A 63,412-nucleotide genomic window follows, 5' to 3' on the forward strand; every position below is an offset into this window, starting at 1 on the left:
CTGCTCCAAAATTGGAAAAAAATAAAGCAATTTTACTAATTTATAAACAATTCTATAGCTACAATTAAATGTTATGATGTAAAATTATACCGAGTGGCCCCAATCTCACGTGTCTCGAAGGTCTTAATACGTCGATGATACTAGGCATGTTTTTAAAGAAATGAAATTATGCGAATGGGGTGAAGAACGAGAATATAGCAAGGTTTTTTTTTTTTAATTAAAGACGGNAGAATGTTTCCTTCACAAAATTGCATTGTTAATTGTTCACACGCAGCAATTCGATGAAATAACTCGAACAAAAGGACAAGACCATTCCCCAGTGGATGCCATTAAAGCCTCTTTTAATGGAATCGTAGGAACAACGGCCTCCGGTGTCACCACTTTTGTTTCGGTTCTTAAAAAAAAAAAATTTCCGAGACTCAAACATTTTTGTTTTTATGAATATATTTCATAAAAATACTATAAACAGGTAAATTACGTCGGAAAAGTTTTACAGAAATTTAAAATTCGAATAATAATAATAATAATAATAATAATATAAAAATGGTTAAATGAAATAGAGAAAGAATTATTTCACGATTTTCTAACATTGCTTGAGTTAAAGATATATATATATATTTTTTTCCATCTTTAAACAATCCCATAAATCAGATGTCTACAGCTGTAGAAGACTGTGCAAATCAATGAATAAAGAAATACTGCTGCAAACCGCATCTGTAAATGATTTACCGCAGTAAAGAACCACAGAATAAACTTAACGGTGTATAATTGGTGGAGAGTGAATTGTACGAGACTTTACTCTTACTAATTGAAGCATTTACCTTCTTTTATAGTCTACGTTCTTAAGATTTTTTTTCTTTTTTTTTTTTTGGAATGTTTGTTTTTGTTATTAAATTCTTATTTTATAGCACTTTATTTATCTTATCTTATTTTATTTTATTTTTTCTTTTATTCTTCAAAATTTTAAACAAATTCCTTACCGTTCTTTCCAAATTTCCTAAAATTATTTGATAAGTTTGATGCATTTCTTTTTCTATTATCTAGGGGAAAAAAAGACAAAAATTTATCCTTATTTTTTAGGCACGTTTATAACATTTTTCCACTCCAAAATCTTTAGAAAACATTAAGGAAATTTAATTAAAATGAAGATTTTTCTAAACCATTCTTAGGTTTAAAAGTACATCTTTTTTATACTCTAAATTCTAAATAAATCGAGCATTTATATAACTTAAAGTATATATATATATTTTTTTATATTTATATAAATCAATTTTTCTTTCTATATTTAATATTTTTATAAAAACAAAAGTAAATCATTGTGGAAATTGTACAGAAATATTTTATACAACTTTCCAAACCATCATAACTCTATTATCAAATACTAAAATATAGACTATAATTTACTATATTTAAAAATAATAATAATATTCTACCTTGGTTAATAATAGTATAATAAAAATATAAGGAAAAAGAGAAGAAATAATAATAATAATATAAAAATGGTTAAATGAAATAGAGAAAGAATTATTTCACGATTTTCTAACATTGCTTGAGTTAAAGATATATATATATATTTTTTTCCATCTTTAAACAATCCCATAAATCAGATGTCTACAGCTGTAGAAGACTGTGCAAATCAATGAATAAAGAAATACTGCTGCAAACCGCATCTGTAAATGATTTACCGCAGTAAAGAACCACAGAATAAACTTAACGGTGTATAATTGGTGGAGAGTGAATTGTACGAGACTTTACTCTTACTAATTGAAGCATTTACCTTCTTTTATAGTCTACGTTCTTAAGATTTTTTTTCTTTTTCTTTCTTTTACTTTATAAAATATTATATACAAAATTTAAAAAAAAGATAATATATAGAAGAAAGTAAACAGACAGATTCGACTTTGATTCGAGTCATTAATAGGAAAAAAAAAATAGTAAAGATTCTTTAAAATATTTTAAAGTCGTAAAAATAAATTGATTTTAAAATATTATCGTAATGTATTTTTTATATTTAAACAACAAAATTGTTTCTATCCCTTCTTTTTTTTCTTTCCTTTAAATCATTTATCGTTAACTATTAACATTTTTTTTTTTTTTTGATAAGTGGAGAAGGGTTTCGCTGTGAATTTTAAACTTTTTCCACTGTTTATTCCTTTTTAAATGGTATAAAAATATAAGAATCTTTAACTTATAAATTACTAACTTTATATAATATAAGATAACAATTATTTTTACTTTTTAAAGTGCTTAAATTAATACTTACAAGTTTTATATCATGTACCCGCTTATCACAATAATGCTTAATATAGAAGGATTAAATGAATTATAAATTAATATTCACAATTATTTAGTGTATTATTTTGGAGTTTTAACAACCTCTACAAGGCCTTATATTCGATATAAACTTATATACAATGTAAATAAAATGATAACAGTCGGCTTTTTCTTATATATTCAGAGTATATATCATATCAAATATATATATATATATACATGTTATATAATATATTATCGTACATATACTTGTATAATATAGAAAATTTCAATATTATATAAATGTCAAAATATTCTTAACATTCAGAATAGAAATAAATTATTCAGAATTGAAAATTCTATAAGGAATAAATGTATAAATATAACATAAAAGTCTCTATTGATTAATTATATATAATTGGCTTAAAATTAAAGTATAATTTATATTTATATTAATAAATATATATATATTTGTATACGAGAATCTTTATAAATTTTATTGGAATTTCTGTTGCGTTCAAAAATTCGAGATAAAATAGAAAATAAAAGTCACAGTTGCTGAAACATTTATTTGTATATTCGAAGCATCTTTTATGTTACAGGATAGTAAACAAGCGAAAGGGAAAAGATTTTTAGATAAGCTAAAATCTATGTGACAAAATCCTAGAGGAGTATTTATTAATATCTATACAAATTCTCAAGTAGATAGATACCTTGTTACTAAATCATCAGGAAGTGCAGTAAGAGCGATTCGCTGTATATAGGTAATACCTACAAATATAGGTAAATAAACTCACCACACAAAAAAACTTTGCCAACGTTCCGGAGTCTACGGATATGAAGGATCTTCGGGCAAAATACGTATTCGATTAGTTGTTTGCCCCAAGAAACGTTATATTAAAAAAGAACCAAAGCCCGTTAGGAAAGTTTGCCTTTGCCAGTTTAAATTCTTTTTCTGACTTTATGACCGATAATATGGCGTATTCTTATTAGTATCCACGGTTTTGGCCGCAAACAAATTCGAAAAAGACGCACCGACTTTCGGTTAACCGATTTTTGATCCACTCTTCCTTCATACGTAATCTATACGTTATACGTAAACTGTATCAGAACCGAACTGTATTTTTAATTTCCGTGTTCGGGTGCGATCAAAGGGCATAAGAAATGAAGCTACTGACCTTTAATATCCGTTACTAAATCGAATATCAGCGTTTATTCTTCACTACAGCGGCATCNAGCAATTTTTTTAAATGAAGGAACTGTATAAGAGAGGAAAGATGATCATTTATTAAGAAGAAACGTATGAAGGAGCAACGACAATTATTTTTATTTACTTATTTTATATATATATATATATAGAGGAAAAAAAAAGTAGATTGTATGAGAATTGAATGGCTATTTTGATAGAATGAAACAAAACAAAATAATGTCCAATTAATCCTATGTAATCTACCGAAAGTGGCTACATCTCATCTGCTACATATTGATTCAGAAAAATCAACCTTCGCCTCTATTTTCAACGACTTCATCTTAACGATTGTCGCATTCCTCTTCGTTTATTCACCATCCCCCCAGAAGAAATCTGATAAGAATGTTTTGAAGAAATAATTAATTAATTACACAATAAAATTATTTGTAGAAACATGTTTTTAAGCTCGAGATTATAATTTTAAGTTTAAATTTACTATAAAAACACCGGTTTACAGCTTAAATTTACCATAGAAGCATCATTTNTTACACAATAAAATTATTTGTAGAAACATGTTTTTACCATAGAAGCACTATTTTAAAGCTTAAATTTACTATAAAAACACCGGTTTACAGCTTAAATTTACCATAGAAGCACCATTTTAAAGCTTAAATTTACCATATAAGCATCATTTAAAGCTTAAATTTACCATAGAAGCACCATTTTAAAGTTTAAATTTACCATATAAGCACCATTTTAACAAATGAATGAAGTCCGATGGGAAGAGAAATGTGTGGACAACCTTTCTATGGGAGGTCAATAAAGGCAGAAGAGGAAAATAATGCACAAATCTTAATGGTTGAAAGGAAATGAATTTGTCGTTCTTTCGATGTTGGCAAAGAATTTTCGGATTTATTGGACTGTTAGAAATTGGATTGAGACGTGAGTTCATTCTTGCGTCAAAATCCTCTTTCTGTCCATCTCCAATAACATTTTTGGAAGTATGAACTTCATCTAAGTTCACGTTCGACCGCTTATTAATGATATACAACGGTGTAATGCTATTAATAATTAGATGCGCTAACTAAATTACGTCAGACGATTGGCGTGTCGCTGCGAGATCGTGACGTCGACATTTTGTTAATAAATTTTTTGAAAAAAAAAAGAATGACGAACTAATGACGTCGAATTTTCATAATTGTTCCGATTTTGATTGTTGTTTACTATTTATTATATTTTTCAATCGTTTAATAATAAAAAAAGTCTTTCAAATCGAAACTTTTAGCTATTTACGAAATTCTTTTCTTGTTTGATGTCACGCGAGATTTCTCTAACTAACGTTATTTTAAACTCGTAATTCGTCTGACATCTGTCAATAATGAAAGAAATTTTCTCATTTTTATTCTTTTATTTACTTGTTTAAAAATTAACAATTTATTTATATTATCATTTATTTATTACATCTGTTCACATATGATTATTTATTAATCGGTAATCAAAGAAATTGTAAACGTCGTAGTATGACGTAATGCGTTTCCTCCATCCCTGTATCCTTCGTGGTACCATTCTCCATGCCTCTATCCTTCGTGGTACCATTCTCCATGCCTCTATCCTTCGTGGTACCATTCTCCATCCCTGTATCCTTCGTGGTACCATTCTCCATGCCTCTATCCTTCGTGGTACCATTCTCCATCCCTGTATCCTTCGTGGTACCATTCTCCATGCCTCTAGTCGTCGTNATTATCATTTATTTATTACATCTGTTCACATATGATTATTTATTAATCGGTAATCAAAGAAATTGTAAACGTCGTAGTATGACGTAATGCGTTTCGTCATTTAATCTTTTAAAAATATACAAAATTGGCGTGACGTTGCGAATTCACAAATGATATTTTCCATATTTTTAAATAAAAATTTCTTTTGCTTAAAAAATATAATATTTTTTTTTATAAACAGAAATAAATATATAATTTTTAATATTTGCATAATTTTTGTCCTTGTCACGTGACCCGAATTTGTTATTTCGTTTATTCTTTTGAAAATTTTAAAAGCTTTCAGTAAATATTCACTTTCTCAGAAAACATTTAATCGTTTTTTTTAATGTTAGAATTAATTGAAATAAATGCTTTAAGGTTTGAATAAATTGCTCGAGTTTAATCGAAGTCACGTGACGTGTGGCGCAGACGATAAATTCTTTAAAACTTTTCCTGTGAGTAATTTTAAATATTTTATTAATTCACTCAATTAATTATGTATTTTAATTATATGTGACCGAGATATTAGGAAACTTTGGTTAAGTGAAAATGAAGGGTCACGCGCTTTGACGTCATATTTTTCAAAAAAAAAAAAAATAATAATTTAAAAAGGAAAATTGTTCGGTCGATCTTCTTAAATTAAAATCATAATAAGCAGAGGGGGAGAGAAAAAAAAAAAAGAGATTTATATTCAAATTCCCATTAAATTCGATGCAAAATTAATGTAGGTATAAACAATATACAATTATAGGGCTAAGTTAGCATCCGGTGTAATTACATAGAAGATGCAACATACGTTAAACGAAGAGAAGTTGCATGCACTTTCGATATAATTATGCTAATTTAACAAGTATTTAGTTACTTAATTACTTAACATCATTCATCAAATTAAATCATAAAAGTGAATAAGCACCAGTAATCTATAATGTATAAACTACATCATTTATTTTGTATTAAGTAAGTATCAAGTTTAATCGAGTGCTTTTCTAAATAAATTCTCTCTAATACTTCTCCACAGTATTAATTTTTTAACAAGAAAATACAGAATACCCCCCTCCACTTACTCCAATTCACTTTAGAGCGGTTGAAAAAATTTTTTTTAAACTTTAAATAATCAACTTTATGGAAATAAACAGCTTTCTATGGCTCCATTTACGCGGTTTACGTGGTTTCCTGGAACCAATTACTCGTTTAAATGAAACCATTATACATCCATTAAAAAAAATTTAAAACTATCGACTCATCGAAATTTTTTATTCCCATTGGTTGGTTTAAATATGTAACATCCAATAGCATCGTTCGTGTATTTAAATGTAATGACGTCGATCAGTACCGCAGTAAGGATAAAACAGGTCATTGTATGGATGGATTTTTTTTATTAATAATTTGGGGGGGGAATATAAAATGGAATTTTTGGAAAAGCGAAAGAATTTGTTTAATATTTATGTTCGATATTAGTTAAGGAGGATAGAGCTAGAGCTCAATTATTTTGAAACTGCCCATAACTCACGTGGTTTTATTATGAGGTATACGTGGTATGTCTATAAAGAGGGGTGGAGATTTTAATGTTGAGTCGTGAACAGAAATGGCGGTTCATTAGCATGTGTTTCCTATAATGTACAGTACAAACCCGAACACAAACGGGATTTATAAAGCGACCATATGTTACAAGAGAGGAGTAATTCTTTATATTCTACCAGCAATTGAAAGAAAAGTTAGAAAAAAATTTTAAAATATCATCTAAATTTTCATCCTTGCACAATATTTTAAAATAAAAATAATTTATTTCCATTTTTCCTAATTTCAAATTCAAATTATACTATGCCGGATTCTGATTGGTTATCGGAATCCTAAACTGGCTATGGCGTCACGGTTACGTTTTTTATTTATGTACTGTACTAAAAAATAAAAAGAATTTTTTTTAATAAATGGCCGTAAATTCAAATAAAGTATAACGATCCAAAAAAATAATCACGCTTTCGTCTCATTGGTCGATTTAAATATGAGATTATCCAATTAAGTTTCGATATTTCAAATAATAATAATAGTAATATCTTTCAGCCTTAATGCGATAGAATCATTAAATATATATACTGCGTGGGGTCTTTATTTCGCATGAGGTTCTTAAGCAATCACTCACCATCCTTTAGAGGAGGAAAACATCTCTGTAAGAAGAGATGCCGAAATTAAAATGAAAAATTGAAGTACGGAGGAAATACGATACTGTAAAGAGATGCGTTGCAGTAAAGAGAGGTTTTTCTCCCCCGACTTTTGCTGATTAGACAGTATTTTGTTTGTCCATCAACCCCAGGTCTTGCCCGTGTGCCTCTTGACCTCTGTCATCCTTTCTTCCTATCTATACGATCTCTCTGCACTCTTCGATTTCCTCCACTGCCTTGTTTATCTTTACTGCACTTCTATGTATTCAATCGTATCTATGCATTTCACTTTAATTTTCTTTATTTTTTTATTTAAAAACTTTACGTTCTGCTGCTGTTTACTTTACAAATTTCAATATTTTCTTTCGACAATGTACAGTAATACAAAAGCTAACTTTTCTAGCTATAAAAACAAGCAGAAAATAGATGCCATTCACTTCTTTGTTTATGACTTTTGAGAGAGGGCCAAAAATCAAATTTCGTACCTGTAAAATTTAATGAAATACGGTTATGAATTGAACATGATTCGGTTTTACTTCGATTTACTGGAAAACAATTTATAAAACCTTTAAATTTAATGAGGGAATTTCGATTTTGTGCCTCTTCTTATTAATAAAGGATGCGGGGAGGGAGGATCGTGTGTCGAAAAAAGAGATATTCCACCTTAGTTTACTTTTCAAATTTTAATATTTTTCTCTTCAAAGTCAAAGCACAACACGCTACGAAAGGATAAATTTCAACTAGATACACGCATCTGTACTCCCCTCTCGAATTATTGTGGAGAAAATACCAAAATTCAAACTTCGTATGCGTATACTTTAATAAAATATGTATAGAAACTGAACGTTGTTCAGTTCTACAACGATTTACTGGAAAACAATTTATAAACCTTTAAGTTTAACGAGAAAATTTCGATTTAAGTACTTCTTATTAATAAACGATGCGAGAGAAGTAAGTAAAAGTTGCAGGTATATCTGTCTGTCGGGAACGAAGCGAATGAATATTCAGTATGTGTGTCTATCCGTTCGAAGGAAGTCTATCTTTATTACCGACGAGAACAATGGAACGGATAAGGGAAAGAGTTCGAGTGCAACCTTTTCAACCAATTTAATTAGGTTCCGACAATAAATTTGCAGAAAAATCGGTAGATTAGAGCGTGCCACTTACTTGGGATTTAAAACACTAATCAACATTAATTGAGGGATGTAACTCGCGCCATATTGTGTAACACACTGGAGAGCTTTACCCATTCGCAACTTCATTAAGGATAACACTAAACAAGTTCCTTAATTAAAATACGTGTTTTTGAGTCGAGTCGTAAGTTTTTGAAAAATTTTTGCCTATCATAATATTTTCAAAAGAACTGACAAGAAGAAAATAACTTCATAATTACAAGAATATTCTCTCTTTTATGGTTCCTCTCGGTTGGTACATTTGACAGATTAATTACCATATTAAACACATTTTAATGAATCAATATAAATTTAATTATTATGAGTGAAAAGTTGATTTTATGCGAATGTGTTTCCTCTTTTTTTTTCCTTCCTTCTATTACATAATTGCAATTTTTGTCATTAATTAATTTTAATTTTATTTAGTGTATCTTTAAAAGGCTTGTGTGTGATGAAACTGCTCTTTGTATGCTTCTGTTAATTCCTCTTTCTTTTATGTATTTAATATCGAAAACATCTCTGCTAAAAAGGGGGGAACTTAGTGGTGCCTCTTAAAATATTTTCCCCCCTTTCTAATATAGATAATGTATAGTACATTTACAGGAGTAAGGTTGAATGACGTCTATTTATTCCATATAGCTAACGTAAGAATGTATTAACTGATAGCTTACTCGATTGTTAATGCCGACATACAAGCATACAACGAGAAGTTTTAATGATTATTTATGGGAGGAATATTTAATATATACAGTATATATATTACGCAATTGAGCATATCCATATACTTAACAGCCATATTAAAATAACCGGTTTAACCTTTGTTAATCCTTCCATCTTATGTACGTTGAAAGTACAAGAAAGGTCATCTAGAATTACTGAAGAAATTTTAATTCTAAATCCATATTTAGACCTTATATTTTTACGAATACTCGAGTGTCGCCTACAGAAGATCTACCTACTCGTGTAGAACCAACAGTAAACATATAATGAGCCCAAACAATGGAACGTAAACTTCCGATAGACACTCAACGTAAACCCCAAAAGTCTTCTTACCTGTACGACTCACAGTATATTAGGGTTGCTAATTTTCAGAGTAACAAATCCCGAACATAGTGTCAAAAAACACCAACTTAAAAATAGTAATGAGCGAAAGGAAACCTCACTTATAAAGCCGGATGGACGTTGCAGTTAAGATTTCATTGTATCGCACAGGGGAACCCAGAATCGAATCCAGGCGAAAACCGTCAGGAATTTTTCATAGACAATCTGTTTTCTTCCCTCTCCATTGTGCTACCCTCCGTATGGGCTTGGCCGAAATCACAATGGATGTGATTAAAACAGGTCTTTTTGTGCTCACAGGGCGTAAAGAAATAAAAATGGAAAATAATTCCGTAGAGTTCGGAAAATTCCGAACGGTTGGCAACCATTGTGTGGATTACCTACACTAGCAGAGTATACGAACTAGTAGGCCTATTGCAGAGCCGTTTTAACCATTAGACACACGTGCCTAGGGCCTGGAAAGATGTTATAAAAGGACTAATACTGTTTTACAAAACTATAGCTATGTAATGTGGTTTGTATCTACCGTACCAGAGTCAGGCTGCCAGCTGTGGTGAGGTGAAAGATTGAAGTGCAGAAGGGGATCGAAATAACCGAAAGCCCAGGGGCTCGGTCACTGGTTAATATCGCCCTGGCCCATTGTCTACTCCTGAAATGCAACACAATACAATTAACACAGGAATATGTTTGATTTACTGTTTATTAACAAAATTTGCAGTGTCATTCTATATTTACGGCCGTTCCGTTTATACGACTTATTGTATTTGGTTAATCCTAGTGTATTCTGTGAGCTAACACAGACATTCGTTCAATTAACTGTTGTCTTATCTGTTTGTTAAAGTCTCAATTGTCTGTTTCATTTGGAAAGGCAGGACTGTTTATCCGTTCGTTTGTCTGATAGACACACTCTCTAACTCATTTTCTTAGTAGTTTGACCGATATCCAACACAGCATTGTCTATTCGTTTGTCTAACAGTTGCAGTAATTAGTTTATCCGCTCGATTCGGCTGATAGATACATCTCTGTCTGAGAGACCTGTTAACTTATTCACCTGTTTCTTGTCTTTCCTTATTTTCTTTTTTAATTCGTAGTGTGACAGATACTCGTCTCCTTTCCCAAAAGGTTTGTTTATTTTATGAATAAGAGAATCGAATTTTTATCAACTCGTCAGTCCGTTGGAAATTCTTAATTCTTCAGAATTTGCATTAAAAAAAGAATGTCGGATGTCATTTCTTAAGGGTCGAAGACATAAATTATTTAATAAAGAAAACAGATTCGGTTTATTCTTAACTGTTTAATTAAAGATAATTTTCTCTTTTGTGTGAACAATAACTAAAGAGTTTCTTCTCTTCTCTGCAAGAGTCATAAAATTTCCACTTGTGGTCCATTAATATGGAACAGATTATAATTACTTTCTGTTAAATCTCTTGGTTTCGGGCATAAAAGACCGTTCGTTTCTCCTCGAGAGTAAAATTATCGCGGAATATTTAGAATAAAATTTTAATTAACTAAAAATTTACTTTTAATTATACTTTTATAAGTTTTAATGCACTGTTCCGTCTCAATTTTAAAGCATAAATTTGAAAAGCTCTCCTATTAAAGTCGGTAGTTATGTCTGTCAGCGAAAATATTTAGGAATTAAGCCACGTTTCTACTGGCGTATTTTTAAGGATTCTCTTGCGAAATTCGAGAAATCTTGAAAGGTTTTTTTATTTTTTATTTTATCCCCCGTTTTTTAGTGTTTATTTCAGTTCTCGCCGTATGGGAAACAAGGTTAAATTTGTGTCGGATCAATCGCCTCTGAAACAGTGTAAAACCTCTTTTTTGTGTGTCTAGTAATTGCGACGAAAAACCTGTGGATCTTTTGTGTCGTGTATCTTTGAAATTTTCTATTACTTTGGAATTCAGGAAAACGTTTGTCGCCTTACTTAATCCCCTTCTTCTAAAGATTTATCCGCGTATCCTATACAAAATGATAGGGATTTTTTATTATTATTAAAGAAAAAGGAAAATTGTGCATCGTGAATAAATTTTGATCTCAAAAAATTGTTTGGCATTATGTTTTAAGGGATTTCTGTCAGCTAACATCTATCAAGTTACCAGCCGCATACACCATACAAGGGATTTTCCTAGTGAATCGACGTAATCTCGATTCGCACGCGTTTACATTTATTTTTAACATCATCTAACCTTTACTCGAACAGAATTTGCATATTTTCAAAGAAACGCTCCGTTGAATGAATACAAAAGTTCAGCTTAAGTGATTACAAAACAGCGGCGTGGGCCTATTTAAATCAGTGTTTTTAAATGATTTACAAAGAGGAATATTCAGAAATTATGTAAAGACAATCAAAATTTCTACATTTTAATTGGATTTTTCCGCTGAAGCATACCCGAAAAATTAACTACGGATAAAGAAGAAAATGGCTACTTTTCGAGATCGAAACTTTGAATCTTATTAAACTTTATCGAAATTCTATTTATGTAATTCGGCATTTCGTGTGTATTTGAATGGAAGATAAATACTTTGTATATAATAATAGAGACGTAAAAGATTGGCTGTTTGTTGGCGTGTTTGTGGCCACAATAAAATTTGCATTTAATAAGTTCATAAATCGCTACTGCAAATATTTGAAAATGCTAATTGTACTTCTTGGCCGATTAATCTACTTCGCTTCTCATTGTTCGACAATGGCGATCGATGAAGGCTATTTTTCTTAATTATAAAGTGGCACCATCTAGTGGCATCGTAATGGCAAACTCGAGTCGTTACAACTCCAATCTTAATCCCGGAATTTAAAACGATTCTTACCAAAAATTGCTTCATTTAAATATTAGGATATTTTTTTTAAAAATAAAAAGAAATCGGATTGATTAAACCTTGAAGAAAGATAATTTTAAAAAAATTTAATTATTAATTAATTATAATAAGCTAGCGTCGCTTTGATGTTGACTAAACGGCCGCCATTTTTGGTCTAACAATACCAAAATGGCGGTAGTTTATTACACGTTTTTTTTGTTGTTTTTTTTGCTTTTAAAAGGCTAATTTAATACTTTTTGTCAGGTTTTAAGCATTAAATTAACCACAAAGTTTGAATAGCATTCCATTTATTGTTACGATGCAAATTTTTTAATTTGTAGATCCATAAATTACTCCATGTAAATCCATTATCTCAAGAAGGATTAGAAAGTTCTTCGATTCGTCGTTGCGCCATTAGCATTCCAAACACTAACAATGCTCCTATAACAATATTATTGTTAATTTGGATAAGTACAGGATAGATTTTCCCAATCCCCGGAAACATAGATCATTTGACTAAACTTCAACATAAATTACTAGTTATTTCGCTTGTTTTTATGTTGCAGTGTACAAAAACATATGTAAATTTGCTGGTAATATGTCCCCGACATCGATATATAATAAATAGAAGAGTACAGAGGAGTTAGAAATACTCCTGTCGAGTCGGTAAAGTGGATTAACGTTTCAGTTAATCGCATCATAAATCTCACTTAAGAAACCTGCAATTGTTCGAGGGAGAAAAAGAGATTTAGATTTTTATTCTCTGGCATATAAATAAATGTTAGAAGGTGACAATTATTTCTAATGTATGCTCGGATTTAATTACATTAATTAAGTAAGTAGACTATTTAGACATCTCGAGGTCTACGGTACATTGTGTTGTTGTTAATTTGAATAACAAGACGAACAGAATTAATTTAAAGAATCTTGTGGGATTGAATTTACTCGTTGAATTAATAAAATGTATCCAACTCTATCACTTATCTTTTAGTTGTTAAGTGATTATTGAGTTTAAAAATTGTGTAAACTTGTTGAATTTTTAAAAATATTTTTTTTTTTCTTCCTAGAGTATCGAATTAATAGTTTACTTGGCAGAAGCTTTGAGGCACAAGAGACATTCGAACTTGAATATTTGATAGGGGAGATGTTATCGAATGCTGCGAAAATAGATTTATGAGTCGCTTCTTCTGTCCAAGCGAATTAAGATATAGGTCAAAGGTGAATAACCTGTTGCCATTTAATCCCCTCGACTAGGTCTTATTATTATGTAAGTATTCAATTTCTCATTGTGTTGTGCATGTTTAATATTTATTATATAGAGTTTATATGAATATTAATAATTAAAAAATATCTTAATTTGTGTAGTTTTAGAGCTCGTGTCCTTCTAAGATTAATTTAAACTAGACAAAATTTATCTTTTTTTTTGCAATAGAAGGTGTCTTAACGAGTGAAAAACAAATTCAAAACTATTTTTTTTTTTTTCGTGTATTTCATTGAGTTTTTATGAGAATACAGCAAAATTGATTAGCATTTAAAGTGCACTCTTGTCGGAAATCCAATTTACATATTAATTGATAATCAGGGCCGTCGACAGGGAGAAGCTGGGGATTTTTCTACGGATCCGGAGAAAACGGGCCCATAGTAGTTTCTATCTCTATAAAATTAACTCATTTTTATTAATAGAAAATAAAATATTTAAGACCTTTCTTTTATTAATAAAGAAACATTCTACGTATTTCATTTGTTCAAAAAACAAAAGGGCTAAAGGGACCCTCTTTAACTTTTTCAAATAGAAAAGGCATGGATTTACGTAGAAGTTCAATTGTTCGATCGTTAAAGAAATTAGAAACTCGATATTAAATGGTACGTGATCATCTAAATTATTCGTTGTAAATATTTAGACTATCTCCATCTTGAACAGGGTTGTACCAAGCTATAATTTTTCATTGCTCGATTATGTGAACATCCCGAACAACTTTATACTCTTCACTTAGGAGGAAGTTTAGGAAATTACTTGATTTGGAAACCGAGAAGAATTTACTCAATCACAAAGAATGTACGATGAAAAAGTTTTGTTATTTGTTTCGAACTTTTTCCTTTTTCTGAAGGAATAGAAAAAAAAAAAATCCAAATTGCAGGTCCTATTGGGTGATCGTAAATAAAGTACCGCTATTCAACACTGCCTAAAAGAATAATGTTTAGTAGTTCAAATGAAACAAAACCTGTATGGTGAAATGAATGGTGATATTTCAAAATATGGGAACGACATTTCCGTAAAAAATCAGTACCGAACTCACCACCATGGCAATTTTGGCACTGCAGTCAACAAAAAAGTAAATTCCTTTGTATAATAAGCACACGTGTTTCAGATTCGTTCAGAGTATAAAAAGAAAAACTGGACGTTCGGGAGTTCAATCCGGTCGAAGGAGCAAACTTACCACTTGACAATTTGACGAAGATTTGGGTTTCTCTAACAGGATTCCGGTTGTTTTTTAACCCGGGAAATTTCGCAAATTTCTTAAAAGTTCACTTTTTTCTTATTATGTGTTAAGGTTGAGGAAATTTTGCGAATAGAAAGTATAATTAACTCATAAACTGTCAAAATTAATAAATACAAATGTATTCTAAATCCGCTTATTACTTTTTTTTAAAATTTTTGCTTGTTATGGCACGTCACAGATTGTCAATAATCAATATGTAGCCTATTTGTGGAAAGACACAATTCTTTGCTTGTCAGAGCCTGTCGGAAAGAGCAATTTTCGGTAGCTGGACTTTTCATTACTAAGGACCGGGAAATGAGACACCCTAATTTGGACGCAGCAGTTGGTTGAGCAGTCATGAATAATAATATTTGCACCCGCAACCGCCGCAGTTAGTATAGCCTATTGCACAATATTGAAGGTACGGAGAAAGTTGGTGCATTGTTATCCGTATTCGGCCACAATCGGCACTTGCTGGCTGCAGACAGGAAAACCCGACTGACCTTTGCTTTCACCTTTCTTGCCAGAATGATATGTCGTAGTCATGGAAGTTGAGTAACGACGCACATTTTCATCTTAGTGGAACAGTGAACACACGTAACTATCGCATTTGGATCGCAGGAAACCCTCATATTTACCGGCTGATTCCATTGTACTTGCCTATAGTTTGATATAGATTCATTCTTCTTTAAAGAAAACTATTTTCAGTGGTCTCTGACATGCTCCGTGACTGCCTAAAGATACTGAAATGCTCGACACTTTGGTCAACAACTGCAACGGCGACAATTCCTTCAATCGATCACTTCTGTGCAATATGGAGTACCGCCACACATTGCGTACAGCAGTTTCTTCCACATTTCACCGATAATAAATTGATTAGCCGTGCATTTCCAAAATCCGACCATCTCGTTCTCCGAATCTTAAGCAGTGATTTTTTTAGTTGCGAGGACAGTTAACGACTGTGATTTATCGAGGACATGTTGCAAATTTGACAGGCTTAAAAGATAGCATTACGTTGCATCTGCTTTTATGTCTATCGTGATTTCAGCTAGGCTCAAAATGGGATGCTGGGTGATGAGAGACAGACCCGGTATAGCATTAATTAATTGATTGATTTTTTCCATCATAATATAAACTATTTTCATAGTTTAGGCTATGTAAATAAATTAAAATTGTCATATAAACTCTTTCCAATGGTATCAAAGAAATATAGAAAGGGAAGGGATAGAGAATTCCGTATGTATGTTGGCCTATATTTTTATATCTCGAGGTTCCAAGGATCAAAAAATTTGAATTTTGACAAGAATATTCCTATTTTTATATGGGTATTCATACTATTACGTTTTAGAGATTATAAGTCGAAGGAGGGGAGTCAAATCGCAAATGGAGTCAGATTTAATGAAAATTTTACTCATTGTTGGCATTTAAATTTTTTAAAATACTAAGAATTTTTTTCTGTCTTTTTAAAGTTTTTATTACTATTTAAATTTTATATCATACTATAATTGAAAGTTATTGACTTCCTCCCTTAATCTCCTGTTCGAATGCCTGGAAAGTCGTACAGCAGCCCTTGCCGGCTTTATCCTAAACTCCAATTTCAAAGCATAATCTTTGATTCTCGATAATGTTCTTCACAAATTATTGCCTATAAATCTTTGTTTTGACCTCGATATATTTGCAGAAGAAACAATATCGACGTGACTTTCCAGTCGCATCATCATTTTTCTTTGTGTTCTGTCTAATAAGTTCTTACGTTAATATCTAATAAACCTCTCCATCTGTCCTAAGATCTTCAATTGCTTTCTCTAAATTAATGTTTTATCCTTATTTACTTTGATTTATTCTTTAAAAAATCTCATTTAATTAATAATAATGTTTCATCACTAATATCTATTGCTGATTTCTTTTTATATGTGGGTTTTTTTTATTTTTTTTTATTCTTTCCGACCCGTGGACACTGCTCACAGCAGTGATCGAAAGGATAAAATTACAGAACACTGGTAGTATCGGGTTCGAGCCCGACCAACGTGGAGTTTTCCGTGTTTTCTTCACGTGTCTAATGACTAAACGAGGACCAGTTTCTCGTTAAAGTCCACTCGGGAGGCAGCCCCTTGGCAGATCGCCCACACCAAGAAATGGGACCTCAACGATCTAGACCGTGCGGCGGCAGCTACCCTTTCAATCGTTAATCAACGAGATTTACGATATATTGTGTACTAAATATTAACATATCCTAAGCAATATTTTCATGTACAATTCCTCCATTTTTGAAAATTGAATCACGTAAGAGTATATGAAAAATTCCATTAAAAACATTTTTTTTTTTCCATCTCTCATATGAAATGTATAGCCTACATATCAATTTTAAACGTTTTTCTTCAAGATCTGAAGCATATAAAACAAATTTCAGGCTTCTTCGGCATCTATCAACAAGAAAAAGGATGATTGTCATCGTCTTTGCAGGCGCCATAATGAAACCGCTAATGATAATGCTCACGCGATAGCAAAAGAATAATGTTTACGATAAATATTTAATGCTTCATCTCAATAATATAATAATTAGATTTATATAATATTAATCTGGAGACTGTATTTAGTTAAAGAAACTGATAACAATCAGTTAATGAATTAATAATATATCAAAGTCTTTATAAGTTAATCCTCCAGGGAGATTCTATTAAGTTAAAGTAAACGACATTCCGACTCGGCATCTAAATATAATTGTAATTAATTAAACAAATATTATTTTCCGATCCAAATCGTTTTACGAATGAATGATTTCGAAATATATTTCCTTAAAGTTTTGTTTGAATTCGTTTAATAAATGCATAAGTTCTCTAGAAAACTCCCGTAAGCATAATGCATGAAGCGGCGGAGCGGCAATGAGTTTTCTTCACGGAAGCGAACAAAAATTGTCACGACAACTGACACATTTTGATATATAACGAGTAATACTCGTACGAATGGAATGCGAAAACAATAAAGGAGATAAAAACGATGAAATTTTTTTGTAATAAAAAAAAAAAAGAATTCTCTGCTCGATATCGGTATCGAATTATTAGTTCCGAAAATATCCGTTGGGGGTACAAAGTACATATGTTTATACCGAACACGTGTCTTGTCCCTGGATGGACCTTTAAACTTGATAAGCGAGTGCCTGCTTTCGAAACCTGTTATCTTTAAAGGACCGAGTAGAAATGGTTTTATCTGTAATAATCCGTTCTTTAAGATCTACGGTGAGTTTTCTTAAACGTATTTCGTTGAAATTAACGTAGAAATTTACGATTAACCAACGTTAAAGATGCTAAATATGTCCGAATTTATAAAAACTACACTTTAATGAGGGATTTTGACACGTATCGAATTGCATATTATCACCCCTAAAATCTTTTCAAATTTGTCTCGATATAGGGCGTATCTTTAATTCGAACACAATTTTCTTTTATTTATTATTTAAAAAAAACATCAAGGTAGGGTGCCCCATTATGGCCCAACAACTTTGGACTGTCACCTTGATAAAGTCAATTTTTTTTTCCAAGAAATGGCCTAAAGTCTAGGCGATAACAGTCATTTTTTTGGAAGGAAAGTTGGAGTCTGTCATAATATTAGTCCAAATTTGGTAGACCATAATGGGGCCCCCCTCTATTTTTAAATTGTGTGTGGTAAACTGATTATAGAGAAGTGCACTAAAAAAATAAACAAATAAAATACAAGACGTAAGAGATATTGTTAAAAGAATGATAAGGGATTACAAAAGATATTTTGAGAGTTGTTTCTTAAAAGGGTAGTGTCTGCTTAAGCAGGTCATTCACTGGTCATGTAAAACCTGTTAGCCTCCGGGGTTTCTCTTGTTGATCTAGTTTTGAATGCTTGTTTTTTTAAGATCAAGGGTATTGAAATAATAGAAAATAGTTTTTTTCTTGTTTTCAAATATGCTACATTTCTTTACATCTATTGGTTTTTATTTTCTCTCTGGAATTTTATTTTTATAAAAAAACAAATAAATTTTAAGCGTTGGTAACATTGTTTATGATACAATCATGATATATTTCAACCTTTTGTTATTTTATAACTTTTTCTAATAATATTTTTAATTGTAGAGTAAGAATGTAAATTTATTTACTTCTTTAGAATTTTTCCTATAAAATAAAAAAAGATGCCATTGCCGGTTATTGGCAATGTTTTGGAAATTGGACGGGACGGGAGACTCTGGCAGAAGACGATCCGGAAATTTGGTCGCTAATTCAAGAAGAGAAGCAGAGACAATTGTGTGGACTAGAATTAATTGCTTCGGAAGTAAGCGAGAACATTTCTGATTCAAAATTACTCGATCTTAAGAAATTTTTAAGATAAATATGTAAATTAAAGTCTTTTTCTTTAAAATATATCATTAAATACTTAAATGAGTGATTTAATTCTGATAAATCCATAAAGTTATATATATTATTCATTATTTTTGCATATAAAATTTTAATTTAAAACAAAAATTATTGATTCATAATTATAATTTATTGATTGTATTCTAAAAAGTTCTTATAGAATGTCTTCTCACAGAATTTTGCCAGCAGAGCCTGTCTAGAAGCTCTTGGATCTTGTCTCAATAACAAGTATTCGGAAGGTTATCCAGGTCAGAGGTATCAAAATCTTGCTCAATAATATTAACAAACACAAATTGAATATTGTTAAACTTTATTCTACTAAAACCTAACATTTCTAGTTTTTGCAGTATTAAAATTTATAATTTGTTAAAGGGGAGTATTAATTAAATTATAATGTTGATACTTTAAGTTGTTATTATTTTTCACTTTAGAAAGATCATTTAAGAAAAATCTTGACTGCACTGAAGAAAGTGCAATTTCTATCAAACTTAGATGAAAGTTATTATAATTACATAATGTAGTCTTAGGGAATAGACGTAATCCTAAATATATGAGAAGAAGAAGAATTTTTCTCACGAAAGTCATTTCCTTATGAGAACCACATTAACTAGTTATGCTAATGAGGCTGTTAATTATGTCGTATTAATATGGCTTTATTCCAAACTTTGAATGAGCTTTCCTAATTTCATTTCTGCAAATGAATTTTTACATTTAATGGAAATAGCTTTTCTACAAATATAATGATGCTTAATGTTTTACCATTAAGAATTAAGATTTGGCATCGTTGTTGTTGTTGTTTTATTTTTTTTAAAGGAATTTATTGATGTATAAAAATGTATTGTTATTAATCTTACATAATCAAGAAAAACATACTTTATTGGAATAACCATTAATAAATCTTGCATTCTCAAGCACTTCCAGAATGACAGTCAATCTTTGGGCACAAGATGGTCTTTCTGAAAGTGCTTGGGAATGCAAGATTTATTAATGGTTATTCCAATAAAGTAAGGTTTTTTATGATTACATATTTTTATTATCTTTGAAATTTCTGTCGCAATCAGTGTGTCTTGAAAATCAAGCATTCAGACAGCTTGAACCATAGTTGGAGAACATTGAACAAATAGGACTCGAGAGTAAGCTAACATCTGACTTGATCTGGATCTTTATAATTTATCACTAATACTTCAGATCCATCACTAATACTTCAGATCTGGATGTCATTTCTTGTTCCTAATAGTTGCTTGTGGCTTTTTTTACACCGTTTAAACTCGTGAGGTGGCAGTTGGGGTCACCAGAGAGCGAGGGACAGAAGAGCATTAGTGAGAAAAATGCTACCTCTTGCTGTCCATGTGGCTACATTACTTGTAATTTAAGATCGGGCACTAAGAACAGAGGAGAATCAAAATTATACTTTACTTTAGTATTAATTAAGTCTTTTACTTAGTTTTGTCGACAAAAGATTTTCGTGTTACTTATGTGAGTTAAAGAAAATTATAAGTAAATAATGATGCATAATAGTCTATGTTTAAATTTAAATAACAAAGTCCAAGTTGAATTGAATTGACACAAAAGTATTAATTAAGAATGTTTTTATTATTTTTTTATTTGCATATGCAGTTATTTTTTTCTGATAGAAATTATCACCTATTTGCATTTATTCATGAAAATTTTGTGTATATCCTGATCCAAAAATTCACGAGTCTCTACTGTTATTTAAAGAAATTTCATGAAAATATAATTCATTGATAAAGAAAAATTCAATGATTTTAAACGTATTTGTTGAAAATAGTTTTAATATGTCATCATAATATTCTCTGTCTTAATAGCATTAAAGTTTATCAATTTATGAATCCTGTTTCTAATACTGCTTATGGTTTTTCATTTACATTTAGTGTTTATGTGATTTTTGTTTATAATTTTGCATTTAGACATAATAATTTATTTATTGTATTAGTATAACCCTTAGCGAAAGGTTAAACATTTTAAGTGGAACATGTGGAATAGATATTCTTAATCTTTAAAATACACCAACAATTATTTTGAATTTCATTAAAAGTATTTTATTTACATTTGTTTTGCTCATTACATCATAGGATCATATTCTCAGGGTGTAATAACAAAATGGAAGTATTAGTACAAACAGAATTTATATTATACTAGCTGCAAGGACCCGCTTCGCTGGGTTTTTATTTATTCGCAAAAAGTAACGATAGTGAAGATTAAGATAATTACATTATAGCCAATCTTACCCGTTTTCACAGAATGCAAGAATTAGGTCCCCCGTTTCTGATTAGAGATCTGGTCCAGATTCTATTTCTGAACGTCTCCTGTTCACGTCAAGTCAAACGAACTATTTTCAACGTTTCTGGAACGTTTACAATCGTTCTATAATCGAACCAATATTCGAATTTTATGTTCGAATTTAATTCGAACAAATTCGAACAAAACATTCGAAATAGAAAGCCACTTTCAACCACTTTCAGCCTCATATCTCCCGCACCCTTATAGCTATCGAGACGTAACCACCCCTATGCACGAATGGAGACTTGGGGCTACCACCACACACAAACACCATTCATGTGCGATGTGTAGTTTTGGCAGAAAAGTGAAATATAGGGACATACATGTCCATTTATATATATATATATGAATTTAAATTACTGTAGTTACTGGGTATGTTAATTATTATCTCAGAAGTATGTGATGTACATCAATCAATAAAGTAACTGTCCAAGTTCAGTCTCCCATCTGCATTCGAATGTCTTGTCGTCTATTACCTCTACGAAGTACCGTAAACAAAACGGATGACTCTGCAAGAGAGAAGGCGTTTTGTGTTTTGTAAAGGCAAAAAACTATCCTAGATAGTCAGAATCACTCATCGTTGTGCAACATTGAGTAATCTGCATGAGCTGTAGAATTATGGCCACTGTAGGAGTGATAATAGAGAAGCTGTAGCAAGCATAGAAAGAATTTGAGTATTGGTTGGACGTGTATCATGTGACATAAGATACACACTTTGAGAAATTGTAGTGAAAAAATGTAAAACTTGGACAATTTTCCAATGTTTTAATGTAAACTACAATGTTCTTGGATAATAATTAACATTGCTACCATTTTAAATTGTTGTAATTTTCTATTTGGAAAATCCTGCTTGGAGACACTTTAAAATGTATGTTAATAATTGTGCCACTCACTTGCCAAATAGATTTCTCCACTTTGTTTTATGGAGTTAAAGTGACAAAGTAATATACATTCATTTTTAAAATTTCTTTTGAAATATAAATTCAAGTAAACATTGTAGAATGTATTATTGTAGATGTAGCTTTTATTTAATGATATATAAAATGTATAAGATAGCATAGATATGCCATAATTGTTATTATTATTATGATTTTGGTGTGATTGAAGGAGTTAATCGATTTGGCAAGTGAAAAACATAGTAACATCAAATTTAGTTTTTACATAGTTTTTATTATAGGGAAATTTCATTATCATATATTTTTTATTAAAGATTTTTTGCAAAAATGAATAATAACTGTTCTGTTACTGTTACAATGGTTGTTGTTATTTTGTTTAAATTGGTTATTCAGCAACATAAATGACGTCTTCTTCGTCAGATGTATTTGAGATCCCATCATGTCAATTTGTTCTTAAATTTCTATAATAATCACATTTAATAGGAGAAATGAAAAAAAATCATTTTTTGTTTTATCCATCTTGGTGTAATGATGTATAACATTCTTTTTTTCCTAAAAACAATTGCCACTAAAATTTAAAAAGATCATTCAATATTCCACAAGTATACTTACTTCTGCGGCAGTTGGACTGTAACTAACTAAGTTCTTTTACTTACTTTATGTGATGAAATAACGTTAAATAATAAATTATTTAATGATATCTCATCACTTTATTCTTACCATTCCAGTTTTGGAATTGTTCTGTAACCTGAAGCAGACCTTGGGTAAGGTTGAAAGTGTTCATTTGACGATTTATTAAAGTTTTGTCACCAGAAGTAAAGGTTATTTAGGGTTATCATTAGTACCGGTGATTAAGTTAGAAGTTATCTTTAATTTACCATTATCTACAAGGCATTGGTTGGCGCAAACTGCAGCATTGCAATTGCGGTGTGTGCTGGCAGATTTACGTTACAGTATGGAGTTAATTAGATTGGCTTCTGAAATAAATAAAATTATTTTCAATGGCCAATACAATTTTGTCATTAAGTGGTATTAATCCTTATTATTAGGGAAAGTTATTATGAATATAAAAAGTTAAGAGTATATGAAGTACTTCGACACAAAAATTTTTAAAAAATTCAAAATGTGGAGTTAATTGATTTGGCTTGTGAATAGCTCAATTGACATTTATATCAGGGATATTTCTCTGGATGATGATTCATTTAAATTGTTAATGATAACCACATTTTAACAACTTTAACAAAACTTAAGGAAGAAGGATGATAAATGAAAATCCAAAATATATTCTAAAATCAATTTTTTTTAAATTTCTCCTTAAAATAATAATTTATTTCAATTGATAAATAAATAAATTTCATTCCCTATTTAGATATTATGGTGGAACCGAAGTTATAGACAAAATAGAACTTCTTTGTCAGAAAAGAGCACTAGAAGCTTTTGATCTGGATCCGGAAAAATGGGGCGTGAACGTCCAACCGTATTCCGGATCACCCGCAAATTTTGCCGCCTACACCGGTCTACTGAAACCTCACGATCGCCTCATGGGTTTGGATTTACCTGACGGTGGCCAGTAAGTGGAAAGAACGAAATACTTTTTTATCGCCATACGATATATTTTCATATAAAATTTCTTAATTTAATTTTTCAGTCTTACTCATGGCTACATGAGCGATCAGAAGAGAGTTTCCGCAACTTCCATATACTTTGAATCGATGGGTTACAAACTAAATGTAAGTTTAAACAGAAAATTAAACTAATTATATGAATCACATTCAATTAAAAAGTTTAATTATCTGTTAATTTTAATTTTTTTTATTTGAATTTATCCACTTAGATTTGTAATTCTTGTAAATTCTGTATTGTTGACACAAAACTTACAAGATTTACCTACTTCTGTATGTAATTAACATTTAGAGTAAGCCAAGTCAAACAAAATAACAGAAAATGATGTAAGTTGTAGTAATTGTATATAAACATGCAGAATAAGTGTCATGTTTATGGTCAGCCATGAAGTGACATAAATTAAGTGATTAGATTGCCCATGGAAGAGTTATCAAGCGAACAATGAAAAGTGTTAATGGAAACTAGTAAAAATTTGAATTTGTGCCATTAATACAGTTACTAATAAGGGTGCCAGTTTTAGCATGCCTAAATCAGACAGTAGTAAATAAATGGAAGAAGGTTGAACTCCATACATCTGTTAACACAAATTGAGATATATCACAGATCCATGATCACTCATGAAGGGTACATTCCAGAACATATAAATTTAATTTATAAGAATAATTTTACTATTAATTGAAGATTTATTAAAGATGCTGAGCTGGATAGGTGGTTGTCCATAAATTACTTAATACTAATTTTATACTTTTCAACTATCTTCCCACCCAGTGGCGCATTTAGAAATATGGTACCTAAAGGCCTACAATATGCAGGTACCCCCTAAACTAATCTTGCCACTTTTGCATTAAATGATTCTATTTTATAATTTTAATTCTGCAATAACTGTATTTTTACAAATTTTTAAATATCGAAATGACAACTGCTGTTGAAAACTTGTCGTTAATGACCTCTGTTCATGTAAAATATATTCATACATTAACACTCTTCAACTGATAAGCTTTTAATTTGGACTAATTCCTTTAGGAATTGTTTCTAAGCACAATTATTTTATTCTTATAACTTGAAGTTTTGCATCTCCCCAAACTGATGTGCTCCTAAGCCCAGGCCTAGTGAGCCTAATGGGAAATCAACCAGTGCTCCCATCCCTTGTAATGCTGCATTATGTAATTTATAAACAGCCACATAGATAGGAATCAAAATTTGTCAGGTGCCAATAATTGTTAGAGATATAAGACTGCCATTGGCATGAAAATATTATTATTTTACACATTAAACATAACATAATTTATTAATATGGAGCTTATTTTCACAATTTGTAAATAAGAACCTCCTACCCTCTATTTCCATTCAAATATATATAGAAAAACTTTGTGCCAAAAATCTACTCCATTGGCGAATATTTACTGGAAGCTCAATGTCACTGAAGTTTTATAGGTTCCAAATAGTAAGGATGAGCATATAGCAATCACAAGCTTGAACCACAATGTATCCATTTTAGTACAACAGTTTGTAAAACTGTAGTTGGTCATCTCAATAAATAAACCATTAAACTAATTGGACATTAGTTACGTGACATTCCCACAAAATTAATTTTTCTCATGACTCGTGATCATTATTTTGCTGACATAATCAAGTCTTGCTGCAAATGTTTTTCCAGCAACAAAAAAAGAAGAGAAGGGACTACAGGATGTGTGTGTCTTTGCTGCACATGTGTACTTGAAAGCCTAGATTTTAGCTCCAATGCTCCTAACAATGACCATCATCTTCTGAAATCACTTCTTGAATACTCAGCAATCAACATGACAATATCCAAGGCGGCATCTCTCAAATTTTCTAGACACTTGTAGTATTTGTTGCCAGATTTGGTTGCTTTAGTTTTTTTTTGACAACCATGTAAGTTCTGCTACAAAGAGACTAATGATTACAGCGATGCAAAATGATGATGACACCGAACAGGGTCACACTAAGCCAATCAGTGTTGACCCAGACACATTCATGGGAAAAAATCTTGAGGACTTTATATCTGTGAAGTCACAGACTGTCTGAATTAATGGAACTTCCAGATACATTTCTCACTGGAAAGATAGAGGGGACTTCCAGAAGGCTGCAGTGTCGGTATATGCCATTAGAATTGTTAACGACCATGCAGAACGCATGGTCGCACTCATCCAGGAATTCAGTGGTCTAATGTCTCGTGATGAATTACAACTTCAGTATTTGCTGCAAATTGTTCAACAGCCATCAGGCTTATCCAGACAGCAAGACACACACTCTTCCTATACCAAAATAAACTGATAAAGTTGCATTGAACGTTGTAATGAAAATTTCAATTTTATGAATTGTGACACTTAAAAAATTTTTTGTTGCCTTTTTGGTTTGTAATCCATCAAGTTTTTGAATATTGTAGAGTCTACATGACTATTTAATTTGTCCGAAAAAGTGAAACAAGTCTGGTTTATTCATTTGTCATAAATTGCTCTTTTTATAAACTTTGTTGTCATTGAGCTATCTCTAAATAATATATCAAGTTGAAATTTCTTCTGTAGTAATTTGATACCAGTTGGAATAGTTCTGGAGGGGAGGATCACAAAAAAGTAAGCGATTTTATTTTTCCTATTTTAAGCACCACACCATAGTTTATTCATAATTGAAATATATGCAACATAATGTTTATTTCTTTATAATTTTTTCTGATGATCAATGCAGTTTTGCATTAATTTAATAATTTCTAAGGGAAAATGGGAATGTTTGGGATACATTGTGAGCATTGATACCATTGTAAGATTTATTTTCTCAACCTGAGGTTGAGTTAACATAAATTTGATATTTGCTACGGTTACTTCTCTGATTTTTGTGACAATTATTTTTCTCTTGATCTGCGAAAATTATTTATAATATTATATTTACCAAATACAATCAAGTACAGTACATGGACGGGTTTCTCAGAAGCTCATTTTGTATTCCTTATTTTCCGACGGTTCCGTTCTCTGATCCCTTCGTTGGTCTATCCATATCTCCAGACGGAAAGAAGAGAGATTGATTTCGTTCGCCCTTTGACACTTTATACCCCACTGTATATTGCCCCTCCAGGCCTAATGGACAATGGAATATTCAGGAATCTTACCAAAGGACATTGTGTCCGATGTTAAATATATTATGACAAGCGATTGTCACACCATCAAGATGATTTTTAAATTACCAGTAAGCAAGACATATAAATTTAACTCTATCTGCCCTATGGGCACTAAGGATGTTTTAGTAAGCCCATTATGGGTTTGGCCAGGCCCACAATGGGACAGCTTGGTTGTGAGGGATGGGGTCTGAAGTATCTGGATGGACCATCTTTCAAAAAATAGCAGAGATTTTTTGATCCTGGTTCCCCAGAGCTATAGGCTGCCACCTTAACCACTTATCTGGCCATCTTCCAGTAAACAATTAATAATGACCCATTAGTTTGAATAGCAATAATTAGAAAAATAATGGCAATCCAAATATTCTTATGTAAATTTTTTTCCAGCAAGATACGGGGCTGATAGATTATGACGGTCTGCAAAAAATGGCCAGATTGTTTCGTCCCAAATTAATAATAGCAGGAACTAGTGCCTATTCCCGACTTTTAGAATACAAACGATTTAGAGAGGTAAGTAACCAACATCGTTCTTTGTTACTTTGACTTCTAATCTTTAACTGCAATTTTTTAAATTTAGATCTGTGATGAAGTGAAGGCCATTCTCCTGTCGGACATGGCCCACATCAGCGGACTGGTGGCCGCAAAGGTCATTCCGAGTCCGTTCGAGTATTCGGACGTCGTCACCACCACCACTCACAAAACTTTGAGAGGAGGAAGGTAAATTGAAATTTCTTTGCAGTTTTGAGAATTTTAATTAATCGAATTTAAAAATATTTCAGAGCGGGAATGATATTTTATCGGAAAGGAGTAAAAGAAGTGGATAAAAATGGAAAAGAAATCAAATATAATTTTCAAGAAAAAATAGACTTTGCCGTGTTTCCCAGTTTGCAAGGCGGTCCTCATAATCATGGAATTGCCTCCGTGGCCGTGGCATTAAAACAGGTAAATTAATTTAATTTTTTTATTTTAATTTTTAAAACTTTTTGTGTAAATAAAATGCATAAATATGAAAGAATTCATCTCCAGTAAATTCTACGGCTCCTCGATCCATAATTTTATAATTGTGCAAATTGGATCCATTACGAGGTTGGCAACTTGATTTGTCATAAAGGTGAATGGATATTTCTTGCACAATCATCTGACTAATAAAATTTAAAAGAACAAAGAAGCAGTATATATCATACTATCACATTCTTTCAACATACAAAAGTCAGAATAATATTTCACTTTATTTGTTGTCAGTTATTACATCCAAAAATTTCATATTGCATAATTTATATATCTGAGATGGCATAATAATACATTTGCATTACTTCTAAGATAGATAGGCATAAGAATGCTTAATAATAAAGCATTCTTATATGTTTTCCAAACTGGGATCTGCAGAGGAGTTCCAGAACCTGCAAAACATTCCAAAGTATCTAGTAAGGTGTTTTTATTTTCCTAAAAATATACTGATAGAACATTGATACATGCTTCTTGTCCTTAATTACTTCTTTTGTCCACTTTGGAAGTTCTTATGAACTAGGGACTATAACAAGTTCTAGTTCATAAGAACTTCCAAAGTGGACAAAAGTATAATACAACCATTATGACTCTAACTCATTATTTTTGATAATTATTGTGTTGTAACTAGCTTTTCATCTGTTTTATTTTTCAAGGAAATAATAGTAAAACAATGATTTATAAATTTAGTGTACATAATAAACATAATTTTGTTTATAAATACACATATATTATTACAGTACATTTGGCAGTTTTGAGATCCCCTTTGCACCGGTCCGTTCCCATGCACTACAATTAGTACACATACAAATCACTTCCCTCAGTACGTTTGACACACAAATGTAAGTATTTGTGTACGAGTTTAAAAATTTTTTGTTAGGGTTGGAAAATTTCTGTAGTTCGAGAAATACTTTATTTCAGCATTAATATGAGACGGAAGAGATTATTACAAAAAGCTCTTTGGTTGTTTGATAACATTTTAAATTTTAGTACACTAATCTTGTGTGTGTGAAATAAAACTGAACTTTGTCAATAGTCTACAAAATGGATTTGATTAGTTCTTTAGATATGTAATAAACATTGTCAACAGTTAATATAGGACTTCATCTGACCACTTTTAAGCATCTTTTTTCAAACAAATTGATATTTTATTTTGGAAAATCAATGATACTAATGAAAACCTTTTTAGGCAAAATCACCTGAATTTCGTCAGTATCAGCAACAAGTCTTGAGTAATGCCAAAGCTATGGCTAAGGCTCTCGTTGACCGAGGGTACACCTTAGTTTCGGGTAAGTCTTCTGCTTCTTTTTTACCGTACAAGTTTCTCTCAAAAATTTTTGTTTAAGTTAATTGTTCAAATTCTTCTCAATCCCACAAGATCAAGGACAAAGAATGATAAATCTGATTAAAAGTAAAATCATAAATTGTACAGTGAACAATTTTTGATTTGCGCGATGAAAATATAGATGTTTATAATCACTGTTATTTTATGGAAAGAAATTAATGGATTAGATCAATGGTCCCCAACCTTTTTATCGCCGCGGACCGGTCGACGTTTGATATTTTACCGCGGCCCACTGAGGGGGGATTTTAGATTGATTTAATTTAATAATTTTAATTTAATTGTATTTAAAAATGCCTTCAAAATAAAATATAGTTACACCAAAAAATGAATATAATGTGATTTAACATTTTAACTCACTAGAATGTTAAATCAATGAGAAACCTGAGCTTGTTTCTTTGCAACAAGACAGTTCCATCTGGGGGTAATAGGAGACGATGACACCCGAAGTGTTTTTCTTATGTCCAGTTTATTCCACTGTTCCGTCGTCCATTAAAAGTCGCACAAACCCGAGAGAAATACACCATAGTAAATAAAATAGAAATATAGTAGAGCATCGATTATCTGGCTCAATTGGGGACTCAGGTTGGTTGGATAACCGAAAAGAAGTGAAAAAAAACATTATTAGTATAGTATATTAGGATATCCCATGTAATTAGTTTATTAGTATATTGCTATTAACCAACTTCACGTTGAATTTTCATCGATGTTTAGCCTAACAAATTTTTTTAAAAAATAATAAATGTCGCTATTGTATCGTTAAAAACTATTTTTAACGATACAATAACCACTCATAATTAGAAAATTAAGTCTCGTTTAAATACTGGTCGAGCTGTTGATGCCAGCTAAAACATGCAAAAATTTAACAAAAATAATATTAAAGTAGCCAAGACATAGCAAAATATTGTAATGCCACATCACTAGCAGACATTTGAAATTTGCCGACTAGAATGGTCGGTTAATCAGGGGTTGGATAATCGATGCTCTACTGTACCAGTAATTTAATGTTCCTTGGGCGGCCTGGTACCATTTGATCCACGGACCGGTACCAGTCTGTGGCCCGGGGGTTGGGGACCACTGGATTAGATAATATCAATTACAGACAATGCCCCCCTGTAACTTTTTATAGCTGGGTGACATAGTAATGCACATAAGATAGAATCTACATACAATACTTTTATAAATCATTTTAAGTAGTAACATAACACATTTATGTTTTACATGTAAATTTATTATTAATTTTCCTTTTTTTTTCTTTTTACAAAGAAAAAAATTCAAGGGAAATTCATACTTTGTGAACATCTACATTTATTGTTGTACAGGTGTCCAACGAAGCACTGTGCAGTGAGAACTTGCAATGATATTAAAGTGAAACATATTATTTATGGCTCTCGTGTGCAATATACGTCCCACATTTCCACTTTGCAGTAGACGTTACTTCTTGCTCGTGGACATTCTAGTTTTTGGAAGGCTTCTTTGCCAATTGCATAATCTCCTGCAGAACCTGGCCTACTAGGTCTCTGGACCTCTCTTCTTTTAGATTTTGCTGCAGAAGAAACTACCACACTCGTACAACCGCTACAGTTATTTGTACAGGGTGACAATAATTAACCCGTACAAGTTTTCTGCATTGTAAATTTATTAAAGAAATGAAAATTAGCAAAACAACAGCGGATAGCAGTGACAATACTTTACGTATTAATCAGATATTCAGCCGATTTCAAAGTGGCCTCCTTTTGTCTTGATGCAGAGCCCCAAACGTGTTTCTAAATTCTCGGTGATGGGCCACAGCTCTTCTGGAGACAGTTTGTCTCACTCTCGGCACAAGGATTGCTTCAGCGACTCCAAACTTTTGTGGTGCTTAGCGCAGGCCCTAGCCTCCAAAGTGGACCACACACTTAGTCCATCGGGTTCAGATCCATTGAGTACAATGGCCATTCTGCAGATGAGATGAAATCAGGAAAATGAACCTTGCACCACTCCTGAGTCTTCTTCACCCTGTGTGCCAGCGCTGAGCGCTACTGAAATGTCCATTTCACACTGCCAAAATGCTGCCGAGCCCACGGAAGTACCACGGCCTCGAGAATGTCACGGCAGTATACGTCTTGATTGATTTTGGCCCCTTGATCGACGAAAACAAGGGGTGTCTTGCCATTTGCATATATGGCCCAAACATTGGATTTTGGCAATGTTTGATGACGGCTAAGCATCCGGGAGCTTCTGCAAACCAGTTCCCATCATTTTGATGGTTGTGCGCTTGTTGTATGGAGAAAAGCTTCTCATCTGTGAAGAGAATGTGCTCCCATTGTTGACCTGCGGCCCGACGCTTGAGTTGACGGCATCTTTGGAGTCACATGCACTTGTTTTCATCGGTGAGAAGCTGAACCTTTTGGAAGTTGTAGGGCTTGAGTCAGAGTTCCTTTTTCGCCATTAACCGCACCGATTTGCAATTGATTCAGATCTCACAAGCAATTTTTCTCATAGAGATCTTCTAATGTCGGTCAACTTGCTTTTTGATGATCTTGTGTTTCCTAGACATGTTGATGGTGTGCTTTCTTCCACATCCAGGATGGTCACCATCATGGCCAAGCTCCTTGAATTGCTGAACTGCATCTGAAACTGTCATTTTGGGAACACCGAGCAAATGAACAATTTCACATTGACGCTTTCCTTGCCGGAATAGCTCCAAAATTGCACAACGTTTGTTCAACATCCTTAAAAAAAATAAAGAACTAACCCTTATTACACCCGAAGCACATCTGCACGGGCAGGAAATCACGGAGAATTAAACGACAGTATGTAAATTGGTGACGGCAAAAACGTTCAGGTGCAGCATTGCTACAAACTTTATACAGGTTAATTATTGTCACTTTGTATATGGAAAATATTTGGATCATCAAAAATGTTTTGTATGCAGATGTCCCGCTGTCAGCCATGTGTACGGGAAGTAATAGCACCAGTGCAACTTCTTAAGTTCAAGTCTGCCTGGCTGCATATCCAAGCAGCTTAGCTATAATGTCAATTACAGATATTTGATTTCACATCAATAGAGGAGTTACAGAAAGAACACATTTAGGTTACTCATACAAACTCGGTAGTTGAGTTTCAGAATTCAAAAACTCATCTTGATAAAATGACTGGCCATCTGCAAAAGGAATAGGAAATCATTTATGAAATTAAATTAGCAGCTCAGGCACTTCACGACAAAGATGTTCCCTAAAAGAATGGAGGGGATTAATATATTTAAGGCTTCAACATCGGTTAACAAATAGAAAATGTGCAAGTTGTTTTTGCTGTTTACCAAATTAACATATGCATTCCAGAAAGATTACATAAAATTTTTGGGTATTATTTATAGATGTCCAGGGTTTATCAAGTTTGAGTTTAGAACATGTCTTTTCTTTTACAAAATTAGTGGAAACATGCAATTAACTAATTGTGCTCATTGCAAATTAAAAATGTACACTGCAATTTCAAATTTAATTGAATTAATTAATTCAACAATCTATTTACATTGCAAAACTATCAATTTTAGGTAATTTTTATTCTAATTTAAACTTTTATTTTCTGAACAGGAGGTACAGACAATCATCTGCTCCTCCTTGACCTGAGACCAAATGGGCTGGATGGAGCCAGACTAGAGAGTGTGATGAATCTGTGCAACCTGACGGCCAACAAGAACACGTGTCCGGGCGACAAGTCCGCTCTTGTACCGGGCGGAGTCCGTCTTGGTAAGATATTTAGATCTAATCTTTTTACTTTACATATTCTGTTATATTACACATACTAGCTGTTACCCGCGAGTTCGCCCGCGGCGGTTTTGCAAGCAAACACCATTTATATTCAGTATTTCAACAACCATAGTAATTGTTATATAACACCTACCGCTGAGAATGATCAGAATTGCCGAGAATCAAACGAACTATTTTCAATTTGATCAATTTTCTGGAATGTTTACATTCGTTCTATAATCGAACCGATACACAATAACAAATTCGAATTTAAAAAGGTTCGAACATTTGGTTAAAAAATCGAAATATATAAAAATATTTATAACAATGTCTGAAATGCTATTAATTTAATACACTTAAGTACTTAGTGAAGACTAAACGTAACAAAAAAATCGCATGTAAAATAGTACAGTAGAAGCCGTTCTTCCTCTCCCCGCGGGGGAATTTCAAAAAATCCCTTCTTAGTGTGCATTCCCATGGCATACCCTACTAAAACGCAGTTAAAAACAAAAAAAATCACACCTAAAGTAGTACAGTAGAAGCCATTCTTTCGATTAAGCCTTAATCCTCTCCCCCCCTGCGGGGGAATTTTGAAAAATCCCTTCTTAGTGTGCGTTTTCATGACGTACCCTAACTGTCTACCAAATTTCACCTCTCTAGGTTAAGCAGTTTGCTCTGGGTCGTGATGAATCAGTCAGTGAATGAGTCAGTCAGGACAAGCAATTTTATATATGTAAAGTATCATTTCATTTATAAATACAGTAGAGTTCCACATTATCAACACATGTATAATCAGACAATTTTATGCAAGTTTAAACGTAGGCCTAAAAGAAAACATACCCCTAGATGACAAAATTAGAATTTTTTCATTGCTTTATAGGGTAGTACATTAACTGGGAGTTCACTATACATAGGAAGAAAAGAAAACAGAGGAATGAGAACTCTCCTTCATTGTCATTTTCTTTTTACTCCTTTATCTTTTCTCAGAATACATAATACTACTGGAATCTGAATCAATGCAAGGTGTACTTCAGAAAAGTAATTTTGTGGTGATAGGAAATACAAAATTGATAATAATTTAGACCTACATGCAAATCCACCATAACTAATACTAGACTAGGCACATGCTTACAGGAAGGTTTTTGTATTGGCAATTGTTAATAGATGTAAAAATGATTATGTATACAGCATTGACAGAGAAAGTTCATAACAAAGGCTTTTGAGCCTTTGTTATGAAGAAAAATTGAAGCTTATAATTGTCAGTACGGAAATGACCTTACTGTTTGCATGGTGGAACTGTTGCCACAAACCCATCGTAATCAAGAGGGGGAAAAAAATCAGGCTTAGTACTTTTGATCTGGTTATTAACGTCAAACTAAATAATGTTTTTAAAAAGTTAATGAAAGGTCTTTTCTTAGTCAAAAATTATGTATTAGTCTGTTAATTTTATTTATATAATTTCTGTTTACTGATATATAAAAATGTGCTTTGTACCTCATTCAAAATGAAGCTGGGATGTTAAAATTTCAATAAGTATTTAATCTAAAAAAACAATTCTCAGGATCCCAATTGAGCATTTTTGTATATTTTAAAATATTTTTTCTGTTTTTGTAAAGTTCAATAAGATATTGCCTACAATGTTTGGATTGCATGGCATGTCACACAGTTTTTATGGAACATGCTACTGTACACTACCAATTTGTTTACACTTTTTGCACACCCTTTAATCAGTCCAAAGATAATGTTGAGAACACTGATTTGAAAAACCTGCAAAAAACATTAAACATGCTATTGCACAAGACTGACATTTACAATGATTCGTGTGTGCATAATAATTATTTTCCAGACATCTCCTATTTACGTGCAATTCACAAAAGCTACACGTGCTTGGAGTACGAGAAGTCTTTTTAGTCCTTGCATCGTCCCATCGGAAAGAAAATATATTGGTTGGCGCACGTTACCAAACATGAAACACTCGTGCTAGTTATAACAGAGCAATGTTTGTTCGGCACTGCATACCACAGACTACGTTCGATTTACCTAATTTAGTATTCCGTGAGTAGGAATTTGTTTAAGTGCAAGTGTTTTAACATGCATAGTTGTTATCTATTATAAAATCAAACAGATTATTGCATGATACAGTATAAGCCTATTGCTAAGGTGATATGGATTCAAATTTGTAATTCCTGTAAATCTCACAGAAAACATATGTCAGGCTTTGTTTCCTTTGCTGGTCAGGCTGTCATAATTTTAAACTATAATGAGTAAGTTGTATCTGGCATTGGATGGACTTTGCATCAGTGAAATACTGATGCAAAGTCCATCAGTATTTCAGTGATGGACTTTGCATGTTCTGACAACAACATAACAGTAGTGCATCTCTCTTTTCAAAGTTGCAGAATCATCTTTGTATCCTATATTTTTCTGTTTTTCAGTAATTAAGCTGTTGGTGACAATTGAATAATTACATTCTTCTGCCGTTTTGCCATTTTTTGTTCGTACGATACAGATAGTGACAAAAATGTCATTGCTAATTGATCTATGTGCATATGTTTGGAAACTTGTAAAAAAATAATGTGCATTTTAAAGCATAACAATGATTTTCTATTAAGGCAACAATGTCAATCAATCCCTATTTTTGTAATTTTATTTAAGTTTAGCTTCTTATTAATAAACCGAATGCTCTGCAGGTGCTCCGGCATTGACTTCTAGACAATTCAGGGAAAAGGATTTCGAGAAGGTGGTGGAATTTATCGACCGTGCCATCGTCATTGCTCTGAATGCCAAAAAGAGAGCAGGTATGGATTTCAAACTCTTGTCTGCCAATAAAGAGATTACGTTTTAAATAAAAATTATCGTTTCAGGTAAAACGGTTAAAGAATTCAAGAGTTTCATTACGTCGGATGAGGAAACGCGTTCGAAGATATCCAAGCTGAAGGATGACGTTCGCCGGTACGCAGAGACGTTTCCCATGCCGGGATTTTCCGATCATTAATCCCGTAACGTTTTGATTTGTACTAAATCTACTTACATTTTTTTAATCAAAAGAAATTTTAGTCTGTGACTGACTAAAATGTACAGAATGTTTATATAAAATGTACTTTGATAAAATTTCAAATGCATCTTTTGTCGACAAAAGTATATTGGAACAAAATGTTGTTAAACTCAAATTTAATCTCGAAACTCTATCAGATATCTTTTCTACTGCAAGTAATTAGGAATAGATTATAACCTCTGAATATAGAGAATTGGTTGGTTTATTGTTTGAGATTTTTTCGACAAGAGTTCAACCGGAAGAACAATCTCCTCTCAACCATTACCAGATAATTTAATTATTTTACTAGAAAATACTAAAATGGCAGTGAATCGCTCTTTGCATAAAAGTAACCTTATTATAATAATATTAGGTACGAGTCGATCTATTTGAATTTTTTCCCTCATAAGTAGTTTTGATTTTTTATTAGAAAGAATTTTATAAGTTTACTAGTTATTTGGAGATGTATTTAAGTGGTAGCTTCGTTTTCATTGATCACAAAATGTCCTTATATTGCTGCAATTTTATATATGACAGCCACCTTCTAAATTTGAAACAGTGATTAACCCATTGAAATTGTGAAAGTCTAACCTTTCTAAATCTTGAAGAAACGGTTCCTAGGTCCGTATTCTAAAATGAGATACAACACATTCAAAGACTAAAGAAACAATTATAGAAACAGTAGATAATTATGCTTATGAATTAACAAAAAGAAATGTAGCAAGTAGTTTTGAAAAACCCAATATTGAAGATGGTGCAGTTGTCCTGTCTAGATGTTCTGTTTTAACATTTTGACATATTAAGCACTTTCGAGAATATTTTGCCTTTGTTCTTGGAACCCATTTTCCGAGGGGGAGACCTCAAAAGTGTTTTACAATGTTCAAAGTTAACAGAAACAAAATCCACCATACAACTCCTTTAAAATACAAATGAAATAATATTTTAACAGATGTACCCAGGGTGTTTCTTAAGTTTGGATCTTTGTTTATTATTTTAAGGGTAAAACACAGTACAGAGCAAGGAGGAACAATTTCAAGTTATTTTGAGGACGGGATTTGCATTTGGCCAGAAGTCACCAGAGTTTCACGCGCGCAAACCACCACGTGTGATCGATGGGAAATCAATGAAGACCATAAAATTCTTTGGCGACTTCTCACCGACGGCAGATCCCCACCGTCAAAATAATTCAAATTTATCCTTCCTCGCTCGGCATCGTGCTTTACCCGTAAAATAATAAAGATCGGCATAATTATGGATCCAAACTTATGGGACACCCCATATAGATATATACGTAAATACATATTGAAGAATTAAATGTAGCAGCACTTACATTTAATATTTTGTTTTCTATGATCTGAATAAAATATTTGATCATATTAATTTTGATTTATAACAGAAATAAGGAAAAATAATAGAAATTATTGATTTATTGAAATATACAAGGTATTTGTCTTTAGGTTTTTTTAAGAGGATCCAATTATTCTAAAGCATTTAAAAAAAGAGAGAGAGAGAATTAAAGTATTTTTCTGTAATATCAGAAACATTGAAAAACAAAAAATACATTTAATGGCAATATATGTTTAGAAGGCACAAATATTTTTCTAAACTTTAGAATATAATTCTAAATATAAATATTTACTGCTTTTTTTTTTTATGCATTGGCTTCTATCACTTTCTTATTTCTAATTCATTTCTACAAAAAGTTCATATAATTTATCTGTCGTAAAATAAAGACACATTGCACTTACATTTGACACGATGGCGATTCTTTAAAGTAACCTTGGCTCGGTTAAAACGGTCGTTTCCACTCCAATTATACCCTTTAGATGGAAATGCATGCTAGCATCTTGCACGTTACATAGTTTACGGGATCGTCAATTTATTCTCTCGTATCTCGAGACACTTTCTCAAAAGTTTTTTTAAATTCCGTTTGAACGGAACTACATTTCTGTTAGTCAATTTACTTGTACTAAAAGCAGAATAACTCTTACATAAATATAGTTAAACTATGAAAGCATTCTTATTGTGGGTATAGATCTGTAAGCTGGTAATGAACTAATTCTCAGAAAAAACAGGATTCGAAAACCAGACCTGCCAAAAATTTGCTATTTTAAGTAATTGCTTGGAATGTTACACATCCATTTACAGTCTCCAATAGAACAAGTCAAATTTATAGGAATACTCTATTATAGAAAAAATCAAAAATTTAGAATTGCTTATGGTTCTATACTCACATTACATATATAGTATATTGAATACTATTATTTATATCTAATAAATATACGTGGGAGGGACAAAAAAAATCGGATTTTTTTGTAAAAAAACTTTATTAACTTTTTTACAAAATTCCTTCAGTCACCTTCAAAGTACTCTCCATTAGATGTGGTTCACTTGTCAAGTCTTTTTCCCCACTGTTTGAAGCATCTCTGGAACTCTTCAACCTTGATATTGTCCAGTGCACTTAGGGAAGCCATTTTTACTGCCTCCACATCATCAAAATGCTTCCCTTTTAGATTTTTCTTCATTCTCAGAAACAGAAAAAAGTCGCACGGGGCTAGGTCTGCTGAATATGGAGGGTGGAGAACGACAGGCCATCCCAGAGAGGCCAAATAGTGGGTCACTCGTAAGGCTGTGTGTGCGGAGGCGTTGTCGTGATGAAGGAACCAGTCACCCGATCGCCAAAGTTTCGGGCTTTTCCTTCACACATCCTCTCACTGAAGTCTTAAAACTTTTTTGGCGAATTTTTTCAACGTTTTCATCATATCGAGATGTTGAAGGACGCCCAGAACTTTGCAGGCGGAACAAAATAACAGTAAGAGAAACACACTACACTCAAATGTAAACCTACAAACTGATGCCGTCTGCACAGATGTTTCGTGAAGGTCTCTACTAAACCCATCTAACGGGAGAACTCTCTACTATGTCTACAAATGGCAACGCACTCTCAGTTCGGTTTGTTTTGGGTCCCCCTTGTATGTATTCTTATATAATGTGGAAAGAACCATTTTTGATTCTTGGAGAGAAATCTTTAAAAACATTTGTGCATTTTTTGGTCAATTGAATTTCTTTGAGTGAACATTGATAAATCCTCAATTGTCATTGCTGTTTTGAATATTTATTATACAATCAAGTTAACTCTTCAATGTGTCTTCAATGTCATATAGAATTCTGCCACACAGTTTTCTTCCTAATGGACAACCTTGAAATTCTGCCACACAGTTTTCTTCCTAATGGACAACCTTGAAACTCTGCCACAGTTTTCTTCCTAATGGACAACCTTAAAATTCTGCCACAGTTTTCTTCCTAATGGACAACCTTGAAACGGATGTAATTGATTCTTTAAAAATGAACTAACAATTTGAAGTTTTGAATAAATTCTTTTATATCACCAATTAGAACTCAAAATGTAAAGCTTGTTTTTGGAGAAGACTGAGCTATTCTTATTTCGTACCACTTTTCCTTAATATTTATTGAAGATTTTAAACAGAAACCATATATTTTATGTATCGTTTCATTCCTCATTACACAATTTACAAAACTTTACCTTACTTTTTCAATTGAGAAAAAGGCAAAATTCTAATATGTAGCACTCAACATTCAAGATTAAGGCATTCACGAGGATTCTTCTAGAATTTGTGCAAGTTTCTCTTGTTATTCTGTCATTCACAACTCTCAAAATTAGTCTATGCAAAAGTGCCATTTAACCAAATGCTTGTTTGAATACTTTCCTTCCACTTGTGGCAAAAATACATCGCAAGTGCAATGTCAAATGTGGTAAAGCATAAGTCTCTCTTTGGATGGTGTGTATTTTGTATGGAAATTTTGAATCTCTGTAGTACACTGCATAAACTCAAGTTACTTCTATAGCAAAATTTCATCTTACAATTGCTTTAAAGTAATGAAAATTTGATAAATATATCAATGATAATCATAATATCAAAACATTGCAACATGTCTTATTCTTGACAAGAATAAGGTTTTTAATGCAAGCATTAATTTCATAAAGATATACCTTTTCTGATCTCTGAATTTAAATTCTTACTCTCGCAACCTTGTATGGCTTATTTCGACAAACTACACTTACATTAATTAATTATAGAAAAGTTTGTAGCATTAATGTCCTCCTTAATGAATTATATTTGCAATTTCTCTGGTAAGAAAGAAACAACACCACTTTTATTTCAAGTTCAATATTTGTGTAAATTTTTAAAAATAATATATCTAAATAAAAACAAAAGCCTAACATTTGTAAAACATTTTGTTTGAAAAATTCATCTACAAATAATAAATTAAATGCTTATCACAACCCTCCCTGCCAGGTTTGAGAATTTAAATCTTCAAAGCGGAAGACCAGAGACGAAGTACCTAGACCGTTTTTCTGGAATGTTATAGGCTGTATCCGTTGTTCTGGGGAGGAAAGGCAGTCCCGTTTTTGGAGTGAAAGAACGAATGGTCTCTGTATATCAGGTAGTGGGGCTGGTCCAGGAGACGTTCGGCTTCTCTGATGTCGTCGGTGATGGCAGATTTCAGTTCCTCTGTGGGGATGAGAAAATAATCCCTCATTTCCAAATCGACAGCAAACATTTTGCTCGATTTTATTAACAAAAATTAAATTTCTTTTACCTAACGAAGAAAAGTCTTTCTCCGGTCTCAGATATCCCAAAATGGCAACCCTTAGAATGGAGCCGTAGAAGTCCTCGGGAAACTGATTTATTATGTGGGTTTCCTGTATAATTTAAAGAATAAAGTCAAAGTGAAACAATTATATAATTTAAATAATCATTTAGTTATTTTCTAGCTGAGTTTAGAAAAGATTGGGCCAGTCCAGGATACAGGGAAAAACTGGATGCAAAATAGTGCTGCCAACCTTCTTTTACAATGCTGTTATGTATCACAATTCCCATCAGCCACACAGTAATGAATCTGTTACATTTGCATGTTTTTGTCCATTAACTGAACAGGTTAACTGAATAGATTTTCAGTTAATCCGGTGAGTATTCCCATAAATATACATGATACATGTGGTAGGATCTACAGAGTAAGCATGTGTTATATATATAATGTTTGTTTCATTGTAATATACTCAGTTTTGTAGTGTCTGGAACTGCCTCGAGATTCACTATAATTTATTTACTATGTTTTTCTCATACTACTATATAATTTTAGGTTGCAGTGTTGGAGATCTCGACCACGACTACCTAAAATTGTATTGATTTAGGATTTGAGATATTAATTTCCTTTTTTTTTTATAAATTGACAAAATCTATTGTATTTCAATTTCTAATAAATGTGTGTATATAAATTATATTTCATTTCTTTATTTTCCTTTGTCTACAGAATTTTTGCCACTAGCTGTCTGTTGTTGCCCCAAAACTGCTATTACCCCATTGCTTGTGCCCGGGTCTTTATTTTTTGGAAAAAACAGGCTAGATTTTTAATGTCCTATACCATACGATAGATCTTTCTATTTGAATCAATACTTCAATCTAACGGCAAAGTTTTTCTGAACTTTTAATCTATCACAAGATCCATTAAACCTGTCTGGGATTGACCCAGTCGCACCTATAACATTAAAAAGAAAGTAGAGAGAAAACACGTTACAGATAACTAATTCCAGGTCATGTACTTAAATAATTTATCACAGATAGATTACATTTGTGTAATATGTACAAGTGTCGTACATAGCCAAAACTTTCCATCAAACTTGGATGACGACAACAAATACAAGAGCAAAATCAAAAATTTATTTTTATTATGTTAAAATGATGACAAACCATATTTTTTTGGTCATCTGTTCAAAAAATTAGTATCAAAATTAAATTTACTAATAAGGAGTACACAAGAATTAAAGATGCCAAACTGATTAGCAAATTACATGCTTATCAGTTATGTTTGCTTGGAGATTAGTTAGTTAAATATATCACTGATATGTGCTCTGTTTATAAAATGAGTTAAGGTTTTGTTTTTAGCTGTTTAGTCGACACAAGGACAAAAAAAATGAAGAAGAATTTGCCGAGCGCATAGAGCATTTCTACCAAAACCTAAATGGTTTTTTCCATATTATGTCTACTTAACTAAAAAAGGCATACACCGCAACATCATTTGTAAAATTATTAGCAGATTTAAGGACACAAATGAAATCAAGTTCGAGAAAACTACTCACTGTCCCATAAACATTTTTACTAAGAAAACGACAGGTAAGGTTACAGAACTGTTTAAGGTGGATCTGAATTAGTTTCTAAATAAAGGTTACCTCTTAAGTATATCAAAGTATATAAGATGAAAATTGTGGCAAAAGATAAAAACTGAAGCTTTGAAGTATGTAGGTAACGACAAATCGTGCAAAAACTGATCTTTAAGAAGTGTATGATAAATGTCTCATTCCGTACCAAATTTTTCTGGTGACATGTCACTAATGATCCATAAGACATTCTGGGTTAGGAATATTTTCATAGCTCCAACCCAGAGAAAGTTGAAGTACTAAAGTCTCAAAGTGGCATTTGATTTAGCAAGCCATAGATGAGGATGGTAATGTCACATTATGTGCAAGGTTCAATGAATGATAGAATGTACTTGGAAGAATGCTTGAAGTAGTAAAAGTGCAATTTATACTGGATGTGAAAGGCACAAAACATAAAGCGAAGAGCGAACAAAGAAACATGAATGTATGTAACCTCACAAAGCAAGTTAAAAATTTTCACGTCAGCCAATGGGAGTACACGACAGCTGGGGCGCATTGGCAAGCGTAAGCCAATGAAAATGTTTTCGTCTCAACTAGAGTTTGACTCACAAGCAGGAAAAAGAAAGATTCATATTGAAAATAATACTGGTATATAATTTAATTTTGATAAGTCTACACAACACAGTAAACAAAAAGGACATTAATGTGGTAACTGCAGTATATATCAAATTTTTTAAAATGCCATCTATTAGGGTAAAGAACAAAACTACAACTTGCAACTACACTTACCATTGCTGTAGTGTGAACAAAATTCACTTCACTCACCTTGTTCGCTCTCGTGCCCAGTGTAGATCACACTTAACTGTTACCGAGGATATGTTGTTTTCACAATAATCGATAAAGTTTTCTTTTCGCCCGATGCGGCAACGTGCAATTAAACAAAAGATGCCATCCAGTATTTGGAAAGAGCAAAGCTTAATTTTGAGCCCCAAACATTCCTCAAGAAAGCAGCATTAAAAAATTTAGGGCTGCTTGAAAAGCAAAAAAAAAAAAGGAAACAAAAGTGGCACCAAAACAAAATTTCAAAAAGTTATGGGGTGGGAAAAAAAACAGTAAACCAATCACAGAAGATTCTGAAAAACAAATAAATGCTGTCTGAAGATGATCCATTTGACTGGAAATCACGGAGTCAAAAGAATTTTCAAACATGCTTCCAAAACAAACAAGAATTAGTAAAATAAAATGTTCATTACAATTTTAATTCAATTTTCTTTAGTAAATGAAATTATATGAATAATGGTCTCTAATTCTCTGACACCCCTTAATTAGTAAATTTAAATTTTAATACATTTGATAAACACCTACCAGAAGCAGGATTCAAACCTACCACTCTTGCTTAACATACAAATGAACTGTCATTATCAGTTTGTCATCCACTTTAAAGTTTTAATGCACGAGTTAGAATTAATTAAACTAATTAAATTAATTAACCCGCAATGTTATTCTATTGATATATATGAGGGTGTTTTTTTCAACCTCCGACGGTCCATAAAACAAAGACAAGTGTAAATAACAAAATGAATTTATTACCAAAAGTTGAAAAGTAACCATGTTTGTACCTAACTTTCAGTAATAAATTCATTTTGTTATTTACACTTGTCTTTGTTTTTTTATGGACTATCGGAGGTTGAAGAAGNGAGTGTTTCCTCAGAAAATACTGTACTGTAATTGTATGTATTGTTTATTTGAGAATATAACAGAAAATAAACTGCCCAAATACCCTTAAACAAAGGAAAAGTACGTCCTTTATGAAGGCATAGAGCCTTTACTACATGAAAATGAAAATTAATGAATACACTGTGTACAGTAATTTACCTGATAAGACAGACCTCAGAAAAATACTTTATGAGAGCTTTTATACTTTTATAAAGCTGTCTATAATGAAAATTAATTAACTAAGGATTTTTTTGCCCTGCCAGGGTGTGGCCAAGTTATCTGGAGTGCCGGGTTAACGAGAGCCAAGTTTTCGAGGTTCTACTGTACTACAATAATTTACAACAATGGTTCCTTTGTTTTAGTCATTTACCCACATTAAGAATTCCATACAGGGTAGTATGCTTGACTCAATTTTACAGACCTCGATGTAACGAATTTTGGCAACGGCAGACCGAATCAGTTTGTGCCGAGGCATCTGTCGGAACGGAAACACGATATTCGAAAATGGATCACAACCAGTCAGGACATAGAATATCTTCTAAGTAATATGGCCGAAGCTATAATTTACATCCCTAATTGGAAGCACAGCTTTCATTCCCCCCGTTCACAATAATACAAGTCGTTTATCTCTCTTATCATATTTTGTTCGTTCTGTAGTTGGTCGTGACATTTTCGGATGCAACAAATGGCCAGCACCATCGCATCATCATTCCCCTATTGGTCTGTCATATTAAGGGTTAATAACAATAACGATGCTTCGTTATCATATGGCTCGATTCTACCTTAGGACAAAAGAATGGTCGGCCCAACTTACTTTAGAATTTTGGAATTTAAGGCAGATATAAAATTATTATTTTTAATAAAACAGGAATGGTAAAATATAATTATTAATGCACACAACAATAAATTCAATATGTGAAGATATCACAAAACATCTACTACATTGCTTTTGTATAAGTTTACAAATTGCGCAATAGAAACTGTTACATAATTCACAATGGACTAGTAATCAGAATCGTTATCTTAACTGGAAAAAAAGAGGATCTCGATTAAATTAAATTGTAAATTTATTAGTCATCTACATTTCTTTTTGAACAAAAATTTAATATATCTGCCACAGATTATAGTTTTATAATTATAGAAATTAAATAAAAAAACAAAAAATATTGCATAAACATTAACAGCAATATGATTTTAAAAATTAAATAAATAAAAGCACGACATTATTTATTGGAAAGAAATTTAAGTTTCCATTCTACAATTTATCAATCGCTTATTTCAAATGTTTGCACATTTATGCATGCAGCTATGTAATTTTGCTTAATGTATATAATATTTCACACACTTTAATTACACACTTAATTGGCATTATTTGAATCATATTACATTAAGTATTCATTGCGCAATTATTTGCAATACAAATTTTAAATTTTATTATTAACAAATTTAATTCTATTTTTTAAATTTTAGAAAAAAAAAGTCCATTTTCATAGAGATCAAATCTAATCTGATTATTAAATGGTGCATTTGCCTTTACTGTTACACTTGACCTATTTTAAGGTTACTATTCCAATTAATGCTTCCCGACAAATGATTCTTTCAAAATAGATCTTTTAAAAAACTCGTTACCGTTTATTTTGAACGGATTTATAATTTCGATTGTTTCGAGCCCAAAAATTTGGTTTGGAAAACCGAACGATTCTAACCGTCGATTATAGATCGGGAAGTATTTAACTCGAATGTTGTTCTAAACAAAAATTTCAAGAACAATTTTCTGTAGCGAAGGAAAGCCGGTTCGGATTGGACGTGCCATCAGATAAGGTATATTAAAAATAGTCTTGGAGGCGTTAAAGGTAAAAATAAAATAAAAAATGATTGGTGACCTAAAATGAGGTAAGATTATGAAGAACTCAAAGCACTCAAAATGGAGAAGAATGGAAGAAATCTGTGCTCTAACGATCTGCTACTACGAACAGAAAACCAAAAAAGAGTGAAGAAACGAATGAATTAACTAAAATAGATTATTTTTTATACTTTAATTTGGTTTAATCCACTCATTATTTTATTAAGAAAGTTGAAAATTCATAAAAAGTAAATAAGGTAGTTTCAAAAATCCACTTTTTATAAATAATTTTACAATTTTTTTTTAGTTGTTAATATTAATTACCTTTGTAAACTGGAATTATAACAAAATCTTTAACTATTTTTGTAGCATTTAACTAGAACGTGATGTTTATCAGATAAATTTAAAATCTCTCTAATTTCAAGAGAATTTGATATATAAATATATATCAATATGTACTATGTACTATGAGAATTTGATATATAAATATATATCAAATTCTCATAGTACATAAAACAACATAAGAACAACATTGTTTTATTTTCTTTTAGTCTAATGTAATGTGCTTCAATGACATTTGCTATTTTTTCATATAATGTTACCAGTAACAATCTGATACTTAACAAAATTGTTGAAAATATCTGGATTAGTCTGAACATGCAATTCAATAATTATTAAGTTGTATTGTTAATATAAAAGCTAAACATTTCATGCTTAGCTTTTATATTATGCAACCATTTGCAGAAATCGCAACAAAGATGTACTAGCTACAGGTGTTATTAAAAATGTCCGTACAGTTTGGACCGACCTCCAAATCCTACAATTATCTTTGAATATATGTAGTTTCAATATTAAATTATATATTTAATTAAAATTCAGAAGTTTCTGCAGATATCTGGTAATTATTTGAATAACTGGAATAATGATAAACTAAATATGGCTTTGTAAATTAAAATTTGCATAATTAGGAAAGCACAATTTTAACAGCTGCTTGACGAAGGAAAATACTATTATGACTTTTTACACAGAATAATAATGGTGTTTAAATTAGAACATTTGCAGCATAACTCAAAATAATTACACATTAAGTGTTTGGGTCCCAAAAACAATTTTCAATTTTACAAAGGATTTAATTAAATTCGAGTGCAAACACTTAACTCCTTTGACAGTTTAAGCAGCGTGAGTTATCGTTCGGGTGAGGAGCGAAAGAAAATTATTACATCGACGGTAGCAATTTTTACACACTTTAAACAAGGAAAAATGAAACAAGCACTCCAAACATTACGCAAAGTAAATGTTTCTCTATTTCAATTCGGGATAAAAAAGAAACGTAACGGTAACAACTTCCTAGAAGGACCATTCAAACCAGTTTAAACGTATGAAATTCGAGGAAATGCAAAGTGCTCTTCGACTGGAAGACACAGTCACAACAGGGTCATAAAATATTTTCCTCCAGCTAAGCTTGTTATTAAAAACTACACAGCACCAAACAAATTTGAAATGATGTAACAATTAGAGGAACACCTGTTTTGAGATTTTGTGGTTTATTTTAGCAGTTAACTGGAAAATAATGTCTCTAAATAGGAACCAAGATACATTTTGAGCATAATTAATATACCAAACAACGTACCTGTGGGTATTCCCAACTCCTTGCTGCCTCTTCCAAAACCCTTAACAACTATTCCAGAAGCGAAGAAAGGTAAACTTTTCCTAATTACACTAGTCATGGTTGTAGAAGCGGGATGTGGTGAAACCGAGTTGCAAATCTTCCACGTAACAGATCTACGGCTCGAACGTTTGTGTTCCACGATTTACACGTGCATAAGCACTCATACTCGATATCGTACGTTACCTCCTACTTTACGACGTCACAAAAAAATAATAACTGTTCCATTTGTGACATCATATTTACGACATAATTAACAGATATGACGTCCTTTATACCACTTCACATTTTCGGATACGGGACGAGGCGAATATATTAAACATTATCGTCTCGAGGAAAATAAATTAATAAGAAACATAAATATATTTTAAAAAGCACCTTGAGGTATACGTCTACATTATGACGAACGATGACGACACAGAACGACGAGACATCACTCCGCGTGTGTATATAATTACAATAAAATTGTACTATATATGTATATAATTTTTTAATTATTTTTTAATTATATTTTCATTCATTTAAATCACATTTTNCACACAGTTTTCTTCCTAATGGACAACCTTAAAATTCTGCCACAGTTTTCTTCCTAATGGACAACCTTGAAACGGATGTAATTGATTCTTTAAAAATGAACTAACAATTTGAAGTTTTGAATAAATTCTTTTATATCACCAATTAGAACTCAAAATGTAAAGCTTGTTTTTGGAGAAGACTGAGCTATTCTTATTTCGTACCACTTTTCCTTAATATTTATTGAAGATTTTAAACAGAAACCATATATTTTATGTATCGTTTCATTCCTCATTACACAATTTACAAAACTTTACCTTACTTTTTCAATTGAGAAAAAGGCAAAATTCTAATATGTAGCACTCAACATTCAAGATTAAGGCATTCACGAGGATCCTTCTAGAATTTGTGCAAGTTTCTCTTGTTATTCTGTCATTCACAACTCTCAAAATTAGTCTATGCAAAAGTGCCATTTAACCGAATGCTTGTTTGAATACTTTCCTTCCACTTGTGGCAAAAATACATCGCAAGTGCAATGTCAAATGTGGTAAAGCATAAGTCTCTCTTTGGATGGTGTGTATTTTGTATGGAAATTTTGAATCTCTGTAGTACACTGCATAAACTCAAGTTACTTCTATAGCAAAATTTCATCTTACAATTGCTTTAAAGTAATGAAAATTTGATAAATATATCAATGATAATCATAATATCAAAACATTGCAACATGTCTTATTCTTGACAAGAATAAGGTTTTTAATGCAAGCATTAATTTCATAAAGATATACCTTTTCTGATCTCTGAATTTAAATTCTTACTCTCGCAACCTTGTATGGCTTATTTCGACAAACTACACTTACATTAATTAATTATAGAAAAGTTTGTAGCATTAATGTCCTCCTTAATGAATTATATTTGCAATTTCTCTGGTAAGAAAGAAACAACACCACTTTTATTTCAAGTTCAATATTTGTGTAAATTTTTAAAAATAATATATCTAAATAAAAACAAAAGCCTAACATTTGTAAAACATTTTGTTTGAAAAATTCATCTACAAATAATAAATTAAATGCTTATCACAACCCTCCCTGCCAGGTTTGAGAATTTAAATCTTCAAAGCGGAAGACCAGAGACGAAGTACCTAGACCGTTTTTCTGGAATGTTATAGGCTGTATCCGTTGTTCTGGGGAGGAAAGGCAGTCCCGTTTTTGGAGTGAAAGAACGAATGGTCTCTGTATATCAGGTAGTGGGGCTGGTCCAGGAGACGTTCGGCTTCTCTGATGTCGTCGGTGATGGCAGATTTCAGTTCCTCTGTGGGGATGAGAAAATAATCCCTCATTTCCAAATCGACAGCAAACATTTTGCTCGATTTTATTAACAAAAATTAAATTTCTTTTACCTAACGAAGAAAAGTCTTTCTCCGGTCTCAGATATCCCAAAATGGCAACCCTTAGAATGGAGCCGTAGAAGTCCTCGGGAAACTGATTTATTATGTGGGTTTCCTGTATAATTTAAAGAATAAAGTCAAAGTGAAACAATTATATAATTTAAATAATCATTTAGTTATTTTCTAGCTGAGTTTAGAAAAGATTGGGCCAGTCCAGGATACAGGGAAAAACTGGATGCAAAATAGTGCTGCCAACCTTCTTTTACAATGCTGTTATGTATCACAATTCCCATCAGCCACACAGTAATGAATCTGTTACATTTGCATGTTTTTGTCCATTAACTGAACAGGTTAACTGAATAGATTTTCAGTTAATCCGGTGAGTATTCCCATAAATATACATGATACATGTGGTAGGATCTACAGAGTAAGCATGTGTTATATATATAATGTTTGTTTCATTGTAATATACTCAGTTTTGTAGTGTCTGGAACTGCCTCGAGATTCACTATAATTTATTTACTATGTTTTTCTCATACTACTATATAATTTTAGGTTGCAGTGTTGGAGATCTCGACCACGACTACCTAAAATTGTATTGATTTAGGATTTGAGATATTAATTTCCTTTTTTTTTTATAAATTGACAAAATCTATTGTATTTCAATTTCTAATAAATGTGTGTATATAAATTATATTTCATTTCTTTATTTTCCTTTGTCTACAGAATTTTTGCCACTAGCTGTCTGTTGTTGCCCCAAAACTGCTATTACCCCATTGCTTGTGCCCGGGTCTTTATTTTTTGGAAAAAACAGGCTAGATTTTTAATGTCCTATACCATACGATAGATCTTTCTATTTGAATCAATACTTCAATCTAACGGCAAAGTTTTTCTGAACTTTTAATCTATCACAAGATCCATTAAACCTGTCTGGGATTGACCCAGTCGCACCTATAACATTAAAAAGAAAGTAGAGAGAAAACACGTTACAGATAACTAATTCCAGGTCATGTACTTAAATAATTTATCACAGATAGATTACATTTGTGTAATATGTACAAGTGTCGTACATAGCCAAAACTTTCCATCAAACTTGGATGACGACAACAAATACAAGAGCAAAATCAAAAATTTATTTTTATTATGTTAAAATGATGACAAACCATATTTTTTTGGTCATCTGTTCAAAAAATTAGTATCAAAATTAAATTTACTAATAAGGAGTATACAAGAATTAAAGATGCCAAACTGATTAGCAAATTACATGCTTATCAGTTATGTTTGCTTGGAGATTAGTTAGTTAAATATATCACTGATATGTGCTCTGTTTATAAAATGAGTTAAGGTTTTGTTTTTAGCTGTTTAGTCGACACAAGGACAAAAAAAATGAAGAAGAATTTGCCGAGCGCATAGAGCATTTCTACCAAAACCTAAATGGTTTTTTCCATATTATGTCTACTTAACTAAAAAAGGCATACACCGCAACATCATTTGTAAAATTATTAGCAGATTTAAGGACACAAATGAAATCAAGTTCGAGAAAACTACTCACTGTCCCATAAACATTTTTACTAAGAAAACGACAGGTAAGGTTACAGAACTGTTTAAGGTGGATCTGAATTAGTTTCTAAATAAAGGTTACCTCTTAAGTATATCAAAGTATATAAGATGAAAATTGTGGCAAAAGATAAAAACTGAAGCTTTGAAGTATGTAGGTAACGACAAATCGTGCAAAAACTGATCTTTAAGAAGTGTATGATAAATGTCTCATTCCGTACCAAATTTTTCTGGTGACATGTCACTAATGATCCATAAGACATTCTGGGTTAGGAATATTTTCATAGCTCCAACCCAGAGAAAGTTGAAGTACTAAAGTCTCAAAGTGGCATTTGATTTAGCAAGCCATAGATGAGGATGGTAATGTCACATTATGTGCAAGGTTCAATGAATGATAGAATGTACTTGGAAGAATGCTTGAAGTAGTAAAAGTGCAATTTATACTGGATGTGAAAGGCACAAAACATAAAGCGAAGAGCGAACAAAGAAACATGAATGTATGTAACCTCACAAAGCAAGTTAAAAATTTTCACGTCAGCCAATGGGAGTACACAACAGCTGGGGCGCATTGGCAAGCGTAAGCCAATGAAAATGTTTTCGTCTCAACTAGAGTTTGACTCACAAGCAGGAAAAAGAAAGATTCATATTGAAAATAATACTGGTATATAATTTAATTTTGATAAGTCTACACAACACAGTAAACAAAAAGGACATTAATGTGGTAACTGCAGTATATATCAAATTTTTTAAAATGCCATCTATTAGGGTAAAGAACAAAACTACAACTTGCAACTACACTTACCATTGCTGTAGTGTGAACAAAATTCACTTCACTCACCTTGTTCGCTCTCGTGCCCAGTGTAGATCACACTTAACTGTTACCGAGGATATGTTGTTTTCACAATAATCGATAAAGTTTTCTTTTCGCCCGATGCGGCAACGTGCAATTAAACAAAAGATGCCATCCAGTATTTGGAAAGAGCAAAGCTTAATTTTGAGCCCCAAACATTCCTCAAGAAAGCAGCATTAAAAAATTTAGGGCTGCTTGAAAAGCAAAAAAAAAAAAGGAAACAAAAGTGGCACCAAAACAAAATTTCAAAAAGTTATGGGGTGGGAAAAAAAACAGTAAACCAATCACAGAAGATTCTGAAAAACAAATAAATGCTGTCTGAAGATGATCCATTTGACTGGAAATCACGGAGTCAAAAGAATTTTCAAACATGCTTCCAAAACAAACAAGAATTAGTAAAATAAAATGTTCATTACAATTTTAATTCAATTTTCTTTAGTAAATGAAATTATATGAATAATGGTCTCTAATTCTCTGACACCCCTTAATTAGTAAATTTAAATTTTAATACATTTGATAAACACCTACCAGAAGCAGGATTCAAACCTACCACTCTTGCTTAACATACAAATGAACTGTCATTATCAGTTTGTCATCCACTTTAAAGTTTTAATGCACGAGTTAGAATTAATTAAACTAATTAAATTAATTAACCCGCAATGTTATTCTATTGATATATATGAGGGTGTTTTTTTCAACCTCCGACGGTCCATAAAACAAAGACAAGTGTAAATAACAAAATGAATTTATTACCAAAAGTTGAAAAGTAACCATGTTTGTACCTAACTTTCAGTAATAAATTCATTTTGTTATTTACACTTGTCTTTGTTTTTTTATGGACTATCGGAGGTTGAAGAAGAAAAATAAGCCGCCTACATTGTTTGAGCATTACAAAAGTTTCATACTTAATGTCGTATCCAAAAGGAAAATACTATCGAGTGCTATCTTGTGTTATACAGTAGTAGTTTTGATTGGAGTATATAATTTGTCTATTGTATCGTACCTAAATATAATAACCCTCAATTTACAGAGGACTCTAATTTCATGATCGATTTAACACAAATGGAACAATGACAAAATTTCACTTTATGCAATAGGTTCCAACATTATACAGTATTAGTGTTTAAATGTACAGCATTTCAATTGTGTTTCCTTCAAAAGTATGTTTCAACAACCCATAGATTTATAACAAAATTAAATAATTGTGAATATAAATATACAGAGTAACCATTTTATTAGGTACACCCATCTAATACCTTGTTATTTTTTATACTTCATAGAAATTGAAGAATTTGGAGTTTCAGATTTGTTTTATTTCTTTATGAGCCAGTTTACAGACTTGTGTATTTTTGTAAATACTAGCTTTAGTATTCCATAAGCATTCTCGTTCGTGGTGGTATCTTCATCCCAACATGTTAAAGCTATTTTTTCATCATCATAAAAAAAAACTCTCAAACACTTTCCTCACAACATGCACTTTACTAAACAGACCCATCTGCACTCGCTTATGTCACGTACAACTGACACAATACACAGTGAAATGGTTGACTTGCTCAAGTACAGTAAATAGAACAAACTTCATATTACTTGAATAAACAAATTGTTAAATTTCTTACTTGCATTAATACTAAACAAAACTGCTCACGATGCAAGTAATCAAATTTAGCTAAATGAGTTAGCAATTGGCTTTAGCTACTACATTCATGCAAATCGGTCATCATGCAAATTAAAGCAGCTGGGCAATAGCGTAATACTGGACCACAGTTGCATAATTCCTTGTCTTGTTTATCATTTCTACACACTTGACGTATCTAATAAAGTGGCCACTTGGTGTATATAATTCAATTTCTTTAAATCTTTTTGCATGTTACTGTTTTTTTTTTTTTTTTAAACCACTACTACTATCAATTTTTAACGGCTTCTACAAGTACTCCACACTTTCAGTTCTGATTGCGTAATACCAAGAATACTGTGAAAGCTGAAGAAATTTACTTTTTAATTTCAGCGCATTTATGTGAATAAAAAGAACTTCAACATTTTTTAATGTGAGAACCGAGGGGATAGGACTACATCCTTGGATCGACTTTCAAGTCGGAGGGACTTGTCCACTTGTCAGAAATGGCTTATGTTTTCTCAGATTTTCCCTTGATAATAGTTATTGTACCATCTATATAGATAACTATTAAATCGTTGTTTCCTTGTTAAATTGGGGTCCTCTTTTACTCGTATATCGCCTGTCACCTTACCAATGGCACTCCTACCTCCTCCACTCGACCCGAAAAATTTTAATCCCGTTCCCTCGGGATAAACTGAAGAAAACATAAGCCATTTCTGACTAGTGGGCAAGTCCCTGTGACTTGAAAGCCGATCCAAGGACGTAGTCCTACCTCCTTGGTTCTCACATATTTATTTTTTATTTTCTACCTTTTAGTTTTATATATGTAACACCGAATTATCAAAATTCTTTGTTTTAACATTTAATTGGAAAGTGGGTAAAAAATTAAGTTAAAAGAATTTATGTAGACAGTATGACTAAAAAAAAAGGTGTATGGGTTTGCCCTATGTGTAGTGTCATCTGTTATCAGATTTTTACAAATTTTTAATTTTTCAATAATTGGTAAAATTGTTCACAAACTCTAAAAAAAGTGTAATTGTCGGGAATACACACGTATTCAAAGTTTCAATTAGATCAGAGATTGGAAAGTGGGTGAAAATTGAGTTATTTTATATGGACAGACAGAGTAAGTTAATAAACAGTGTATTAAAAAAACTTAGGTCTTGTTATTTTAATAAAACTCACTCACCATAGACTTTTTAATATTGTGATAGAAAGGGTTCCAGCCTATACTCATGACCATCTTGTAGACGGGTCCGTTGTTAACCCCGGCCCATCCGTAATATATTCCGCACTCTATGTCCTTCGGCAGGTGGTCCACCACCTCGCTGGGAAAATTTGCTGAAACGTCACAAAATAATTTTAACATTTTAAAACAAAATTTGTTACATTCGTTGTAAGATTAACCTTATGAGAATTAAGATTTATTACTTATTGTTTCTATTGCATGACTTAAGTATTTAGGAATTTATCAGATGGAATAAGCATGTATTATTTTATACTTTATTTTTATTTACATATTTAGCTATTCATATATTCTGAACAATCTTGTTCAGTATCATAATTAAAGACATCAAGATCCACAATTTGTATCCATATACAATTATTTAAAATAGTTTAATCTCCATATTTCCTTCCCTTCTTTTAAAATCAGACATTAATATTCGGGTCAAGGGAGTTATTTTCTCAATTATCTTTGACGTTACTTATCATATTTGTCTTTTATTACTGAATGTCATCGATAAGTTTAATCTTAAATAAATATTGAACTCAAATTCTACTACAAAGTTGTTATTAATCATTTTGTTCACTATAAAATAACACAACACTTCTCAATAATTTTGGACTTTTTGGACATATCCATTTTAAATTTGAATTACTTAAATTATTTATAATTTATTTAGAAAGAAACTTAAACTTTGCAAGAGCAACACTTAAATTTACTGCAAATATATATTTTTTAATATTAAAATACAGTAGACCCCCCTATAACGCGGGTTCCTATAACGTAGATTCCTATAATGAGGCGAAAAAATTGCGACAGTATTCATATAAAGACGCTAAAAGGGACGCGTAAAACGCGGTAAAACGTCATCGCCAACTCGTCATTGCGGACGAGCAGCCGAACTACTTTCTGCCATCCAGCGCCACGCTATGGAGAGTTTAGGCGAGTAAGTTGAGTTTACAAGATGTACAGTATGTAAATTAGGTACCGTAAGTCTAATACAGTGCTGTAATTTTAAACATTTCTTGTGAAAGAAACATTTCTTATTCAACGGCCATAAAAATTATTTCTATTAATGATGTCTCCAAAGTTCAACGAAGTTTTCACAGAAAAATAACATCAGAAATCGTGGCCGCCGTTTGGTGCGCTGCTCCGCGACGAACACAAGCTTAAGCAATGGCGACGTCGAATGGTGCACACTCAGTAAGTAATCCTACAATTTTTTGTTTATAGCATAGTTTATATGGATTATTCCCAAAAAATTATACGTATTTTGGAAATGTTAAGTCAAATTAGTCTAGAATCGATTAATTTTATGGAAGAAAACCTTTCAAACAGCTGTAGTCCATAAACTTCACATGTGTCGGGCTGCGATTGGCTCATGTATTTAAGAATTCCTACAACGCAAAATTCGTATAACGAGGAACGTATCTCTGCGTTATAGGGGGGGTCTACTGTAGTTATATATATAAAAAGAACAAATGCTATAGTTTCTTCACATAATAAAACCTAGTGCATTCTTCATAAGATAAATATACTAGAATATTAATTAATTCTTTTAAAGTAATTACAGTAGAACCTCGAAAACTCGGCCTAATGTGGACTGAAGGGTGGCCGAGTTTGTGAAAATGCCGGGTTATCGGGAATGGGGTTAAAAAAAATAAGTACAAGTGTTTCCTCAGAAAATACTGTACTGTAATTGTATGTATTGTTTATTTGAGAATATAACAGAAAATAAACTGCCCAAATACCCTTAAACAAAGGAAAAGTACGTCCTTTATGAAGGCATAGAGCCTTTACTACATGAAAATGAAAATTAATGAATACACTGTGTACAGTAATTTACCTGATAAGACAGACCTCAGAAAAATACTTTATGAGAGCTTTTATACTTTTATAAAGCTGTCTATAATGAAAATTAATTAACTAAGGATTTTTTTGCCCTGCCAGGGTGTGGCCAAGTTATCTGGAGTGCCGGGTTATCGAGAGCCAAGTTTTTGAGGTTCTACTGTACTACAATAATTTACAACAATGGTTCCTTTGTTTTAGTCATTTACCCACATTAAGAATTCCATACAGGGTAGTATGCTTGACTCAATTTTACAGACCTCGACGTAACGAATTTTGGCAACGGCAGACCGAATCAGTTTGTGCCGAGGCATCTGTCGGAACGGAAACACGATATTCGAAAATGGATCACAACCAGTCAGGACATAGAATATCTTCTAAGTAATATGGCCGAAGCTATAATTTACATCCCTAATTGGAAGCACAGCTTTCATTCCCCCCCCGTTCACAATAATACGAGTCGTTTATCTCTCTTATCATATTTTGTTCGTTCTGTAGTTGGTCGTGACATTTTCGGATGCAACAAATGGCCAGCACCATCGCATCATCATTCCCCTATTGGTCTGTCATATTAAGGGTTAATAACAATAACGATGCTTCGTTATCATATGGCTCGATTCTACCTTAGGACAAAAGAATGGTCGGCCCAACTTACTTTAGAATTTTGGAATTTAAGGCAGATATAAAATTATTATTTTTAATAAAACAGGAATGGTAAAATATAATTATTAATGCACACAACAATAAATTCAATATGTGAAGATATCACAAAACATCTACTACATTGCTTTTGTATAAGTTTACAAATTGCGCAATAGAAACTGTTACATAATTCACAATGGACTAGTAATCAGAATCGTTATCTTAACTGGAAAAAAAGAGGATCTCGATTAAATTAAATTGTAAATTTATTAGTCATCTACATTTCTTTTTGAACAAAAATTTAATATATCTGCCACAGATTATAGTTTTATAATTATAGAAATTAAATAAAAAAACAAAAAATATTGCATAAACATTAACAGGAATATGATTTTAAAAATTAAATAAATAAAAGCACGACATTATTTATTGGAAAGAAATTTAAGTTTCCATTCTACAATTTATCAATCGCTTATTTCAAATGTTTGCACATTTATGCATGCAGCTATGTAATTTTGCTTAATGTATATAATATTTCACACACTTTAATTACACACTTAATTGGCATTATTTGAATCATATTACATTAAGTATTCATTGCGCAATTATTTGCAATACAAATTTTAAATTTTATTATTAACAAATTTAATTCTATTTTTTAAATTTTAGAAAAAAAAAGTCCATTTTCATAGAGATCAAATCTAATCTGATTATTAAATGGTGCATTTGCCTTTACTGTTACACTTGACCTATTTTAAGGTTACTATTCCAATTAATGCTTCCCGACAAATGATTCTTTCAAAATAGATCTTTTAAAAAACTCGTTACCGTTTATTTTGAACGGATTTATAATTTCGATTGTTTCGAGCCCAAAAATTTGGTTTGGAAAACCGAACGATTCTAACCGTCGATTATAGATCGGGAAGTATTTAACTCGAATGTTGTTCTAAACAAAAATTTCAAGAACAATTTTCTGTAGCGAAGGAAAGCCGGTTCGGATTGGACGTGCCATCAGATAAGGTATATTAAAAATAGTCTTGGAGGCGTTAAAGGTAAAAATAAAATAAAAAATGATTGGTGACCTAAAATGAGGTAAGATTATGAAGAACTCAAAGCACTCAAAATGGAGAAGAATGGAAGAAATCTGTGCTCTAACGATCTGCTACTACGAACAGAAAACCAAAAAAGAGTGAAGAAACGAATGAATTAACTAAAATAGATTATTTTTTATACTTTAATTTGGTTTAATCCACTCATTATTTTATTAAGAAAGTTGAAAATTCATAAAAAGTAAATAAGGTAGTTTCAAAAATCCACTTTTTATAAATAATTTTACAATTTTTTTTTAGTTGTTAATATTAATTACCTTTGTAAACTGGAATTATAACAAAATCTTTAACTATTTTTGTAGCATTTAACTAGAACGTGATGTTTATCAGATAAATTTAAAATCTCTCTAATTTCAAGAGAATTTGATATATAAATATATATCAATATGTACTATGTACTATGAGAATTTGATATATAAATATATATCAAATTCTCATAGTACATAAAACAACATAAGAACAACATTGTTTTATTTTCTTTTAGTCTAATGTAATGTGCTTCAATGACATTTGCTATTTTTTCATATAATGTTACCAGTAACAATCTGATACTTAACAAAATTGTTGAAAATATCTGAATTAGTCTGAACATGCAATTCAATAATTATTAAGTTGTATTGTTAATATAAAAGCTAAACATTTCATGCTTAGCTTTTATATTATGCAACCATTTGCAGAAATCGCAACAAAGATGTACTAGCTACAGGTGTTATTAAAAATGTCCGTACAGTTTGGACCGACCTCCAAATCCTACAATTATCTTTGAATATATGTAGTTTCAATATTAAATTATATATTTAATTAAAATTCAGAAGTTTCTGCAGATATCTGGTAATTATTTGAATAACTGGAATAATGATAAACTAAATATGGCTTTGTAAATTAAAATTTGCATAATTAGGAAAGCACAATTTTAACAGCTGCTTGACGAAGGAAAATACTATTATGACTTTTTACACAGAATAATAATGGTGTTTAAATTAGAACATTTGCAGCATAACTCAAAATAATTACACATTAAGTGTTTGGGTCCCAAAAACAATTTTCAATTTTACAAAGGATTTAATTAAATTCGAGTGCAAACACTTAACTCCTTTGACAGTTTAAGCAGCGTGAGTTATCGTTCGGGTGAGGAGCGAAAGAAAATTATTACATCGACGGTAGCAATTTTTACACACTTTAAACAAGGAAAAATGAAACAAGCACTCCAAACATTACGCAAAGTAAATGTTTCTCTATTTCAATTCGGGATAAAAAAGAAACGTAACGGTAACGACTTCCTAGAAGGACCATTCAAACCAGTTTAAACGTATGAAATTCGAGGAAATGCAAAGTGCTCTTCGACTGGAAGACACAGTCACAACAGGGTCATAAAATATTTTCCTCCAGCTAAGCTTGTTATTAAAAACTACACAGCACCAAACAAATTTGAAATGATGTAACAATTAGAGGAACACCTGTTTTGAGATTTTGTGGTTTATTTTAGCAGTTAACTGGAAAATAATGTCTCTAAATAGGAACCAAGATACATTTTGAGCATAATTAATATACCAAACAACGTACCTGTGGGTATTCCCAACTCCTTGCTGCCTCTTCCAAAACCCTTAACAACTATTCCAGAAGCGAAGAAAGGTAAACTTTTCCTAATTACACTAGTCATGGTTGTAGAAGCGGGATGTGGTGAAACCGAGTTGCAAATCTTCCACGTAACAGATCTACGGCTCGAACGTTTGTGTTCCACGATTTACACGTGCATAAGCACTCATACTCGATATCGTACGTTACCTCCTACTTTACGACGTCACAAAAAAATAATAACTGTTCCATTTGTGACATCATATTTACGACATAATTAACAGATATGACGTCCTTTATACCACTTCACATTTTCGGATACGGGACGAGGCGAATATATTAAACATTATCGTCTCGAGGAAAATAAATTAATAAGAAACATAAATATATTTTAAAAAGCACCTTGAGGTATACGTCTACATTATGACGAACGATGACGACACAGAACGACGAGACATCACTCCGCGTGTGTATATAATTACAATAAAATTGTACTATATATGTATATAATTTTTTAATTATTTTTTAATTATATTTTCATTCATTTAAATCACATTTTTTCGATAATTAAATTATCGTCACGTGATATTTTTGCAATTCACAACGGATAAAAGGGAACAAAACGGATTTAATTAGAATGCGGTGTATAATATAAATTCTCTATTCCGTAGTCTATTAATTAATACAAAACAATAAAAAATTGCAAAAATTAAAATTAATTATGTTTAATTATTGAAATATTAAAAATTTTTTTTGAGTTTTTTTTATTATTTAATCATATGATTTTCTTTGATTAGTAAGATTATCGATTTAAATTCCGTTATTGAGTAGTGTTTCGTATCTAGTTTTAATCGGGTGCTGGCATATAAACAGAGGGCCGAATCGTCGATTGTTTACCGACGTGTTTCTGGTGTTGTGCGCCGAAGAAATTTGAAATGATTGCACAGATGCAAACGATCGTGGCCGAAAAGTAAGCGTGAACTTTGACCTCGAAGCACCGACAATCAAATGGAGGAATGATCGATATTATCTTGCCATTCTGTTTATCTCCTGCATCATTTTATGCTTCTTTTGCACTTTAATTATTTCCGAGGCGTTTATAAGCGAGCTCCGTCTTCTGCAATGATTGCTTCAAAGCCTTTGCATCTACACCGTTATCTGCTCAGAAGATATTCGACTTTTGCCAGGTTTGGAGGTAACGCTCGGACCGGATGGAAGAGGAAGACCCTCCGCTTGGGAAGCGCGCTCTTGGCCGGAGGACTCCTCTTCTGCGGATACCACGCGTTGGCACCCGGCTACCGCGTCTGCCAGTGCGACCAGCTGCCCGACTATCGTGTGGCCATCAGGAAGAGCAGAGATCTGCTGAGGAGAGTAAAGGTATAGGTTTCCGTAGTAATTGTACGTAGGGTGTAGACGAAATAAGTAGCAAGATCTTGAACGGTATCGTCGACGAACAAAGAATTGTGTTGCGGTTTTTAGTTTGGAGAACGATACGGTCGACTCGTCTTAGAACGAATGCCAATAGAGCAAATTTTGCCGTCGCCCTGGCAAAATGCCATTGTAACGACATTAATTTTCAAACGATAAAGCAAACAAAACTTTTACCAGAATTTGTTAAACCGAACTATAAATTACCTTTGCAACCCCTAAGAAATAACCCTATTTCCAATAATGATTGCTTTTTACACTTTTCGACACGAGCGATAAAAAAGTAGTACGAAAACACTACTATAACCAAAATCTGGCAAGAAAGAATACAAGAAAGCTACTGTAATAAATATTCTATTTTGAGTGGAATAGAATTTTTTTCTAGTAAGCAAACAGGTTTGACTTCTGTAGAGCAATTCAAACATCTGGTTTTAGCAGACTATTCTACTGTACTCAGAAAATAGGGGTTAAAGTTTAAGGATGCCCAACCCTTTAAATGGATGTGGACCTATGTAAACAAATGCTAGGTTGCTTACGGGGTTTGGCTACTTTGCATTGAATTTGGTTCCTTTTTTACTCTTTTGGCACAAAAAATATTTTGTACTTTCTCAAGCAATTTTCAACAGAAAAACATTACAGACTTTTTTAGCTTTGTTTTGTTTAACAACTTTGATATACTGCTCCACACATAAATAGCAAATACTGTCTCCTCCTCATTTTGTTTGATTTGAAAATCACTTAGAACATTAATTTGCTTTTGTAAGTAAATTTAATTTTATTTAACTTGTATTTAAATTAATTCATAATATTATAATTTAGAGTTTTTGATCTATTAATCCTTAAACAACCACTCGCCACACTGGGATATAGTTAATCACATACTCTGAACCAAGTACAGTGTGTAGATAACGAAAACAGACAAAACAAACGTTTTCGAACTCCTTCTGAATTTTTCATCAGGTTTTGTAACAATTCATTTTTGTCTGTTTTCGTTATCTACACACCGTAAAATATTCGGAGTATGTGATTAACTATTAATCTTTATCTCTAAGTTATATAACCTTAACCTTGAAAATCTTAATACAAATTTTCAGTAAAGCAAACTAATTACTGTTTCCCTAATAATTTGTATTAATGCGAGTTGACTGTAATATAGATCAGGGGTGGGCAACTTTTGTGTACATAAGATCTACTTTTTATCTTAAAAATATGTCGTAATCGACTCGTTGTCGTAGGCGTAGTCTAAGTCAGGGATGGGCATTCCGCGTCTCGAGTCACATAAAATGTGTATAAATATATCAATTTCCTAGCTTAAGAAGTATGCTGCAAAAATTCAAGTGTTATTTTCTACAACTTATGTGTGTGAGGAGCTTTTCCTGCAATGAATTTAGTAAAAATTAAAACGAAACCGGCTAACAGACTCACCTCGNGAAGAAAACCTTTCAAACAGCCGTAGTCCATAAACTTCACATGTGTCGGGCTGCGATTGGCTCATGTATTTAAGAATTCCTACAACGCAAAATTCGTATAACGAGGAACGTATCTCTGCGTTATAGGGGGGGTCTACTGTAGTTATATATATAAAAAGAACAAATGCTATAGTTTCTTCACATAATAAAACCTAGTGCATTCTTCATAAGATAAATATACTAGAATATTAATTAATTCTTTTAAAGTAATTACAGTAGAACCTCGAAAACTCGGCCTAATGTGGACTGAAGGGTGGCCGAGTTTGTGAAAATGCCGGGTTATCGGGAATGGGGTTAAAAAAAATAAGTACGAGTGTTTCCTCAGAAAATACTGTACTGTACTTGTATGTACTGTTTACTTGAGAATAAAACAGAGAATAAACTGCCCAAATACCCTTAAACAAAGGAAAAGTACGTCCTTTATGAAGGCATAGAGCCTTTACTACATGAAAATGAAAATTAATGAATACACTGTGTACAG

General features: G+C 32.0%; 3 protein-coding genes across 3 annotated transcripts; 1 reads left to right on the forward strand and 2 right to left on the reverse strand.

The window, feature by feature from the left end:
• The first annotated feature begins 17,966 nt into the window (after window positions 1–17,966).
• On the forward strand, window positions 17,967–36,387 carry LOC111620544 (serine hydroxymethyltransferase, mitochondrial-like). The gene is made up of 12 exons (XM_023362476.1): window positions 17,967–18,105; window positions 19,001–19,165; window positions 19,424–19,503; window positions 23,815–24,015; window positions 24,094–24,175; window positions 27,586–27,708; window positions 27,776–27,915; window positions 27,978–28,140; window positions 29,393–29,492; window positions 33,121–33,276; window positions 35,967–36,074; window positions 36,141–36,387. The coding sequence occupies exons 1-12, from the start codon at window positions 18,067–18,069 to the stop codon at window positions 36,269–36,271; spliced, it is 1,488 nt and encodes a 495-aa protein (XP_023218244.1). The 5' UTR covers window positions 17,967–18,066; the 3' UTR covers window positions 36,272–36,387.
• Window positions 36,388–40,623: 4,236 nt separating this feature from the next.
• On the reverse strand, window positions 40,624–48,141 carry LOC111620529 (riboflavin kinase-like). The gene is made up of 4 exons (XM_023362456.1): window positions 47,612–48,141; window positions 42,085–42,101; window positions 40,934–41,036; window positions 40,624–40,845 (listed from the first exon to the last, which is right to left on the reverse strand). The coding sequence occupies exons 1-4, from the start codon at window positions 47,775–47,777 to the stop codon at window positions 40,697–40,699; spliced, it is 435 nt and encodes a 144-aa protein (XP_023218224.1). The 5' UTR covers window positions 47,778–48,141; the 3' UTR covers window positions 40,624–40,696.
• Window positions 48,142–49,315: 1,174 nt separating this feature from the next.
• Window positions 49,316–60,475, reverse strand: LOC111620545 (riboflavin kinase-like). The gene is made up of 4 exons (XM_023362477.1): window positions 60,023–60,475; window positions 54,825–54,976; window positions 49,626–49,728; window positions 49,316–49,537 (listed from the first exon to the last, which is right to left on the reverse strand). Exons 1-4 carry the CDS (start codon window positions 60,117–60,119, stop codon window positions 49,389–49,391), a joined length of 501 nt encoding a protein of 166 aa, XP_023218245.1. The 5' UTR covers window positions 60,120–60,475; the 3' UTR covers window positions 49,316–49,388.
• Window positions 60,476–63,412: the final 2,937 nt, after the last annotated feature.

This window comes from Centruroides sculpturatus, unplaced genomic scaffold (genome assembly GCF_000671375.1).
Source record: "Centruroides sculpturatus isolate CEXI.00-Female unplaced genomic scaffold, Cexi_2.0 scaffold244, whole genome shotgun sequence".
Taxonomy (NCBI): domain Eukaryota; kingdom Metazoa; phylum Arthropoda; class Arachnida; order Scorpiones; family Buthidae; genus Centruroides; species Centruroides sculpturatus.

Bases quoted from the DNA above. Each gene is read 5' to 3' on its own strand.
- LOC111620545 (XM_023362477.1), bottom strand. From the start codon at position 60,119: ATGACTAGTGTAATTAGGAAAAGTTTACCTTTCTTCGCTTCTGGAATA. The intron at 54,977-60,022 runs GTACGTTGTTTG...GTGACGTTTCAG, and splicing joins GGAGTTGGGAATACCCACAG to CAAATTTTCCCAGCGAGGTG. The intron at 49,729-54,824 runs GTGAGTGAGTTT...TAAATTATACAG, and splicing joins ACAATATTAAAAAGTCTATG to GAAACCCACATAATAAATCA.
- LOC111620529 (XM_023362456.1), bottom strand. From the start codon at position 47,777: ATGACTAGTGTAATTAGGAAAAGTTTACCTTTCTTCGCTTCTGGAATA. The intron at 40,846-40,933 runs GTAAAAGAAATT...TCATCCCCACAG, and splicing joins GAAAGACTTTTCTTCGTTAG to AGGAACTGAAATCTGCCATC.
- LOC111620544 (XM_023362476.1), top strand. From the start codon at position 18,067: ATGGTTTTATCTGTAATAATCCGTTCTTTAAGATCTACG. The intron at 29,493-33,120 runs GTAAGTCTTCTG...TTTTCTGAACAG, and splicing joins AGGGTACACCTTAGTTTCGG to GAGGTACAGACAATCATCTG. The intron at 33,277-35,966 runs GTAAGATATTTA...AATGCTCTGCAG, and splicing joins ACCGGGCGGAGTCCGTCTTG to GTGCTCCGGCATTGACTTCT.